At 36.2% G+C, this 72,089-nt stretch overlaps 2 protein-coding genes across 2 annotated transcripts; one reads left to right on the top strand and one right to left on the bottom strand.

The window, feature by feature from the left end:
- Positions 1–25,838: 25,838 nt before the first annotated feature.
- LOC145798392 (peroxidase 22-like) lies at positions 25,839–27,803 on the top strand. Its single transcript, XM_082885933.1, has 5 exons — positions 25,839–25,869; positions 26,169–26,351; positions 26,399–26,598; positions 26,772–26,858; positions 27,750–27,803. The coding sequence occupies exons 1-5, from the start codon at positions 25,839–25,841 to the stop codon at positions 27,801–27,803; spliced, it is 555 nt and encodes a 184-aa protein (XP_082742059.1).
- Positions 27,804–40,742: 12,939 nt separating this feature from the next.
- On the bottom strand, positions 40,743–57,403 carry LOC114270641 (ARM repeat superfamily protein). The gene is made up of 17 exons (XM_082884571.1): positions 57,060–57,403; positions 55,525–55,714; positions 54,085–54,393; positions 53,875–53,964; positions 52,881–53,360; positions 52,645–52,752; positions 50,354–50,484; positions 50,137–50,269; positions 48,087–48,450; positions 47,476–47,996; positions 47,070–47,252; positions 46,840–46,998; positions 46,342–46,416; positions 45,366–45,546; positions 42,129–42,319; positions 41,739–41,954; positions 40,743–41,462 (listed from the first exon to the last, which is right to left on the bottom strand). Exons 1-17 carry the CDS (start codon positions 57,287–57,289, stop codon positions 40,815–40,817), a joined length of 4,209 nt encoding a protein of 1,402 aa, XP_082740697.1. The 5' UTR covers positions 57,290–57,403; the 3' UTR covers positions 40,743–40,814.
- Between the last annotated feature and the right edge of the window lie 14,686 nt (positions 57,404–72,089).

The raw sequence follows: 72,089 nt of genomic DNA, 5'->3' as shown, positions 1-72,089 counted from the left end.
TCCTTCTTAAAATTGAAAATCAATTATGTAAAAAGATTAAAAGATATAGAAGTGATAGAGGCTAGAAGTATGAATTTTTTGAATTCAACTCGTTTGCTCAGTCTTTAGGAATAATCTATAAAACTACTCCACCATATTCACCTGCATCTAATAGCATAACAGAAAGAAAAATAGAACTTTAACTGATTTAACAAATGCTATGCTAATTGAAGTAGGTGCTCCTTCAAATTTGTAGGGAAAAACAATTTTAACTGCATATTAAGTTATGAATAGAATGCCACATAAAAGAACAAAAGTTACACCTTTAGAGTTCTGGAAAAGGCATAAGCCAAATTTGGGATATTTGATGGTTTGGGGTTGTCTAGCTTTTGTTAGACTTGTGGATCCTAAAAACCCTAAATTAGGTGTGAAAATTGTCACTTGTGTTTTTCTTGGATATGAAACAAATAGTACAGCCTATAGATTTTTTGATATTGAAAACAAAATAATTTTTGAATTAGGTGATGCAATTTTTCATAAAGAAAAATTTCTTTTTAAATCTAAAAATGGTGGGGATCAAAATTATCAAACCGGTTCCTCTACTCCTCTTTTAACCTAGAAGGAGTAAAAAAGGCCGTGATTATCATGTTTTTAATGTGGAGGAAACTCCATTAACTTTACAAGTAGCTTTAGCATCTCCTGACTCTATTTTTTGGAATGAGACTGTAAATGATGAGATGGAATCATTATTATCCAATAAAACTTGGGTATTAGTAGATTTACCACCAAGTTGTAAAACTATTGGCTGTAAATGGGTTTTGAGGAAAAAAACTTAAACCGGATGGAACTATTGATAAATACAAAACAAGGTTTGTTGCAAAAAGGTTTTAAACAACAAGCAGATTTTGACTTTTTTGATACATTTTCTCCGGTTGTTAGAGTTACATCCATTATATTATTAATTGCAGTTGTTGCAATTCATGATCTAAAAATTCATCAAGTGGATGTTAAAACAGTCTTTTTAAATGGAGACCTAGATGAAGAAATCTATATGGATCAACCTAAGGGTTTTGTGAAACTCGGTCAATAAAGCAAAGTGTACAAGCTAGTTAAATCCCTATATGGCTTAAAATAGGCCCCTAAACAATGGCATGAGAAATTTGTTTCCTACATAATTAAGAATGGTTATAAAACTAATGAATGTAGTAAATGCATCTACTATAAATCTGAAGAAAATTCACATGTCATTATTAGCCTCTATGTGAATAATTTACTTATATTTGGCTCTAATTTGCATATCATCGTGGAAACTAAAAATATGCTTAGTAGCCATTTTGATATGAAAGATCTTGGTGAGGCTAATTAAATTTTGGGAATAAAAATTACCAAAACTTATGATGGTATTTTTCTTGATCAGTCGCATTATGTTGAGAAAATTTTGAGAAAATATAATTTTTATAAGTGCAAGCATGTTCTAACTCCTTTTGATCCTCATGTGTGTTTATTTCCTATTAAAAATGATGAGGATGTAATTAATCAAAAGGAATATGCTAGTATGATTGGTAGCTTGTGTTATATGACTGATTGTACTAGACCTAACATTGCCTATGCAGTTGGAATACTTAACAGGTTTACTGGCAAGCCTGGCAATGATCACTAGCTGGCCATTAAGCGGATTATAAAATATTTATTTTGTACCATAAAATATGGCTTGTTTTATAATAAGTATCCTACAGTACTTGAAGGTTACAGTGATGTCGATTGGAATACCTTGTCAGGTGATTCATTATCAACCACTGGTTACTTATTTACCTTGGGAGGTGGTGTTATAAGTTGGAAATCGAAAAAACAAACCATTATTGTTAATTCAACAATGGAAGCTGAGCTTGTTGCTTTAGCTACAGGTAGTGAAGAAGGAAATTGGTTGAGAGATTTTTTAAATGAAATCTCTTGTTGGGAAAAATCGATTCCACCTACATTGATTCATTGTGATAGCACCGCAGCAATTGGTCGAGTTAATAACCGTTATTATAACGGTAAATCCAGACCTATCAAAAGAAAACACAGTACTGTGAGATCTTATATGAATAATGGCATCATAAATGATGATTATGTTAAATCTAATGATAATCTTGCAGATCCATTAACTAAGGACTTAGCAACAAATAAAGTCTAGAATATATCGAGGGGGATGGGTTGAAGCCCATTGAATATAGCAGGAGTCATGTATAAGGATACTCAACTTAGAGACCAGAGATCCTGTAACTAGGTTCAATGAGAAAACGATCCTATGATGGCCGTGAGAAATGCACTAAATTAATTTTTACCCATCCCTGTGATGTAAGTTCATTTATCCAGTAACGTTGTAGTGATTGAGTTATTGAAAAAACGCTTAGTGAATTTTTGTAGCTCTTATTGAGTGGAGTGTCATAGTTACAGGAGCACCCTTGACAGAATTTTCCTATGTGAGTGTGTAGTGGGGTCGCTACCTATGAGATTTGGGCCAATTCTCAAACACACTCATGAATCCTGGGATCGCACAAGGTCGTAATGTGCTGGTCTTAAAGTTTATATGAACACCTAGAATATTATGTGTGTGCAATAATATTTATTTCCTGTAAGTAGTCATAGTTTAATACTGAGCGTACTATTGGCTCTGGAATAGATATTATTGTTTCACTAATGGAGGTTCAATACAGAGCACACCTACCATAATGCATAATATCCTTATTTGTCTAATAATCTCAGATTTTGTTACCTGTAATATTAAAATAGGTGAGGGAATGTTAACAGATATTTTAATATTATAATGTATTACATATTATATTGTTTACCGGGGTTCCAAGCTAATTATTCTCTAAGTTTCCTTTCCTCTCCTCTCCTCCAAGAAAATCCTTTTCTTACCCACCAAGTGTTCTTACCCACCAAGTTTTTCTTATCTTTTATTTTCCTCCAAGTTAATCCTTTTTCTTGGTGACCAAGAATCCTCCAAGCAACTTGCCCATCAAGTTTTCTTTACCTCCAAAAATCCTCCAAGAAACTTGTCCACCAAGTTTTCTTCTCCTATAAATTAAGCTAACCTCTTATCTTGAAAAATAGAAGAAGCATTTGTTGTTATATTATGTTTGTGTGCGATTATCAGGCAAATAAAAAAGGGTGTATATGATGAAGTTTTAGATTCAACCCATTATGCAGTATTGGTGAACCATACCACTTAGTCGAGCTGTTGTATCCTGGAGGGACAAGTCAAGTTTTTTTTGCTGCACTGGTGTGAGGCTTTGCTTAACTGCAGAAGGCTTGAATCTCCTTAAAGAGAGCAAATTTCTCGCGCCTTAGCCCTTTCAATAGTTATTGTAATTTTTATTATTTATATTTTCTGATATTTTATTTGTCATTATCACCAACACCTCCCTTAAATAAATTAATAAAAGGCATGGTTATTTACCTTATTTTCCCGATGACCATAATATTTTTCTCAATTTCACTGCCATTCAAATTAATGATATTGTTCTTGATTAAAATAGATATTTTCCTTTTTGATGAAATGGGTAAAGAATATCAAACTTTTTGTTTCATAATATATTCTTAGTGATATCATTATGTGATTGACGCCAAAATAGCTTGTTTGGACATATTAGGTTTTAAATTCAGAAATTATCTTCTTATCTGGAGAAGATTTCTTCGTTGAAAGCAGTTCTTTTAATCAAGCTCATTGGCACTAGTGGCTGAGACCACGTAGTTTAATCTTATTAACTAACCAAAGTAAGCTTGAACCACAAGTGCATTTTCGCCTTTCCTTGGGTTTTTTTTTATTTTATTTTATTTATTTATAACATGGGAAACATTATATTAATAAATAATAACATTACATAAACACGTTCATTTCCGCCTCGCCTTGCCTTGGGTTGGATCTTAGATGTCACACCTTACTTTTTATTACTCGAAATCATTACCAAATTCAATAATTAAATTCAATTTCAGAGATAACATGCGGAAAAACTCTTTAGTTCAATGAGTAGAAACAAATCACTATTCTCTCATCCGAATGCAAATTAAATACAACATGAGCATACTAAATAAACTGCCCGTGGGCTTACATTATTTAAAAATCAAGAAGAATGGTGTAACCCTTTTACATCAATGGCATTCCGCCAACATAAAAGAGGCCCTGTGGCCAACAAATAAGAAGATCCAAAATCTTGTAGCACATCCTGGTTAACACCTGAAAAAGATTCAACAACGTGGGATGAACATATAGTCCAGTAGGGATCTCAACATGATCCTCAACAATAACAACTTACAGATTGTTATGATCACGAATGCTCAAGCTCATACTAGAATAGTTATGTGGCAGTTTATACAAAATATACATATGTATGAACTTTTCTCAAAATCAGCCATTTCATTCAACACTGTAAACGATTCACCTTTCTTTTCTTTTCATTATCCTCTTTTCCAAACTTTCATGACAATAACAATTCTAGAAAACTATTTCATCAAGCCCATTACTTTTCACCCTTATTCCGTACTTACAACAGATTTGCCTTTTTCAAAACATGTTCACAAATACCCAATTTCCTTCATACTTCCCAAAATCTCAAAGTAGTATTTATGTCTGTTCCCAACACATTCATACTTATATATGCATACCTTTAGTAAAAAGGGAAACAACAAATCATCAACAAGTATGTGATCAACAAACGAGGCAACTCGGCCTTTCAAAACTATAACCATCGTAACCCATAACATACTCAGATACACTAAGACAATGATGATAAAAAGCTCTGCTCTACCTGCCACAGGCACGGTAAGTTAAGGATACACCTACGACAAATGACAAGCCAAGTTCTTCAGACACAAGCTGAAAGGTACTGGTACCTCTACCAAGTTCTCCAGACACAAGCTGGAAGGTGCTGGCACCTCTGCCAAGTTCTCCAGGCGCTAGCTGGAAGGTACTGGTACCCCTGATTCTAAGCGCAGTATATAACACCAATTATTTCAACGCGAGAAAGTACAACCAACAAGTGTAACACATATACATAAACTATACAATAATGTTCAACCAACACAAGTGTAATGTATACACAACAATTCAACACAACAATGTCATCCTCTACCAATGACCAAGGACAAAACCTCTAGATGCATGTATTCAACACACTTATTAAAAAGACTCAACTTCATGAGATCTTAAATCCAACAGCGACACTTGTATGATAGTTAAAGGTAAAACCCCCAAATGTGTGCATTCAACACTCATGGTATAATAGTTCAACTCTCACAATTATTTTCCTGGATTCACATAGAGTTATCATTTCATTGTCCATTTTCAAGATCAACTTTCATAATTTTCCAAGTCAACATATTCCACCACTTATTCCAACCCACTTTTCCCATTTCACAAAACCAATTCCATTCTTTTCGTTTCACAAACACCAATCCCACGGATAATAAAGCCGTCACCCAACTCAGTTCAATACAATCATTTCAAAATAACCCCAATGCCATAGTTAATCCTTTAGCCATTAACACTTTTGCATAAGCCATATTAACAGTATTAATTTATAAACATTGTTCAACCATCCTCCCTTTTAATTTACCGAATTGAAATATAATTTAGGGCTTTCTCTTCTTTTAACAATAATAATGCTAGATTACTCCCCAATTAGCCCAAGCAACAATCAATGATAACAAACTCATTCTCAACAACCAACCCTAGATTCCCTTACATGATTTTCAAAGAAATCCAACATGGATATAATTTTCATGCAATATAAATTTACCACATGTCTATCTATGAACGAGGTATTGAAAAAGAGCAAGGAAATCCCTACCTCAAATGGAGAAACCCAAAGGAGAAGAAGAGAAGAACTTGAAAGTGCTCCAAACCCAAACTTTTTCGGATCACAACGTAGCCCCCGCAATGCTCAACCTTTCTTACAAAGAGACTAGGGTAGAAGGTCTCTAGAACAAGATATATTTGTAAAGAGAGAGAGAGAGAGAGAGTGTGTAGAGAGAGGAGCTGCCGATCAAGGGTTTTAAGGAAGAAAGAGGATCAAAAAAATGGAGAAGAAGGCCCCTGCTGCGAACTGATATATGCGAGACTTGCTCGAGGGAAGGAGTGGTCGCTCGAGCGACCAGACACAAAGAAACCTCGCTCAAGCGCAAGAAGTGTCGCACGAGCGAACAATGCGAAGCTTCAGGTCTGCAACCCAGAAACACGCTCGAGCACAAGAGTGCTCGCTCGAGCGAAGAAATCCAAAACATACAACTTGCTCGCTCGAGCAAAGGAAAGCTCGCTCTAGCCAAGAAACACAACCTTCAGGTCAAAAGAAACGCAGACGCACGCTCGAGCGCAAGAGTGCTCGCTCGAGCCAAGAGACACAAGCTCAAAGCTCGCTCGAGCGACAAAAGCCTCGTTCGAGGGAAGACACCAAAAACTGGGCAGCAACACTTAGTTTCTAATCACAACCAACCTGCTACAAACCTGCCCAACACATCCCAAAACTCAAATACAAGAAATTAAAGGATGGAAACAAGATACAGATAACAACACACAACTCGGAACTCGAGTCCGGAATACCACAAAGGACAGGGAAAAACCCAGATCGCTATATTAGATGTGTTGATCTTATTTTTTTTAAAATTTTATTATTGGGAAATTTTTTTAAGGTCCTAATATTAAAAAAATTTTAAGATAAATGATATACAATATTTTCATAATAGTTGGGATCCCTCAACATTTTCACAGAGAAAATTTGACTCAAAAAAAATTGTATCCGACTCAATGAAATTTCGAACCTGACACAGAGAAATTTTGAAATTTCTCTGGAATGATCATAGATAAATTTTATGGAGAGACCTTAACTAATAAAAAAAACATCTTACACCTCTCTTACTACACAAAATTGAAGAGAGATGTTTCACTAATTTTCTCTTTATTTTATGTAATGTAGGCCAAATATAAATGCAAATCATCCAAATTAAAGTTTTAGTGACCTTAGCTCTACTTAAGCACAAGGGGTCAATTGTACATACGAAAATGCTAGATATTCTAAAAATTATACCAAGATTTTTACCAAATATTTTATATAGATGTGAAACAAACATCCATATAGAACCTTTTTTAATAGAACTTTTGAGACTCTAGCATTACTCCTTTACATATCAAGCATGCCATTGATTGTCATTGGATTTCGGTAAAACTGAACAACATAATTAACGGTACCAAAGTTCAAAGTGTTGCTTGCACCATATATGTACTGGATTCAAATGATAAAAAAAATACAAAAATGAAAGTATCAATTTTTATGGTAATATTTTATTTTTATTTTTGACAATTGGTTAAAATAGTCAAAAAATAATAATAATAATAATAATAATACAAAAAGTCAATTCATTCCCCTTATATTTTCTCGTTTTTTAATAAAATAAAAAAAATCATTAGATAAAACCAATTCTCAAACAAACCTTTTGTAGAAAAAAATTGTGAAGATAAATTGCCTTCCTCACTTTTGTATATAATAGTAGATAAATAGATAATTAGTTTAATTCAGTGTTAGGGTGGGAATAGAACACTCGTTTGCTTTGCTTCCAAGTAACCTATAACCGATAGTAGTTGTGGAGGCTTATGTAATTACATAACTCAAGTATCTCCTCTTTTCTTCTCCACAACAATAATATCATGTTAGTAACTATATTGGTGATTTGAAGGTAAGATTTTTCTTTAAGAAATATTCTTAAACCTTTCAATCCCCAATATGATTACTAGTATGATAATTAATATTCAGTACCAAATTTTGGGATATTAATGTTTATTAATGATGGATGGTCATAGCTTTGGAGATCAAAGTGTGTTCTGAGATTGATAGCAGCACCATGAATTACTAAGAAACTGTCATGACCCCATTCCGCCCCTAGTATAGAATGGTGCCATGACGGCCAGTAATCCGAGATTACCGAAGGCCAACTTCCAAAATTTCACACACGATTAGAGTATTACGTAGGTGCTAACATGAGCGGAAGCATTATATACAAATTTAATTAGTCCATAAGAGCTGTGCATAAGTTAAAAAGGATGGCATACATCTTTACATAGCTTTAATACAACAATGAAGTATAAAAGTACATCTTGACCAAAAGGCTTCTCAGCCATCAAATACAAAATACAATGAAGTACAACTAAGAAGCATAATTTTCAAGATGCTGCAAAAGTGTAAAATCCAAAACAAGTAGCAAGTACATCTAGGCGTCACCGCCGTCCTGCTCGTCACCTACATATATATAGAGAGGGGTGAGCTTGGATACTCAGTGAATGGTACAAATAATAAAGGGGTTTACATGAATGATGTCCGAAATCTTTATCAAATCAAAGCATAACACATCTTGTACAAAATCTAAGGGCGAAACAAGTTTATCTAACAAATCTTTCAAGTCTCAACAATTAAAGTCTTTCAAGGCTTTCAAGTTCCAAGGGATGACATTAACAAAGGTTGTGCTACAAATGCTTATAGTCCCCTAGCACGTACGGACTTTCAAAGGTTGTGCTACAAATGCTTATAGTCCCCTAGCATGTACAGACTTTCAAAGGTTGTCATTCGAAACAAGGCTAATACTTGGTATACAAAATAGGGATCATCATTCATGCTTCACAAAATACTTTCCAAAACAAGCAAGGCAAAACTTTATCAAAACTTAATGACATAACTTTATTAAAAAATACCACTCACATGGCCCTTCAGACGTCGGGGTCAAGGCAAGTCCAAGTCCTACAAACACATGGCAAAGTCTGTTGGATGCACTTTCAAACAAATTCACATGCATACAGATGATCTCGGCATCTTCCAAAACCAAGATAAATCAAAACAAGACACTGTTTCCCATCTCGGGAAGACATGCTGGGCGACTACCAGGTCTAGGCCGAGGTCCCACGCCTTCTTGCCGAGGTGTTGCCTCGATGGCCACATTCAAGGAAATGAAGTTGGGAAAATCTGGGTTTCCCTCTCTAGAAGAACATGAGCATGAAGAATCATGATCGTGAGGAAGACGAATGCAAGACCATCATTTGCTATTACAAAATCTAAGATTTCATGCTATGAATTCAAATACATGAACCTGGGTACCCATATTCAAGGATCTTGCGAAAACAGACACAAAACATGAATTTTTAAGGTAAGCTTTCGGATCAAACAAGACTTTTTCTTCAAGAACACATGAACACTATTTTCTCTTTCTAAAACCAAACTTTAAATCAATGCATGGCTTAGAAATCGTGCAATGCAGCTAGATGGACAATAAGAACAACAAGAGTAGATCAAGATTCTAACCTCAAGACACGAATCTAACGGCTCAAGGTGTGAAGATCAAGCTTGGAAATCTATTCCCTCTCTAAGAACTCCTTCTTCTTCCTAGAGCCTCTCTCTCTAAAAGACAAGGATATGATACAAAATGATGTGTTTCTCAACAACTCACTGACTTAATCCTTTGCTGGGACACGTGGCATCGGCTGGCTGGCCCTTCACAAAGGTGACTAAGTGAAAAGACAAGACTATGACAAAGTGTGTTCAACAAGCAAGATGGCATGGGCACTCTGGCGGGTAATGATCTCGGCTAAGAACAAGACATCGGTAAGTAAGGGAACAATGATCTCGGCTAGGAAGGACAACACTTGACTAAGCTGTGCCACACCTTGGTCTAGGTCACACCACTCCGGGACAAGATCACTTAGGTGCAAAGGTGACATCTCGGCCTTAGTGATGAACACCTCGGCCTAGATAATGACATCTCGGCCAAAATGTCAGGGCGAAAGTGGAGGTCAGCCAAAGTGGTTTCAAGGTGGTTTTGGCTTTAAGGTGACCTCGGCTAGACTCACCAGAAAGAACAAGGCTCAACAAGTAAATTTCACATACGTACAAACCAAGACAAAAATCTCATTCTAGTTAAGACAAGTCAAGAAAATTCACTACTGCAACTAAGCAAAACAAGATTATACAAATGCTCATGCCCAAGGCTAAGGTGGGGAATGAGGGTCACTACAGAAACCCCCAACAATATGCACATAATCAAGAAGAGAAACTCAATACCCAGATTAAAATCAGAGAACCCAATTCGAAGGAACATAATCAACAACAGAATTTAAAGAAAGATAATCATAAAGGCTAAGAACAAGAAAAGCTCCACAGCCAGATTGTAGTTTAGATGAAAGAAACAGAGAAGGCATGATTGAAACCCATTTGAACAATGAAGTTATCAGATCAGAAATACGAAGAAACCCAACAATATGCACACAATCAAGTAAAGAAACTCAATCCCAAATTAAAATCGGAGAACCCAATTGCAGAAGACGAATCCAAGGGAACAGTCGAAGAATCGGAAGAAGAAGAAGAAGGATTGCGATTGATAGCCCTAGCAAGAACAGAGACCATCACCACCACCATGAATACCCATCCACGAGAAACCGTGCTTGACATGATTGAAACTGTTGTTCTTCGATCAGACTCAACGGAATTTGATAAATTAAACTTGGGTTGGGAGGAACAAAAATAAATAAATAAATAAATGCGGGAAACAGGTGTTTGGAGAGGTGAGTTGGTGATTAAACACAGGCTCAAGTATTATTGATAGAATTCATACACGAAGATTCATGCTTCATGCATTAAATTTTGATTTGAATTTATGAACCTAAACTTAAACTGAGTATTAAATCATGACAGAAGTCAGATTGGAGACTGGAGACGGTTATGCAATCATCTCAAAGAAATTCTCATGAGATTTTTTTTTCACACACACCATCTCAAGTCTCCAATATAACTGCTGACACAATATATTAATATAAAAAGAAGAGAAGTAGACACTTGTATATATAGGTTTCATTGCTTGACAACAAAGACATTAAGACTTCTAGTCGTTCTCTATCTCAAAACCTCATCTCTTTTTCAACAAGTTTCATTGCTTGGTAACATCTTCCCCTTTTCAACAAGTTTCCAGCCTCCAATAGATGCCAATTATTTTATGGAATGGGTTAAGTTTGTTTTATGGTTGCCTTAAGTTTTTAATTTTTCATTTTATTTTTTGGGTAGACAATAAATTAAAGTTGGAAGACAATAAATAATAAAAAATAGGGTAAATTACTAATAACTAATAAATCGGTTAAGGGAGTGGGACTTTTTTATTGGGTGCCGTAAACCGTTGGGTTTACGGAGGCCCCGTGTATAATTTTTCAAATTTGCAACTCCATTTATAGTTAAATCCCACATCGAGATCGAGTATGGAAGTAATAAGTGTCCAAGCAAAAATAAATACAACACACAGTCCCACATCGCTTACTGAAAAAAACATCATGAGACAAACAAAGAAAAACTAACACAATTCAGATACAACAAGATATACTGTCATTGTGAACGCAGCACAAGGAGGTGACTGCTTCTTCCATCCAAACCGTGTAAAGCCATTCGAAACATGAGTGAAGTTCCATTAGTGATAGCACCCAAGATTAGTTTTTATGCAGTCAATAACGGTGCCAACGTTGGAAAAATCTTCAACCTGTACCCGTGAATTCACAATCTCCCTCAAAGTGAGCATGGGAAATGCCTAATTAGCTTTCAAAAATCGTTGCCCACAATGTCCCCATAATAGCCTCAACACATCGGAAAAGCTAGGTAACTGTTCGGTGCATGATGCAATTACTCTGCCCAAATAGTCCCTCACAATGATCCCCACCCTTCCCTCCATCCTATGTTTCTGTGTCTGCATTTTCTTCCCTCCTTCCAAGTTCTACCTCTTTGAAGGCTTTACTTCCAAGGTTTTATACCATCACTGACATCTGCATCTGCATCTGCATCCGCATCATTCAAGAAGCTTTTTCATTGATAATATATTGAAGCAATTGATGCATCTCTATTACCTATAACACATATCTGATATCTGATAAAATTGGAGTAAATAATACTACATCTACTGTGTAGAAATAAATGTTGTCTCTTGATTTTGGTAGACAACCATTGAATTCCATGTAATGAGTGAATCATATGGGTTCTCCAATAAAACACACAGCAATCTCTGTCTCTTGTTCTTGATCTTATGAATATAATCATCAAAATATGGTGATTAAATACAGGCTCAAGTATTATTAATAGAATTCATACACGAAGATTCATGCCTCATGCATCAAATTTGATTTGAATTTATGAACCTAAACTTAAAGTGAGTATTAATCATGACAGAAGTCAGATTGAAGATTGGAGAAGGTATGCAATTATCTCAAAGAAATTCTCTTGAGATTTTTTTTTCACACACCTCGAATCTCCAATATAACTGCTTACACAGTATGCACCTCTACCTTTGGGGTTTAGAAATTTCAAATCTGTGTTGAATTTCCATCTTTTTCTCCAGTTCAAAAAATATATATTTACCAGATTTTGCTCATTTACTTCTCTCTGTTTCTATTGTTCTTTCTATCGACCCTTTCCTGAATTGTGGCCTTTAATCTGATGTGTCATATTTTCGTGGCTTTTCTCAGTATTCACTCATTCTTTACTTCCCTTAGATCATACTAACTTTACTAAATTGAATTCCCACTTACAGCTTTAAACTGAAATATTTCTATTTTGCAAGGTGGGCATAACATTGGTAAGATCAGTTGTGGCTTCATCCGACCAAGACTTGACAGTTTTATGGGAACCAGACAGCCCAACCCATCTATACCCTTTGATTTTCTTTCGGAGATGAGCATGATTTGCGGTGATGGGAATAGCACTTCGTTGGATGGAGTGGCTCCTTCTCCCATGAGATCGATAAGTATGATGGGGATAGCACTCTCTTCTTCAAAATCTCATGGGGATCAGTCTTTGATGCACATTACTACCAAAGTTTGCTGAGAGGGAGAGGACTTCTCTTTGCTGATCAGCAGTTGATGACCAGTCAAGAGACTACTGATCTAGTGACAGCTTATGCATCTGATGACGGCACAACCTTTCAGGTCAATTTTGCGAGAGCCATGGTGAGGATGTCTAACCTTGGCGTTCTCAGTGGATCTCAAGGACAGGTCCAGCTCACTTGCTCGAGGGTTGTCAGCTCCAATTAACAGAACTTGCCATCGTAGACTTACCTTGTTATCGTGCTGCGCATTTGATTGAATGTATCTACTCTTTTCAAATTCTTTTATCAGATTAAATAAACAGATTTGGGATTATTTGTTTTTCCAAATTCTTGTTGCAGGTTTATTTGTGGACTCGTGTTAGTTTCATACTGAAGAATCTCAAGGTCGAATTATATAGAACTATGTGGGGTTTTTTGGTTGTTGTTGTACTTGAAAATTTGTTTAGCCACTCTGATTTTGAAATCCTTTGTTTCTAGTACAATACATGTTTCTTTTAAGATGTTGAATTCCTTATTCTGACCACTTTCCCAGTTTGGAGAAAACCTCTCTTTTTCTTTTTTCTGCTGCTACTGCTGCTTTAGATTCATATGTTAGCAACTATCCTAAGAATGATAAATTTAGGGTGTTTAGATCTCTTAGAGACACATACATACATGTTTTTGTCTGAAGATGCAGGTTGCTTACTCTTGACTTTTTCAGTTTGCCAAAAACCAGTGAATGATGGAAGTTATGTGTTCAAGAAAGAGAAACAACACCCCCCCCCCCCCCCTTTTTTTTTTTTTCTTCAGAAAATTAAATTACTTGAGACATTTTAGTGATTGGCAACCATCATCTTTTCGGGAGAGATGATGGATGAATCATTACAGATATAAAATAAGAGAAAAGTTAGGGATCATGAAAAAAATTTCATGAAAATAATCATGAAAAATTTATGATCTTTGGATTACCTTGATTAGTGTGTGGTGCTTTATTCTAAGTGTAATCCAAGGGTCACAAAATTTTCATTATTATTTTCATGACAGATTTTTCATGATACCTAGCATTGCTGATAAAATAATTCTTTTTAGCCTATAAGCGCCCAACAATCAGAGTAACACAACACAACTCAAAAGCCATACATACAATTGTCTAGTTGAATCTTTTGGAACTGGAATTGTGTTTCTTTCCTTAGAGCATCTCCAACGGTTACTCAGATTTTTCACCAAATTTGAGTCAAAAATGACTCATTTTACCAATTTGATACCACTCGCTCCAACGGTGCACTTTCATCAAATTTGTGCCAGGGACAACCGGTTGGTCGACCGGTTAAGCGAAAAAAAATTTTTTTTTTTTTTTTTTGATTTTTTTTTTTTTTTTTTTTGAACCTTTTAGTGGTCGACCGGCTGGTCGACCAGTTAGGCAAAAAAAAATTTTTTTTTTTTTTTTTTACTGTTTGGACCTTTTGCTTCGAACCATTTGAACCTTTAGGCGGTCAACCGGTTGGTCAACCGGCCGGGCAACCGGTTGGTCTCTCCCAACGGTTAGGAACAGTGATTTGGTAAAATGCTTCGCCTGTTCTCATTTTGGTACAAGATTTGCTGAATTCTGGATTTGATATCGATTTGGTGAAATCGTTGGAGCTCAAAAAAGTGACTTTTTCATCAAATTTTGAATTTGATATTAGGTTTGCTGAACCGTTGGAGATGGTCTTATTTGAAACTTTTCTGTAGTTGGGCCATAAATATCGAGCTTATTTTAGTTGAAATGCTTTTGGATATCGAGAATAAAGTCGAGGTTGAAGATAATGGTCTTGTCTCTTTACTTTTATTTTCTTTGGAGGGCAAGCTGTTATCACTACCACTTTTAATTTTGAATTCATGGAGCAGAGTAGGGTCTAACCAAATTAGAGAGAACTCATTTGTAAATGATTAACTCTTGTATATTTCCCTTTTTTCTTTTAAATGTACACCAAATACATACATACGTAGTCTAACTGTACACTTGTGAAATAAAAACCTGGGAATTCAATTTCCTGAAAACCGTCTCCACAGAAGAAAAATCAATTTCAAAACCATAACTCTGCCCTCCGTACTGCACGTAAAGATAATCCTTAGGAGACGAGGGTGGGGGCAAAATCTGAGACACTTCTGGTAAATCCGAGGTAGGTGGTGAAGGCATGTCTTTCTTCTTTGAGTAATAAACATCGGCCAATAGAAGCCAAATAAGATCGGGATCCATGGATGCGAGTCCTACAAGGACATTCACACATGCCTCACGAAGACCTACAACACCACCACAAGCTATCCCCGCAACATGGCCACTGACCTTTTTGAAGACTGCTTCCAATGTTGAAGACCTACAACACCACTACAACCATATTTTTATGGTTCAATTTGTGGAAGGGTGGTCGGCAAACTCTGGTGCCAATAGGCATGCCTGCTATGATAAAGATTGGTTCAAAAATTTTACTCCTTTTAATGAGGAGAGTTGGTGACTCCAGTTTAACCAAATTGCTCGGGTGTAGGGATGCTGAGCTGAAATTTACCTCTGGACGTGTGCATGTTTTCAAAGATGTGTTGTATACTCCATCCATGAAGAAAAATTCGATGCCGAGTTATTTGCTTAACAAAGCTGGTTTCAAGCAGACCATTGAATGTAATCAATATATAATCACTAAAAAAAGCATATTTATAGGAAAAGAATCTGCATGTGATGGAATGTTTAAATTAAATGTTGAGAATAAGAAAGCACATGTTTCTGTTTATATGCTGTCTTCTCTGAATTTTTGGCATGCTTGTCTGTGTCATATTAATAGCCGATATGTGGGAGTCATGAGTAGTTTAGAATTAATTCGCAGACTAACAAATAATTTTGAGAAATGTGAAGTTCACAATCAAGCTAAAATAACTAAAATGCCTCATAAAAGTGTAGTGAGAAATATTGAATTCCTAGAATTAATTCACACTGATTTATGTGAATTTGAAAGAATTTTAACACGTGGTGGAAATAGATATTTTATCACTTTTATTGATGATTTTTCAAAATACACTTATATATACTTATTGAAAAATAAAAGTGATACTTTTGAAAAATTTAAAGAATTCCTTCTTAAAATTGAAAATCAATTCTGTAAAAAGATTAAAAGATATAGAAGTGATAGAGGCCGGAAGTATGAATTTTTTGGATTCAACTCGTTTGCTCAGTCTTTGGGAATAATCTATAAAACTACTCCACCATATTCACCTGCATCTAATAGCATAGCAGAAAAGAAAAATAGAACTTTAACTGATTTAACAAATGCTATGCTAATTGAAGTAGGTGCTCCTTCAAATTTGTAGGGAAAAACAAGTTTAACTACATATTATGTTATGAATAGAATGCCACATAAAAGAACAAAAGTTACACCTTTTGAGTTCTGAAAAGGGCATAAGCTAAATTTGGGATATTTGAGGGTTTGGGGTTGTCTAGCTTTTGTTAGACTTGTGGACCCTAAAAAACCTAAATTAGGTGTGAAAATTGTCACTTGTGTTTTTCTTGGATATGAAACAAATAGTACAGCCTATAGATTTTTTGATATTGAAAACAAAATAATTTTTGAATTAGGTGATGCAATTTTTCATGAAGAAAAATTTCTTTTTAAATCTAAAAATGGTGGGGATCAAAATTATCAAACCGGTTCCTCTACTCCTCTTTTAACCTAGAAGGAGTAAAAAAGGCCGTGATTATCATGTTTTTAATGTGGAGGAAACTCCATTAACTTTACAAGTAGCTTTAGCATCTCCTGACTCTATTTTTTGGAATGAGACTGTAAATGATGAGATGGAATCATTATTATCCAATAAAACTTGGGTATTAGTAGATTTACCACCAAGTTGTAAAACTATTGGCTGTAAATGGGTTTTGAGGAAAAAAACTTAAACCGGATGGAACTATTGATAAATGCAAAACAAGGTTTGTTGCAAAAAGGTTTTAAACAACAAGCAGATTTTGACTTTTTTGATACATTTTCTCCGGTTGTTAGAGTTACATCCATTAGATTATTAATTGCAGTTGTTGCAATTCATGATCTAAAAATTCATCAAATGGATGTTAAAACAGTCTTTTTAAATGGAAACCTAGATGAAGAAATCTATATGGATCAACCTAAAGGTTTTGTGAAACTCGGTCAAGAAAGCAAAGTGTACAAGCTTGTTAAATCCCTATATGGCTTAAAATAGGCCCCTAAACAATGGCATGAGAAATTTGATTCCTGCATAATTGAGAATGGTTATAAAACTAATGAATGTGGTAAATGCATCTACTATAAATCTGAAGAAAATTCACATGTCATTATTAGCCTCTATGTGGATAATTTACTTATATTTGGCTCTAATTTGCATATCATCGTGGAAACTAAAAATATGCTTAGTAGCCATTTTGATATGAAAGATCTTGGTGAGGCTAATTATATTTTGGAAATAAAAATTACCAAAACCTATGATGGTATTTTTCTTGATCAGTCGCATTATGTTGAGAAAATATAATTTTTATACGTGCAAGCATGTTCTTACTCTTTTTGATCCTCATGTGCGTTTATTTCCTATTAAAAATGATGAGGATGTAATTAATCAAAAGGAATATGCTAGTATGATTGGTAGCTTGCGTTATATGACTGACTGTACTAGACCTAACATTGCCTATGCAGTTGGAATACTTAACAGGTTTACTGGCAAGCCTGGCAGTGATCACTAGCTAGCCATTAAGCGGATTATAAAATATTTATTTGGTACCATAAAATATGGCTTGTTTTATAATAAGTATCCTACAATACTTGAAGGTTACAGTGATGTCGATTGGAATACCTTGTCAGGTGATTCATTATCAACCACTGGTTACTTATTTACCTTGGGAGGTGATGTTATAAGTTGGAAATCGAAAAAACAAACTATTATTATTAATTCAACAATGGAAGCTGAGCTTATTGCTTTAGCTATACCTAGTGAAGAAGGAAATTGGTTGAGAGATTTGTTAAATGAAATCTCTTGTTGGGAAAAATCGATTCCACCTACATTGATTCATTGTGATAGCACCGCAGCAATTGGTCGAGTTAATAACCGTTATTATAACGGTAAATCCAGACCTATCAAAAAGAAAACACAGTACTGTGAGATCTTATATGAATAATGGCATCATAAATGATGATTATGTTAAATCTAGTGATAATCTTGCAGATCCATTAACTAAGGACTTAGCAAGAAATAAAGTTTGGAATATATCGAGGGGGATAGGTTAAAGCCCATCGAATATAGCAGGAGTCATGTATGAGGATACTCAACCTAGAGACCAGAGATCCTGTAACTAGGTTCAATGAGAAAACGATCCTATGATGGCCGTGAGAAATGCACTAAATTAATTTTTACCCATCCCTGTGATGTAAGTTCATTTATCCAGTAACGTTGTAGTGATTGAGTTATTGAAAAAACGCTTAGTGAATTTTTGTAGCTCTTATTGAGTGGAGTGTCATAGTTACAGGAGCACCCTTGACAGAATTTGCCTATGTGAGTGTGTAGTGAGGCCGCTACCTATGAGATTTGGGCCAATTCTCAAACACACTCATGAATCCTGGGATCGCACAAGGTCGTAATGTGCTGGCTCTTAAAGTTTATATGAACACCTAGAATATTATGTGTGTGCAATAATATTTATTTCCTGTAAGTAGTCATAGTTCAATACTGAGCGTACTATTGGCTTTGGAATAGATATTATTGTTTCACTAATGGAGGTTCAATACAGAGCACACCTACCATAATGCATAATATCCTTATTTGCCTAATAATCTCAAATTTTGTTACCTGTAATATTAAAATAGGTGAGGGAATGTTAACAGATATTTTAATATTATAATGTATTACATATTATATTGTTTACCGGGGTTCCAAGCTAATTATTCTCCAAGTTTCCTTTCCTCTCCTCTCTTCCAAGAAAATCTTTTTCTTACCCACCAAGTGTTCTTGCCCACCAAGTTTTTCTTATCTTTTATTTTCCTCCAAGTTAATCCTTTTTCTTGGTGACCAAGAATCCTCCAAGCAACTTGCCCACCAAGTTTTCTTTCCCTCCAAGAATCCTCCAAGAAACTTGTCCACCAAGTTTTCTTCTCCTATAAATTAAGCTAACCTCTTATCTTGAAAAATAGAAGAAACATTTGTTGTTTTATTATGTTTGTGTGAGATTATCAGGAAAATAAAAAAGGGTGTATATGATGAAGTTTTAGATTCAACCCATTGTGCAGTATTGGTGAACCATACCACTTAGTCGAGCTGTTGTATCCTGGAGGGACAAGTCAAGTTTTTTTTGCTACACTGGTGTGAGGCTTTGCTTAACTGCAAAAGGCTTGAATCTCCTTAAAGAGAGCAAATTTCTCGCGCCTTAGCCCTTTCAATAGTTATTATAATTTTTATTATTTATATTTTCTGATATTTTATTTGTCATTATCACCAACACCTCCCTTAAATAAATTAATAAAAGGCATGGTTATTTACCTTATTTTCCCGATGACCATAATATTTTTCTCAATTTCACTGCCATTCAAATTAATGATATTGTTCTTGATTAAAATAGATATTTTCCTTTTTAATGAAATGGGTAAAGAATATCAAACTTTATGTTTCATAATATATTCTTAGTGATATCATTATGTGATCGACGCCTAAATAGCTTGTTTGGATATATTAGGTTTTAAATTCAGAAATTATCTTCTTATCTGGAGAAGATTTCTTCGTTGAAAGCAGTTCTTTTAATCAAGCTCATTGGCACTAGTGGCTGAGACCATGTAGTTAAATCTTATTAACTAACCAAAGTAGGCTTGAACCACAAGTGTATTTTCGCCTTTCCTTGGTTTTTTTTTTTATTTTATTTATTTTTAACATGGGAAACATTATATTAATAAATAATAACATTACATAAACATGTTCATTTTCGCCTCGCCTTGCCTTGGGTTGGTTCTTAGATGTCACGCCCTACTTTTTATTACTCGAAATCATTACCAAATTCAATAATTAAATTCAATTTCAGAGATAACATGCGGAAAAACTCTTTAGTTCAATGAGTAGAAACAAATAACTATTCTCTCATCCGAATGCAAATTAAATACAACATGAGCATACTAAATAAACTGTCTGTGGGCTTACATTATTTAAAAATCAAGAAGAATGGTGTAACCCTTTTACATCAATGGCATTCCGCCAACATAAAAGAGGCCCTGTGGCCAACAAATAAGAAGATCCAAAATCTTGTAGTACATCCTGGTTAACACCTGAAAAAGATTCAACAACGTGGGATGAACATATAGTCCAGTAGGGATCTCAACATGATCCTCAACAATAACAGCTTACAGATTGCTATGATCACGAATGCTCAATCTCATACTAGAATAGTAATGTGGCAGTTTATACAAAATATACATATGTATGAACTTTTCTCAAAATCAGCCATTTCATTCAACACTGTAAACGGTTCACCTTTCTTTTCTTTTCATTACCCTATTTTCCAAACTTTCATGACAATAACAATTCTAGAAAACTATTTCATCAAGCCCATTACTTTTCACCCTTATTCCGTACTTACAACAGATTTGCCTTTTTCAAAACATGTTCACAAATACCCAATATCCTTCATACTTCCCAAAATCTCAAAGTAGTATTTATGTCTGTTCCTAACACATTCATACTTATATATGCATACCTTTAGTAAAAAGGGAAACAACAAATCATCAACAAGTATGTGATCAACAAATAAGGCAACTCGGTCTTTCAAAACTGTAACCATCATAACCCATAACATACTCAGAGACACTGAGACAATGATGATAAAAAGCTCTGCTCTACCTGCCATACGCACGGTAAGTTAAGGATACACCTACGACAAATGACAAGCCAAGTTCTTCAGACACAAGCTAAAAGGTACTGGTACCTCTACCAAGTTCTCCAAACACAAGATGGAAAGTGCTGGCACCTCTGCCAAGTTCTCCAAGTGCTAGCTAGAAGGTACTGGTACCCCTGATTCTAAGCTTGATATATAACACCAATTATTTCAACGCGAGAAAGTACAACCAACAAGTGTAACACATATACATAAACTATACAATAATGTTCAACCAACACAAGTGTAATGTATACACAACAATGTCATCCTCTACCGATGACCAAGGACAAAACCTCTAGATGCATGCATTCAATGCACTTATTAAAAAGACTTAACTTCATGAGATCTTAAACCCAACAGCGACACTAGTACGATAGTTAAAGGTAAAACCCCCAAATGTGTGCATTCAACACTCATGGTATAATAGTTCAACTCTCACAATTATTTTCCTGGACTCACATAGAGTTATCATTTCATTGTCCATTTTCAAGATCAACTTTCATAATTTTCCAAGTCAACATATTCCACCACTTATTCCAACCCACTTTTCCCATTTCACAAAACCAATTCCATTCTTTTCGTTTCACAAAAACCAATCCCACGGATAATAAAGTCGTAACCCAACTCAGTTCAATACAATCATTTCAAAATAACCCCAATGCCATAATTAATCCCTTAGCCATTAACACTTTTACATAAGCCATATTAACAATATTAATTTACAAACATTGTTCAACCATCCTCCCTTTTAATTTACCGAATTAAAATATAATTTAGGCTTTCTTTTCTTTTAACAATAATCATGCTAGATTACTCCCCAATTAGCCCAAGCAACAATCAATGATAACAAACTCATTCTCAATAACCAACCCTAGATTCCCTTACATGATTTTCAAAGAAATCCAACATGGATATAATTTTCATGCAATATAAATTTACCACATGTCTATCTTTGAACGAGGTATTGAAAAAGAGCAAGGAAATCCCTACCTCAAATGGAGAAACCCAAAGGAGAAGAAGAGAAAAACTTGAAAGTGCTCCAAACCCAAACTTTTTCGGATCACAACGTAGCCCCCGCGATGCTCAACCTTTCTTACAAAGAGACTAGGGTAGAAGGTCTCTAGAACAAGATGTATTTGTAGAGAGAGCGAGAGAGTGCGTGTAGAGAGAGGAGCTGCCGATCTAGGGTTTTGAGGAAGAAAGAGGATCAAAAAAATGAAGAAGAAGCCCCTGCTGCGAAGTGATATATGCGAGGCTCGCTCGAGGGAATGAGTGGTCGCTCGAGCGATCAGACACAAAGAAACCTCGCTCAAACGCAAGAAGCGTCGCTCGAGCGAACAATGCGAAGCTTCAGGTCTGCAATCCAGATGCACGCTCGAGCGCAAGAGTGCTCGCTCGAGCGAAGAAATCCAAAACATACAACTTGCTCGCTCGAGCGAAGGAAAGCTCGCTCGAGCCAAGAAACATAACCTTCAGGTCAAAAGAAACGCAGACGCACGCTCGAGCGCAAGAATGCTCGCTCGAGCCAAGAGACACAAGCTCAAAGCTCGCTCGAGCGACAAAAGCCTCGTTCGAGGGAAGACACCAAAAACTGGGCAGCAACACTTAGTTTCTAATCACAACCAACCTGCTACAAACCTGCCCAACACATCCCAAAACTCAAATACAAGAAATTAAAGGATGGAAACAAGATACAGATAACAACACACAACTCAGAACTCGAGTCCGGAATACCACAAAGGACAGGGAAAAACCCAGATCGCTATATTAGATGTGTTGATCTTATTTTTTTAAAAATTTTATTATTGGGAAATTTTTTTTAAGGTCCTAATATTAAAAAAAATTTAAGATAAATGGTATACAATATTTTCATAATAGTTGGGATCCTTCAACATTTTCACAGAGAAAATTTGACTCAAAAAAATTGTATCCGACTCAAAAAAATTTCGGACCTGACATAGAGAAATTTTGAAATTTCTCTAGAATGATCATAGATAAATTTTATGGAGAGACCTTAACTAATAAAAAAAACATCTTACACCTCTCTTACTACACAAAATTGAAGAGAGATGTTTCACTAATTTTCTCTTTATTTTATGTAATGTAGGCCAAATATAAATGCAAATCATCCAAATTAAAGTTTTAGTGACCTTAGCTCAACTTAAGCACAAGGGGTCAATTGTACATACGAAAATGCTAGAGATTCTAAAAATTATACCAAAATTTTTATCAAATATTTTATATAGATGTGAAACAAACATCCATATAGAACCTTTTTTAATAGAACTTTTGAGACTCTAGCATTACACCTTTCCATATCAAGCATGCCATTGATTGTCATTGGATTTCGGTAAAAATGAACAACATAATTAACGGTACCAAAGTTCAAAGTGTTGCTTGCACCATATATGTACTGGATTCAAATGATAAAAAAATACAAAAATGAAAGTATCAATTTTTATGGTAATATTTTATTTTTATTTTTGACAATTGGTTAAAATAGTCAAAAAAAATAATAATAATAATAATACAAAAAGTCAATTCATTCCCCTTATTTTTTCTCGTTTTTTAATAAAATAAAAAAAAAATCATTAGATAAAACCAATTCTCAAACAAACCTTTTGTAGAAAAAAATTGTGAAGATAAATTGCCTTCCTCACTTTTGTATATAATAGTAGATAAATAGATAATTAGTTTAATTCAGTGTTAGGGTGGGAATAGAACACTCGTTTGCTTTGCTTCCAAGTAACCTATAACCGATAGTAGTTGTGGAGGCTTATGTAATTACATAACTCAAGTATCTCCTCTTTTCTTCTCCACAACAATAATATCATGTTAGTAACTATATTGGTGATTTGAAGGAAAGATTTTTCTTTAAGAAATATTCTTAAACCTTTCAATCCCCAATATGATTACTAGTATGATAATTAATATTCAGTACCAAATTTTGGGATATTAATGTTTATTAATGATGGATGGTCATAGCTTTGGAGATCAAAGTGTGTTCTGAGATTGATAGCAGCAGCATGAATTACAAAGAAACCCCCAACAATATGCACATAATCAAGAAGAGAAACTCAATACCCAGATTAAAATCAGAGAACCCAATTCGAAGGAACATAATCAACAACAGAATTTAAAGAAAGATAATCATAAAGGCTAAGAACAAGAAAAGCTCCACAGCCAGATTGTAGTTTAGATGAAAGAAACAGAGGAGGCATGATTGAAACCCATTTGAACAATGAAGTTATCAGATCAGAAATACGAAGAAACCCAACAATATGCACACAATCAAGTAAAGAAACTCAATCCCAGATTAAAATCGGAGAACCCAATTGCAGAAGACGAATCCAAGGGAACAGTCGGAGAATCGTAAGAAGAAGAAGAAGGATTGAGATTGATAGCCCCAGCAAGAACAGAGACCATCACCACCACCATGAATACCCATCCCCGAGAAACGGTGCTTGACATGATTGAAACTGTTGTTCTTCGATCAGACTCAACGGAATTTGATAAATCAAACTTGGGTTGGGAGAAACAAAAATAAATAAATAAATAAAGGCGGGAAACAGGTGTTTGGAGAGGTGAGTTGGTGATTAAACACAGGCTCAAGTATTATTGATAGAATTCATACACGAAGATTCATGCTTCATGCATTAAATTTTGATTTGAATTTATGAACCTAAACTTAAACTGAGTATTAAATCATGACAGAAGTCAGATTGGAGACTGGAGATGGTAATGCAATCATCTCAAAGAAATTCTCATGAGATTTTTTTTTTACACACACCATCTCAAGTCTCCAATATAACTGCTGACACAATATATTAATATAAAAAGAAGAGAAGTAGACACTTGTATATATAGGTTTCATTGCTTGACAACAAAGACATTAAGACTTCTAGTCGTTCTCTATCTCTAAACCTCATCTCTTTTTCAACAAGTTTCATTGCTTGGTAACCTCTTCCCCTTTTCAACAAGTTTCCAGCCTCCAATAGATGCCAATTATTTTATGGAATGGGTTAAGTTTGTTTTATGGTTGCCTTAAGTTTTTATTTTTTCATTTTATTTTTTGGGTAGACAATAAATTAAAGTTGGAAGACAATAAATAATAAAAAATAGGGTAAATTACAAATAACTAATAAATCGGTTAAGGGAGTGGGACTTTTTTATTGGGTGCCGTAAACCGTTGGGTTTACGGAGGCCCCGTGTATAATTTTTCCAATTTGCCACTCCATTTATAGTTAAATCCCACATCGAGATCGAGTATGGAAGTAATGAGTGTCCCAGCAAAAATAAATACAACACACAGTCCCACATCGCTTACTGAAAAAAACATCATGAGACAAACAAAGAAAAACTAACACAATTCAGATACAACAAGATATACTGTCATTGTGAACGCAGCACAAGGAGGTGCTGCTTCTTCCATCCAAACCGTAAAGCCATTCGAAACATGAGTGAAGTTCCATTAGTGATAGCACCCGAGATTAGTTTTTATGCAGGCAATAACGGTGCCAACGTTGGAAAAATCTTCAACCTGTACCCGTGAATTCACAATCTCCCTCAAAGTGAGCATGGGAAATGCCTAATTAGCTTTCAAAAATCGTTGCCCACAATGTCCCCATAATAGCCTCAACACATCGGAAAAGCTAGGTAACTGTTCGGTGCATGATGCAATTACTCTGCCCAAATAGTCCCTCACAATGATCCCCACCCTTCCCTCCATCCTATGTTTCTGTGTCTGCATTTTCTTCCCTCCTTCCAAGTTCTACCTCTTTGAAGGCTTTACTTCCAAGGTTTATCTGATATCTGATAAAATTGGAGTAAATAATACTACATCTACTGTGTAGAAATAAATGTTGTCTCTTGATTTTGGTAGACAACCATTGAATTCCATGTAATGAGTGAATCATATGGGTTCTCCAATAAAACACACAGCAATCTCTGTCTCTTGTTCTTGATCTTATGAATATAATCATCAAAATATGGTGATTAAATACAGGCTCAAGTATTATTAATAGAATTCATACACGAAGATTCATGCCTCTTGCATCAAATTTGATTTGAATTTATGAACCTAAACTTAAAGTGAGTATTAATCATGACAGAAGTCAGATTGAAGATTGGAGAAGGTATGCCATTATCTCAAAGAAATTCTCTTGAGATTTTTTTTTCACACACCTCAAATCTCCAATATAACTGCTTACACAGTATGCACCTCTACCTTTGGGGTTTAGAAATTTCAAATCTGTGTTGAATTTCCATCTTTTTCTATCGACCCTTTCCTGAATTGTGGCCTTTAATCTGATGTGTCATATTTTCGTGGCTTTTCTCAGTATTCACTCATTCTTTACTTCCCTTAGATCATACTAACTTTACTAAATTGAATTCCCACTTACAGCTTTAAACTGAAATATTTCTATTTTGCAAGGTGGGCATAACATTGGTAAGATCAGTTGCGGCTTCATCCGACCAAGACTTGACAGTTTTATGGGAACCAGACAGCCAAACCCATCTATACCCTTTGATTTTCTTTCGGAGATGAGCATGATTTGCGGTGATGGGAATAGCACTTCGTCGGATGGAGTGGCTCCTTCTCCCATGAGATCGAGAAGTATGATGGGGATAGCACTCTCTTCTTCAAAATCTCATGGGGATCAGTCTTTGATGCACATTACTACCAAAGTTTGCTGAGAGGGAGAGGACTTCTCTTTGCTGATCAGCAGTTGATGACCAGTCAAGAGACTACTGATCTCGTGACAGCTTATGCATCTGATGACGGCGCAACCTTTCGGGTCAATTTTGCGAGAGCCATGGTGAGGATGTCTAACCTTGGCGTTCTCAGTGGATCTCAAGGACAGGTCCAGCTCACTTGCTCGAGGGTTGTCAGCTCCAATTAACAGAACCTGCCATCGTAGACTTACGTTGTTATCGTGCTGCGCATTTGATTGAATGTATATACTCTTCTCAAATTCTTTTATCAGATTAATTAAACAGATTTGGGATTATTTGTTTTTTCAAATTCTTGTTGCAGTTTTATTTGTGGACTCGTGTTAGTTTCATACTGAAGAATCTCAAGATCGAATTATATAGAACTATGTGGGGTTTTTTGGTTGTTGTTGTACTTGAAAATTTGTTTAGCCACTCTGATTTTGAAATCCTATCTTTGTTTCTAGTACAATACATGTTTCTTTTAAGATGTTGAATTCCTTATTCTGACCACTTTCCCAGTTTGGAGAAAACCTCTCTTTTTCTTTTTTCTGCTGCTACTGCTGCTTTAGATTCATATGTTAGCAACTATCCTAAGAATGATAAATTTAGGGTGTTTAGATCTCTTAGAGACACATAGATACATGTTTTTGTCTGAAGATGCAGGTTGCTTACTCTTGACTTTTTCAGTTTGCCAAAAACCAGTGAATGATGGAAGTTATGTGTTCAAGAAAGAGAAACACCTCCCCCCCCCCCCCCTTCTCTTTTTTTTTTTTTTTTTCCCTTCAGAAAATTAAATTACTTGAGACATTTTAGTGATTGGCAACCATCATCTTTTCTGGAGAGATGATGGATGAATCATTACAGATATAAAATAAGAGAAAAGTTAGGGATCATGAAAAAATTTTCATGAAAATAATCATGAAAGATTTATGATCTTTGGATTACCTTGATTAGTGTGTGGTACCTTATTCTAAGTATAATCCAAGGGTCACAAAGCCTTCATGATTATTTTCATGAAATGTTTTTCATGATATCTAGCGTTGCTGATAAAATAATTCCCTTTAGCCTATAAGCGCCCAACAATCAGAGTAACACAACACAACTCAAAAGCCATACATACAATTGTCTAGTTGAATCTTTTGGAGCTGGAATTGTGTTTCTTTCCTTATTTGAAACTTTTCTGTAGTTGGGCCATAAATATCGAGCTTATTTTAGTTGAAATGCTTTTGGATATTGAGAATAAAGTCGAGGTTGAAGATAATGGTCTTGTCTCTTTACTTTTATTTTCTTTGGAGGGCAGGCTGTTATCACTGTCACTTTTAATTTTGAATTCGTGGAGCAGAGTAGGGTCTAACCAAATTAGAGAGAACTAATTTGTAAATGATTAACTCTTGTATATTTCCCTTTTTTCTTTTAAATGTACACCAAATACATACATACGTAGTCTAACTGTACACCTGTGAAATAAAAACCTGGGAATTCAATTTCCTGAAAACCGTCTCCACAAAAGAAAAATCAATTTCAAAACCATAACTCTGCCCTCCATACTGCACGTAAAGATAATCCTTAGGAGACGAGTGTGGGGGCAAAATTTGAGACACTTCTGGTAAATTGGAGGTAGGTGGTGAAGGCATGTCTTTCTTCTTTGAGTAATAAACATCCGCCAATAGAAGCCAAATAAGATCGGGATCCATAGATGCGAGTCCTACAAGGGCATTCACACATGCCTCACGAAGACCTGCAACACCACCACAAGCTATCCCCACAACAAGGCCACTGACCTTTTCGAGGACTGCTTCCAATGCTGAAGACCTACAACACCACTACAACCATATTTTTATGGTTCAATTTGTGGGAGGGTGGTGGGCAGACTCTGGTGCCAATAGGCTTGCCTGCTATGATAAAGATTGGTGGGAGTCATGAGTAGTTTAGGATTAATTCGCTGATTAAAAAAAATGGGAAAAAATTTGATGCCGAGTTATTTGCTTAACAAAACTGGTTTCAAGCAGACCATTGAATGTAATCAATATATAATCACTAAAAAAAGCATATTTATAGGAAAAGAATCTGCATGTGATGGAATGTTTAAATTAAATGTTGAGAATAAGAAAGCACATGTTTCTATTTACATGCTGTCTTCTATAAATTTTTGGCATGCTTGTCTGTGTCATATTAATAGCCGATATGTGGGAGTCATGAGTAGTTTAGAATTAATTCGCAGACTAACAAATAATTTTGAGAAATGTGAAGTTCACAGTCAAGCTAAAATAACTAAAAGGCCTCATAAAAGTGTAGTGAGAAATATTGAATTCCTAGAATTAATTCACACTGATTTATGTGAATTTGAAAGAATTTTAACGTGTGGTGGAAATAAATATTTTATCACTTTTATTGATGATTTTTCAAAATACACTTATATATACTTATTGAAAAATAAAAGTGATACTTTTGAAAAATTTAAAGAATTCTTTCTTAAAATTGAAAATCAATTCTGTAAAAAGATTAAAAGATGTAGAAGTGATAGAGGCCGGAAGTATGAATTTTTTGGATTCAACTCGTTTGCTCAATCTTTGGGAATAATCTATAAAACTACTCCACCATATTCACCTGCATCTAATAGCATAGCAGAAAAGAAAAATAGAACTTTAACTGATTTAACAAATGCTATGCTAATTGAAGTAGGTGCTCCTTCAAATTTGTAGGGAAAAACAATTTTAACTGCATATTATGTTATGAATAGAATGCTACATAAAAGAACAAAAGTTACACCTTTTGAGTTCTGGAAAGGGCATAAGCCAAATTTGGGATATTTGAGGGTTTGGGGTTGTCTAGCTTTTGTTAGACTTGTGGACCCTAAAAAACCTAAATTAGGTGTGAAAATTGTCACTTGTGTTTTTCTTGGATATGAAACAAATAGTACAGCTTATAGATTTTTTGATATTGAAAACAAAATAATTTTTGAATTAGGTGATGCAATTTTTTATGAAGAAAAATTTCTTTTTAAATCTAAAAATGGTGTTGATCAAAATTATCAAACCGGTTCCTCTACTCCTCTTTTAACCTAGAAGGAGTAAAAAAGGTCGTGATTATCATGTTTTTAATGTGGAGGAAACTCCATTAACTTTACAAGTAGCTTTAGCATCTCCTGACTCTGTTTTTTGGAATGAGACTGTAAATGATGAGATGGAATCATTATTATCCAATAAAACTTGGGTATTAGTAGATTTATCACCAAGTTGTAAAACTATTGGCTGTAAATGGGTTTTGAGGAAAAAAACTTAAACCGGATGGAACTATTGATAAATACAAAACAAGGTTTGTTGCAAAAAGGTTTTAAACAACAAGCAGATTTTGACTTTTTTGATACATTTTCTCCGGTTGTTAGAGTTACATCCATTAGATTATTAATTGCAGTTGTTGCAATTCATGATCTAAAAATTCATCAAATGGATGTTAAAACAGTCTTTTTAAATGGAGACCTAGATGAAGAAATCTATATGGATCAACCTAAGGGTTTTGTGAAACTCGGTCAAGAAAGCAAAGTGTACAAGCTTGTTAAACCCCTATATGGCTTAAAATAGGCCCCTAAACAATGGCATGAGAAATTTGATTCCTGCATAATTGAGAATGGCTATAAAACTAATGAATGTGGTAAATGCATCTACTATAAATCTGAAGAAAATTCACATGTCATTATTAGCCTCTATGTGGATGATTTACTTATATTTGACTCTAATTTGCATATCATCGTGGAAACTAAAAATATGCTTAGTAGCCATTTTGATTTGAAAGATCTTAGTGAGGCTAATTATATTTTGGGAATAAAAATTACCAAAACCTATGATGGTATTTTTCTTGATCAGTCACATTATGTTGAGAAAATTTTGAGAAAATATAATTTTTATAAGTGCAAGCATGTTCTTACTCCTTTTGATCCTCATGTGCGTTTATTTCCTATTAAAAATGATGAGGATGTAATTAATCAAAAGGAATATGCTAGTATGATTGGTAGCTTGCGTTATATGACTGACTGTACTAGACCTAACATTGCCTATGCAATTGGAATACTTAACAAGTTTACTGGCAAGCCTGGCAGTGATCACTTGCTAGCCATTAAACGGATTATAAAATATTTATTTGGTACCATAAAATATGGCTTGTTTTATAATAAGTATCCTACAGTACTTGAAGGTTACAGTGATGTCGATTGGAATACCTTGTCAGGTGATTCATTATCAACCACTGGTTACTTATTTACCTTGGGCGGTGGTGTTATAAGTTGGAAATCAAAAAAACAAACTATTACTGTTAATTCAACAATGAAAGCTGAGCTTATTGCTTTAGCTACAGCTAGTGAAGAAGGAAATTGGTTGAGAGATTTGTTAAATGAAATCTCTTGTTGGGAAAAATCGATTCCACCTACATTGATTCATTGTGATAGCACCGCAGCAATTGGTCGAGTTAATAACCGTTATTATAACGGTAAATCCAGACCTATCAAAAGAAAACACAGTACTGTGAGATCTTATATGAATAATGGCATCATAAATGATGATTATGTTAAATCTAGTGATAATCTTGCAGATCCATTAACTAAAGACTTAGCAAGAAATAAAGTCTGGAATATATCGAGGGGGATAGGTTAAAGCCCATCGAATATAACAGGGGCCATGTATAAGGATACTCAACCTAGAGACCAGAGATCTTGTAACTAGGTTCAATGAGAAAACGATCCTATGATGGCCGTGAGAAATGCACTAAATTAATTTTTACCCATCCCTGTGATGTAAGTTCATTTATCCAGTAACGTTGTAGTGATTGAGTTATTGAAAAAACGCTTAATGAATTTTTGTAGCTCTTATTGAGTGGAGTGTCATAGTTACAGGAGCACCCTTGACAGAATTTGCCTATGTGAGTGTGTAGTGGGGCTGCTACCTATGAGATTTGGACCAATTCTCAAACACACTCATGAATCCTGGATCACACAAGATCGTAATGTGCTGGCTCTTAAAGCTTATATGAATACCTAGAATATTATGTGTGTGCAATAATATTTATTTCCTGTACGTAGTCATAGTTCAATGTCGAGCATACTATTGGCTCTGGAGTAGATATTATTGTTTCACTAATGGAGGTTCAATACAGAGCACACCTACCATAATGCATAATATCTTTATTTGCCTAATAATCTCAGATTTTGTTACCTGTAATATTAAAATAGGTGAGGGAATGTTAACAGATATTTTAATATTATAAAGTATTATAGATTATATTGTTTACCTGGGTTCCAAGCTAATTATTCTCCAAGTTTCCTTTCCTTTCCTCTCCTCTCCTCCAAGAAAATCCTTTTCTTACCCACCAAGTGTTCTTGCCCACCAAGTTTTTCTTATCTTTTATTTTCCTCCAAGTTAATCCTTTTTCTTGGTGACCAAGAATCCTCCAAGCAACTTGCCCACCAAGTTTTCTTTGCCTCCAAAAATCCTCCAAGAAACTTGTCCACCAAGTTTTCTTCTCCTATAAATTAAGCTAACCTCTTATCTTGAAAAATAGAAGAAGCATTTGTTGTTTTATTATGTTTGTGTGAGATTATCAGAAAAATGAAAAAGGGTGCATATGATGAAGTTTTACATTCAACCCATTGTGCAGTATTGGTGAACTATACCACTTAGTCGGGCTGTTGTATCCTAGAGGGACAAGTCAAGTTTTTTTTGCTGCACTGGTGTGAGGCTTTGCTTAACTGCAGAAGGCTTGAATTTCCTTAAAGAGAGCAAATTTCTCGTGCCTTAGCCCTTTCAATAGTTATTGTAATTTTTATTATTTATATTTTCTGATATTTTATTTGTCATTATCACCAACACCTCCCTTAAATAAATTAATACAAAGCATGGTTATTTACCTTATTTTCCCAATGACCATAATATTATTCTCAATTTCACTGCCATTCAAATTAATGATATTGTTCTTGATTAAAATAGATATTTTCCTTTTTGATGAAATGGGTAAAGAATATCAAACTTTATGTTTCATAATATATTCTTAGTGATATCATTATGTGATTGACACCTAAATAGCTTGTTTGGACATATAAGGTTTTAAATTCAGAAATTATCTTCTTATCTGGAGAAGATTTCTTCGTTGAAAGCAGTTCTTTTAATCAAGCTCATTGGCACTAGTGGCTGAGACCATGTAGTTAAATCTTATTAACTAACCAAAGTAGGCTTGAACCACAAGTGCATTTTCGCCTTTCCTTGGGTGTTTTTTTTATTTTATTTTATTTATTTTTAACATGGGAAACATTATATTAATAAATAATAACATTACATAAACACGTTCATTTTCACCTCGCCTTGCCTTGGGTTGGTTCTTAGATGTCACGCCCCACTTTTTATTACTCGAAATCATTACCAAATTCAATAATTAAATTCAATTTCAGAGATAACATGCGGAAAAACTCTTTAGTTCAATGAGTAGAAACAAATCACTATTCTCTCATCCGAATGCAAATTAAATACAACATGAGCATACTAAATAAACTGCCCGTGGGCTTACATTATTTTAAAATCAAGAAGAAGGACGTAACCCTTTTACATCAATGGCATTTCGCCAACATAAAAGAGGCCCCGTGGCCAACAAATAAGAAGATCCAAAATCTTGTGGCACATCCTGGTTAACACCTGAAAAGGATTCAACAACGTGGGATGAACATATAGTCCAGTAGGGATCTCAACATGATCCTCAACAATAACAACTTATAGATAGCTATGATCATGAATGCTCAATCTCATACTAGAATAGTAATGTGGCAGTTTATACAAAATATACATATGTATGAACTTTTCTCAAAGTCAGCCATTTCATTCAACACTGTAAACGGTTCACCTTTCTTTTCTTTTCATTACCCTCTTTTCCAAACTTTCATGACAATAACAATTCTAGAAAACTATTTCATCAAGCCCATTACTTTTCACCCTTATTCCGTACTTACAACAGATTTGCCTTTTTCAAAACATGTTCACAAATACCCAATTTCCTTCATACTTCCCAAAATCTCAAAGTAGTATTTATGTCTGTTCCCAACACATTCATACTTATATATGCATACCTTTAGTAAAAAGGGAAACAACAAATCATCAACAAGTATGTGATCAACAAACGAGGCAACTCGGCCTTTCAAAACTATAACCATCGTAACCCATAACATACTCAGATACACTGAGACAATGATGATAAAAAGCTCTGCTCTACCTGCCACAGGCACGGTAAGTTAAGGATACACCTACGACAAATGACAAGCCAAGTTCTTCAGACACAAGCTGAAAGGTACTGGTACCTCTACCAAGTTCTCCAGACACAAGCTGGAAGGTGCTGGCACCTCTGCCAAGTTCTCCAGGCGCTAGCTGGAAGGTACTGGTACCCCTGATTCTAAGCGCAGTATATAACACCAATTATTTCAACGCGAGAAAGTACAACCAACAAGTGTAACACATATACATAAACTATACAATAATGTTCAACCAACACAAGTGTAATGTATACACAACAATTCAACACAACAATGTCATCCTCTACCGATGACCAAGGACAAAGCCTCTAGATGCATGTATTCAACACACTTATTAAAAAGACTCAACTTCATAAGATCTTAAATCTAACAGCGACACTAGTACGATAGTTAAAGGTAAAACCCCCAAATGTGTGCATTCAACACTCATGGTATAATAGTTCAACTCTCACAATTATTTTCCTGGACTCACATAGAGTTATCATTTCATTGTCCATTTTCAAGATCAACTTTCATAATTTTCCAAGTCAACATATTCCACCACTTATTCCAACCCACTTTTCCCATTTCACAAAACCAATTCCATTCTTTTCGTTTCACAGAAACCAATCCCACGGATAATAAAGCCGTAACCCAACTCAGTTCAATACAATCATTTCAAAATAACCCCAATGCCATAGTTAATCTCTTAGCCATTAACACTTTTACATAAGCCATATTAACAATATTAATTTACAAACATTGTTCAACCATCCTCCCTTTTAATTTACCGAATTAAAATATAATTTAGGGCTTTCTCTTCTTTTAACAATAATCATGCTAGATTACTCCCCAATTAGCCCAAGCAACAATCAATGATAACAAACTCATTCTCAACAACCAACCCTAGATTCCCTTACATGATTTTCAAAGAAATCCAACATGGATATAATTTTCATGAAATATAAATTTACCACATGTCTATCTATGAACGAGGGATTGAAAAAGAGCAAGGAAATCCCTACCTCAAATGGAGAAACCCAAAGGAGAAGAAGAGAAAAACTTGAAAGTGCTCCAAACCCAAACTTTTTCGGATCACAACGTAGCCCCCGCGATGCTCAACCTTTCTTACAAAGAGACTAGGGTAGAAGGTCTCTAGAACAAGATGTATTTGTAGAGAGAGAGAGAGAGAGTGCGTGTAGAGAGAGGATCTGCCGATCTAGGGTTTTGAGGAAGAAAGAGGATCAAAAAAATGGAGAAGAAGACCCCTGCTGCGAAGTGATATATGCAAGGCTCGCTCGAGGGAATGAGTGGTCGCTCGAGCGACCAGATACAAAGAAACCTCGCTCAAACGCAAGAAGCGTCCCTCGAGCGAGCAATGCGAAGCTTCAGGTCTACAACCCAGATGCACGCTCGAGCGCAAGAGTGCTCGCTCGAGCAAAGAAATCCAAAACATACAACTTGCTCGCTCGAGCGAAGGAAAGCTCGCTCGAGCCAAGAAACACAACCTTCAGGTCAAAAGAAACGCAGACGCACGCTCGAGCGCAAGAATGCTCGCTCGAGCCAAGAGACACAAGCTCAAAGCTCGCTCGAGCGACAAAAGCCTCGCTCGAGCAAAGACACCAAAAACTGGGAAGCAACACTTAGTTTCTAATCGCAACCAACCTGCTACAAACCTGCCCAACACATCCCAAAACTCAAATATAAGAAATTAAAGGATGGAAACAAGATACAGATAACAACACACAACTCGGAACTCGAGTCCGGAATACCACAAAGGACGGGGAAAAACCCAGATCGCTATATTAGATGTGTTGATCTTTTTTTTTTTTTAATTTTATTATTGGGAAATTTTTTTTAAGGTCCTAATATTAAGATTTTTTTTAAGATAAATGACATACAATATTTTCATAATAGTTGGGATCCCTCAACATTTTCACAGAGAAAATTTGACTCAAAAAAATTTGTATCCGACTCAAAGAAATTTCGGACCTGACACAGAGAAATTTTGAAATTTCTCTGGAATGATCATAGATAAATTTTATGGAGAGACCTTAACTAATAAAAAAAACATCTTACACCTCTCTTACTACACAAAATTGAAGAGAAATGTTTCACTAATTTTCTCTTTATTTTATGTAATGTAGGCCAAATATAAATGCAAATCATCCAAATTAAAGTTTTAGTGACCTTAGCTCAACTTAAGCACAAGGGGTCAATTGTACATACGAAAATGCTAGAGATTCTAAAAATTATACCAAATATTTTATATAGATGTGAAACACACATCCATATAGAACCTTTTTTAATAGAACTTTTGAGACTCTATCATTACTCCTTTACATATCAAGCATGCCATTGATTGTCATTGGATTTCAGTAAAAATGAACAACATAATTAACGGTACCAAAGTTCAAAGTGTTGCTTGCACCATATATGTACTGGATTCAAATGATAAAAAAAATACAAAAATGAAAGTATCAATTTTTATGGTAATATTTTATTTTTATTTTTGACAATTGGTTAAAATAGTCAAAAAATAATAATAATAATAATAATAATAATACAAAAATTCAATTCATTCCCCTTATTTTTTCTCATTTTTTAATAAAATAAAAAATAAAAAAATCATTTGAAAAAACCAATTCTCAAACCAACCTTTTGTAGAAAAAAATTGTGAAGATAAATTGCCTTCCTCACTTTTGTATATAATAGTAGATAAATAGATAATTAGTTTAATTCAGTGTTAGGGTGGGAATAGAACGCTCGTTTGCTTTGCTTCCAAGTAACCTATACCCGATAGTAGTTGTGGAGGTAAGATTTTTCTTTAAGAAATATTCTTAAACCTTTCAATATCCAATATGATTACTAGTATGATAATTAATATTCAGTACCAAATTTTGGGATATTAATGTTTATTAATGATGGATGGTCATAGCTTTGGAGATCAAAGTGTGTTCTGAGATTGATAGCAGCACCATGAATTACAAAGAAACCCCCAACAATATGCACATAATCAAGAAGAGAAACTCAATACCCAGATTAAAATCAGAGAACCCAATTCGAAGGAACATAATCAACAACAGAATTTAAAGAAAGATAATCATAAAGGCTAAGAACAAGAAAAGCTCCACAGCCAGATTGTAGTTTAGATGAAAGAAACAGAGGAGGCATGATTGAAACCCATTTGAACAATGAAGTTATCAGATCAGAAATACGAAGAAACCCAACAATATGCACACAATCATGTAAAGAAACTCAATCCCAGATTAAAATCGGAGAACCCAATTGCAGAAGACGAATCCAAGGGAACAATCGGAGAATCGGAAGAGGAAGAAGAAGAAGAAGAAGGATTGAAATTGATAGCCGCAGCAAGAACAGAGACCATCACCACCACCATGAATACCCATCCACGAGAAACGGTGCTTGACATGATTGAAACTGTTTTTCTTCGATCAGACTCAAAGGAATTTGATAAATCAAACTTGGGTTGGAGAAACAAAAATAAATTAATAAAGGCGGGAAACAGGTGTTTGGGGAGGTGAGTTGGTGATTAAACACAGGCTCAAGTATTATTGATAGAATTCATACACGAAGATTCATGCTTCATGCATTAAATTTTGATTTGAATTTATGAACCTAAACTTAAACTGAGTATTAAATCATGACAGAAGTCAGATTGGAGACTGGAGATGGTAATGCAATCATCTCAAAGAAATTCTCATGAGATTTTTTTTTTACACACACCATCTCAAGTCTCCAATATAACTGCTGACACAATATATTAATATAAAAAGAAGAGAAGTAGACACTTGTATATATAGGTTTCATTGCTTGACAGCAAAGACATTAAGACTTCTAGTCGTTCTCTATCTCTAAACCTCTTCTCTTTTTCAACAAGTTTCATTGCTTGGTAACCTCTTCCCCTTTTCAACAAGTTTCCAGCCTCCAATAGATACCAACTATTTTATGGAATGGGTTAAGTTTGTTTTATGTTTGCCTTAAGTTTTTATTTTTTCATTTTATTTTTTGGGTAGACAATAAATTAAAGTTGGAAGACAATAAATAATAAAAAATAGGGTAAATTACTAATAACTAATAAATCGGTTAAGGGAGTGGGACTTTTTTATTGGGTGCCGTAAACCGTTGGGTTTACGGAGGCCCCGTGTATAATTTTTCAAATTTGCAAGTCCATTTATAGTTAAATCCCACATCCAAATCGAGTATGGAAGTAATGAGTGTCCCAGCAAAAATAAATACAACACAGTCCCACATCGCTTACTAAAAAAAACATCATGAGACAAACAAAGAAAAACTAACTCAATTCAGATACAACAAGATATGCTGTCACTGTGAATGCAGCAGAAGGAGGTGCTGCTTCTTCCATCCAAACCGTAAAGCCATTCGAAACATGAGTGAAGTTCCATTAGTGATAGCACCCAAGATTAGTTTTTATGCAGTCAATAACGGTGCCAACGCTGGAAAAATCTTCAACCTGTACCCGTGAATTCACAATCTCCCTCAAAGTGAGCATGGGAAATGCCTAATTAGCTTTCAAAAATCGTTGCCCACAATGTCCCCATAATAGCCTCAACACATCGGAAAAGCTAGGTAACTGTTCGGTGCATGATGCAATTACTCTGCCCAAATAGTCCCTCACAATGATCCCCACCCTTCCCTCCATCCTATGTTTCTGTGTCTGCATTTTCTTCCCTCCTTCCAAGTTATACCTCTTTGAAGGCTTTACTTCCAAGGTTTTATACCATCACTGACATCTGCATCCGCATCATTCAAGAAGCTTTTTCATTGATAATATATTGAAGCAATTGATGCATCTCTATTACCTACAACACATATCTGATATCTGATAAAATTGGAGTAAATAATACTACATCTACTGTGTAGAAATAAATGTTGTCTCTTGATTTTGGTAGACAACCATTGAATTCCATGTAATGAGTGAATCATATGGGTTCTCCAATAAAACACACAGCAATCTGTGTCTCTTGTTCTTGATCTTATGAATATAATCATCAAAATATGGTGATTAAATACAGGCTCAAGTATTATTAATAGAATTCATACATGAAGATTCATGCCTCATGCATCAAATTTTGATTTGAATTTATGAACCTAAACTTAAAGTGAGTATTAATCATGACAGAAGTCAGATTGAAGATTGGAGAAGGTATGCAATTATCTCAAAGAAATTCTCTTGAGGTTTTTTTTTCACACACCTCAAATCTCCAATATAACTGCTGACACAGTATGCACCTCTACCTTTGGGGTTTAGAAATTTCAAATCTGTGTTGAATTTTCATCTTTTTCTCCAGTTCAAAAAATATATATTTACCAGACTTTGCTCATTTACTTCTCTCTGTTTCTATTGTTCTTTCTATCAACCCTTTCCTGAATTGTGGCCTTTAAACTGGTGTGTCCTATTTTCGTGGCTCTTCTCAGTATTCACTCATTCTTTACTTCCCTTAGATCATACTAACTTTACTAAATTGAATTCCCACTTACAGCTTTAAACTGAAATATTTCTATTTTGCAAGGTGGCATAACATTGGTAAGATCAGTTGCGACTTCATCCGACCAAGACTTGACAGTTTTATGGGAACCAGACAGCCCAACCCATCTATACCCTTTGATTTTCTTTCGGAGATGAGCATGATTTGCGGTGATGGGAATAGCACTTCGTCGGATGGAGTGGCTCCTTCTCCCATGAGATCGAGAAGTATGATGGGGATAGCACTCTCTTCTTCAAAATCTCATGGGGATCAGTCTTTGATGCACATTACTACCAAAGTGTGCTGAGAGGGAGAGGACTTCTCTTTGCTGATCAGCAGTTGATGACCAGTCAAGAGACTACTGATCTAGTGACAGCTTATGAATCTGATGGCGGCACAACCTTTCAGGTCAATTTTGCGAGAGCCATGGTGAGGATGTCTAACCTTGGCGTTCTCAGTGGATCTCAAGGACAGGTCCAGCTTACTTGCTCGAGGGTTGTCAGCTCCAATTAACAGAACCTGCCATCGTAGACTTACCTTGTGATCGTGCTGCGCATTTGATTGAATGCATATACTCTTTTTCAAATTCTTTTGTCAGATTAAATAAACAGAATTGGGATTATTTGTTTTTTCAAATTCTTGTTGCAGTTTTATTTGTGGACTCGTGTTAGTTTCATACTGAAGAATCTCAAGGTAGAATTGTATAGAACTGATGTGGGGTTTTTTGGTTGTTGTACTTGAAAATTTGTTTAGCCATTCTGATTTTGAAATCCTATCTTTGTTTCTAGATATCATACATGTTTGTTTTAAGATGTTGAATTCCTTATTCTGACCACTTTCCCAGTTTGGAGAAAACCTCTCTTTTTCTTTTTTCTGCTGCTACTGCTGCTTTAGATTCCTATGTTAGCAACTATCCTAAGAATGATAAATTTAGGGTGTTTAGATCTCTTAGAGAGACATACATGTTTTTGTCTGAAGATGCAGGTTGCTTACTCTTGACTTTTTCAGTTTGCCAAAAACCAGTGAATGATGGAAGTTATGTGTTCAAGAAACAGACCACCCCCCCGCCCGCCCCCCCCCCCCCCCCCCCCCCCCCCTTTTTTTTTTCCCTTCAGAAAATTAAATTACTTGAGACATTTTAGTGATTGGCAACCGTCATCTTTTCTGGAGAGATGATGGATGAATCATTACAGATATAAAATAATTCCTTCTAGCCTATAAGCGCCCAACAATCAGAGTAACACAACACAACTCAAAAGCCATACATACAATTGTCTAGTTGAATCTTTTGGAACTGGTATTGTGTTTCTTTCCTTATTTGAAACTTTTCTGTAGTTGGGCCATAAATATCGAGCTTATTTTAGTTGAAATGCTTTCGGATATTGAGAATAAAGTCGAGGTTGAAGATAATGGTCTTGTCTCTTTACTTTTATTTTCTTTGGAGGGCAGGCTGTTATCACTGTCACTTTTAATTTTGAATTCATGGAGCAGAGTAGGGTCTAACCAAATTAGAGAGAACTAATTTGTAAATGATTAACTCTTGTATATTTCCCTTTTTCCTTTTAAATGTACACCAAATACATACATACATAGTCTAACTGTACACCTGTGAAATAAAAACCTGGGAATTCAATTTCCTGAAAACCGTCTCCACAGAAGAAAAATCAATTTCAAAACCATAACTCTGCCCTCCGTACTGCACGTAAAGATAATCCTTAGGAGACGAGGGTGGGGGCAAAATCTGAGACACTTCTGGTAAATCCGAGGTAGGTGGTGAAGGCATGTCTTTCTTCTTTGAGTAATAAACATCCGCCAATAGAAGCCAAATAAGATCGGGATCCATGGATGCGAGTCCTACAAGGGCATTCACAGATGCCTCACGAAGACCTACAACACCACTACAAGCTATCCCCACAACAAGGCCACTGACCTTTTTGAGGACTGCTTCCAATGCTGAAGCACTCTTTTTCTCTCGGGATAAATCAGCAATCGTATTGAGCAATGCTGCCTGGACCTTCAGGTTGGAAACCTCAGCCATCGAGACCTCTGAAGATATGGGGTGGCTTCTGTAAGGAAGTTGCAAGGGGGTTCTTTCTTCTTTTGAGATAGGTTTGGTCTGAAAAGGTGATGTGGTAAGAAGCTTCCAGAAGTGGGGTCCATCAGTATAAAAGCGACGAGAAAAGAAATCTCCTCCACAGATTCGCACAACATTGCTTATCACAAGCGCGCATCTCCTAACAGCCTGTGAAACTGACTTGAGTTAAAATTTAAAAATAGGCAAAGATAATTTGATAGAATTACCAGCAAATTTCAAATGCAAATTAAAGGGGCACTGTACCAAAGAAAAGGCCCAACACGTGAATATGTTGCGAAAAAGAGTTTACAGCAAACAAAAAAAAAAAAAAAAAAAAAAAGAAGGATATCATAACATTTTGTTTGTTTATTAGAAGGGAAGGAGATGCTCCAAGAAAATTATAAGCAAAGGATTCAGAGCCAAAGGAAGTCAGAGAGCACGCACCAGTGGGTTCTTATTTTGTATACAAGCAACCAAGAATGGCCATATTTTATTCATTGCTGGAAGCAACCTATTTTCATCAGTTCCATCCTCGGCAGCATCCAAAGTATCTTTAAGTGTGTGAAATGAACACAACTCAAGCACTCGCTCAACTGCTTCTTTAGTCTCCCTCTCATGCTTGTATGCTTCTTCCACTTTTGCAAGTGCCATAATGCCATCCTACAAAAGAAGAATCATCATGAATGAAAAAAATAAAAAAACAAGGCCATAATGGCATCCTAGAAAACAAGAACCACGATTGATGTGAGAGCATAAGAGCATAGCTTGAACGTCACATGATCAAAAAAACAACTGTAGGAAAGGGAAGATATGCAAACTCAAGCAGAAATATACCTCAATTATATCCAGAGCTACCAAGCACACTGCTTGATTCAATGAAGTGAGCAGTGGGGTTGCAGCCGTTACACATGAACCAGCAATAGATCCAACTGTTCTTCTATATCTTTTAGAATCATTCAATTTGAACAAAACACTCTCCCACTGCTCTATAGTTGTGCCAACATCATGAAAGCACACACCCACCTCTTCTCCTCAGCACAATATCAAAATAATTCTCAGAATCCAATCATTTTGGGTGAGGAAAGAAATCAGGAAAAATCACACACAAAACTTGCATTTAAGTTCTTATTTATAAATTATAATCAGTTAAACAAAGGCAACCCGAAAGTATTGAAGGAAACAAAGAGTATAACAATTAAGGCCGTATACATTAGCTAAAAACAGATGCAAGCAGAAAATATTCAGTATCCAAGAAGCACTTGGAAGGCTAAAAGCACAACAAAAAATAAAAGAAAATAAACATCTTTCCCTAATTTTACAACCAACAGAAATATATAAAAATAAATCAATAGAACAATTAAACAGCATTCTCATACAGCGTCTTATAGAAATCATAAATTTGCAATCTGTATAAATTATAACCTTTCAATCATGGCCTCTTATGAAATTTTTCTTTTTCTAGAGAGGAGGGAAGGGGCAAGCTGTTTGGTACAAAGAGCAGTTTTTTTCAAGCTAGAATGCAAAATCCAAAATTGCAACCCTACGACCATTTCTAGGAATTAATGTGTCCTAGTAAAGATGGTATGACATAAATCTTCTCTAATGGTTTTGGTAAAAGCAGGACTAATCACAAGCCTCTAACTATAAAACTGATGCCACGACATGTTATTTTATGAAACTTTCTAGGTTTACCTAACTGCCTTGCAATCCAAAACTTTGATTTGCAAAGCAGCAAAAAATTTCATTTGACCATGCAGGACTGAATTAAGTTTGGAAGCATTTCCATGAAGCTACAAGGTTTGCCAACTCACCATTATAATGCCTCTTGCTGTAGAATACATATGAGTAATCAAACTTAAAGAAAGTGAAAATTTGATAGTGGCAAGGGCATGAAAATGACTAATAGAAATGTACCTTCAAGGTGTTTCAGGGGCAAAGGTATGAAAATGACTAATAGATGATAAGTATGCCTTCAATTTACCCACGAGTTTTTTTTTTTAGTCTGAAGCAAACAACCCTTTCAACATTCTGAATTCTAATCTAACTGATGACAAACAAAACTAGCAGTAAAAATTAACATTAATGACCATGGAGAATGAACATTGCAAACAATTTGCCAATGAACTAAATAGATTAAGCACCTCTGGAACATTCCTCTAGTTTCTTCAATATTTCAACTATTTTAACAGGACCACGTCATGTTCAAATAAATGATTCCAGAAGTGGAACATATAAGCACCTGAATAATGTCGGAAATATATTTACAACAAAAAAGTAGGAAGGGAGGTTTAATAAAAGTAGTTCAATTTTTTTGGTTTTTTTTTTTTAATATTTTTTTAATCACTAATCATAATATCCACTCATATATACAACCAAAGGACAAAATTGTCTGGGTGAATAGAATAAAATTGGGAAACCAATTATCATCTCCAGTGGCGGAGGGAGCATGAGACCAAGGGGTTTTTTTTTTTTTTCTCTTTTTGCAAGCATAGAGAAAATATTTTTAATAAAAAATTACAAAAACATTATTAGAGTGAAATGTCAATAACATTTTAAAAATTATAAGAACAATAATGGTTATTTTGATTGAAAATGAAGAGACTACTATAAATAAACCATATTAGCTATGAAATTTTTTTTAAGGTAACGACAATGCCATTATTAATGATATGCAAGTATATATAATCTCACTATAAAGATATAAAATTTATTGGATTGTTAATTATATTTGACATGTGAAGTTCACTCTTTATGTGTTTATTTACTATTAGTGGGTGATATCACATATCAATGATGACGTGGTATTACCATTATATTGAATTCTTAATCAAATTTTGTATCAAAAAATAATTTATCATTATATAATTTATTTTAAGACTTATATCCATTTTTTTTTTTGTATTGTCCACGATACACTAGTTACAAATAACATTCAGCTTGTTTGTTTCCAGTTTTCAAAAAATTTTACTTTTTTATTTTTCGTATTTTAATGTTTTGAATGAATTTTTTTAATATTTTAAGCAAATTTTTTTAATTTTTAGACACACCTAACATAAATACACTTAAAAAGTATAATATTTGTGAAAAAAATATTTAAAAAATACATTAAATACCAAAAAATACAAAAAAAAAAAAAAATCAGTATTTTTTTTGTATTTTTGTGTATTTATTAATTTTTTCACAAATATTTTACTATTTAGATATATCTTAAGTAAGGTGCATATAAAAAAAGTAAAAAAATTAATTAAAATTCAAAAAATATTCACTAAAAACAAAAAAATACAAAAAATAAAAAACTTAGTTTTCAAAAAATTGAATTCAAAAAACTGAAACCAAACACACTGATTATTTTTTTTTGATGTTTCTTGAAATGAATCGTAAAAACTTGCATGAAATATTTTTGTAAAAACTATTCAGCTTGTTTGGTTCCAGTTTTTAGAAAACTGTTTACAGAAAATTCTACTTTTTCATTTTTCATATTTTAATGTTTTCAATGAATTTTTTTAATATTTTAAACATTTTTTTTTTTTAATTTTTAGCCATACCTAACATAAATATACCTAAAAAGTAAAAAAATTGTGAAAAAAACTTTTTAAAAATTCACTAAATACTAAAAATACAAAAAAATACGAGAATTCAGTACATTTTTTATATTTTTATGTATTTATTAATTTTTTAAAATACTTTTTCACAATTTTTGTACTTTTTAGATACATCTAAGTAAGGTGCATCTAAAAAAATATAAAAAAATATTTAAAATTTTAAAAATATTCACTAAAAACAAAAAAATACGAAAACCAAAAAACTCAGTTTTCAAAAAACTGAATTCAGAAAATCAAAACCAAACACACTGATTGTAATTAATAAGTGCCCCTCTAATTTAATTTTCTGACTCCGCCACTAATCATCTCCATAGTTGACTACTTGAATTTAATCCACACTTGCATTGTTTTGATAAAAATCAAACATCTCAAGCCATAGTGTTAGAAGAGTTTCAGCTTCTGCTCACTGCAAAAACTTGGTCACAAATCCCACATCCACACTCGATTAGAAAATCACAAATATACTAACCTGATTCCATGGGAGACATATCAATGTCATCATCATAGCTTGATTCTGAAAAAACTGATTCCTTCATTGTCTTCTTTTCAAAATCAGACATTTTTGACTTCACATGTTCCAAATATTCTGCTGCCTGAAGGGGCAGTGAACAAGCTTCACGCTTTGAAGCCTTGTTAATTTCAGCAACAGCCTAGTGAAAGAAAATAATTTACAAGATGATATTTTCCAAATACTAATCACATTGATCAAAATATGCATCAATACATAATGCCATATCAAGATATTAGCCCACAAATATGAGTGTGGAAATGAGAAGTGCAAGGTTACAACTAAGAAGGTGGTGTGTCCGTGTTGACCCCAACACCCGTCGGACACTGCTTGACACTATCAAACTCATCTTTTTTATTTTTTATTTTTGATAAATAAAACTCTTGACACTATCAAACTCAAGTCCAAACAAGCCCTGTTGTTTTTAAATTTATTTAGACCGAGACACACTTTAGACACTTGAATGATACACATATCCATCATTTAGACACACATAACAAGTTTGAACAAAATAACTTGGTATCCAACAATAAGAGAAAAACAACGTAAATTTATATCCATTAATCACTTCTCCTTTGAACTTTATAAGTTAGTGATATGTTATATTTTTTTAATTATCTATTAATGAAATATTTATTTATATTACACATAACAAATATATAAAATTATTTATTCTGTAGATGTTTTCTAAGCGTTGTGCCCCGCATGTTTTAAAAATTGTTGAGTTGACATGTTTGTGTTGTGTCACATCATGTGTCCGTGTCCATATCCGTACTTCTTGTGTCAGCTTAATGTCAGGTGAGACACAGTATATATTAAAAATAAGCAATTATGTTGTTCTATCCCCATCAAACACTTGTCAAACTGGAACAGCAATCAATAAGAGCAAACAAAAAAATGGTAGAGGAAAACATTAAATACTTCTATCAAATATCACCTTCAAAAAGGGAATAGTCAAGTCTGGGTGCTGATGGCGGCCAAGAATCTCAAGTTCCAGCGAAACAGAGCGCATCTGTACAATTTTATTAGGCCACAAGGATTACAATTCGATACTTATAAAGAATTGAAACAAATTATTTATTTATTTATTTATTATTATTATTATTATTTTATTTTTTTGGATAAATTGAAACAAATTATTGATTACAAGAAGAAACAAAAGGGTTGAAAAAAGAAAAGGAAAACAATACAAAAATCATGGGCATGTCAGTCAGTTCACATTATAATTTTTGCAAGGCTCAAAAGCTTGGGAGAACTAAATTTCTTAAAATCAAATCTTGTTAGTGAGACTTGTTAAAGAAGAAGAAGAAGAAGAAGAAAACGGGCATTTATAATATTCCAAAAATATTAAAAATGTAGTCTTCATGACGTACTAGAACAAGAGCAAGTTACTTCTCCAAAATTATGCAGAGGATGCGCAGTCCAATAAACATACCGGTTCCTCCAACAATGGCAATATTTGATGGGCCACTCCAATATAAGAAAGCATGGCAGCAAGCACATTAGGTACATGAGGATTAAGATCCAAATGACGTAACTGTCGGCATATGGAATCAATGACATAGTCTGAGTTTGCCAAAACTAAGTGCCCTACCTGCAAAAAGGAGGTCATTAACAATGGAATCCAAATACTATTGAGGCATTTTTTTTACCATGTATACTCACTGTTGGATAACCACATGATGTAGAAATGACATGTAAGACAGAATCAGCTGCACTTCTTATTTGGAAGTTTGAGCAAATTAGATTCTCAAGCAACACATAAAGAGATGAATGAAGAAATCCACAAGAAGAAAAAAGGTTCCCAAGGCACATACTAAAAATGCCTATCCCATCAATGATAACCTGTTTCAAGAAACAACACCAATATCAATACCATGTACATCAAAGATCTGAAATCCAACCATATAAATTGATGAAAGATTAAACATAATGGCCATCCAATCAATGATAACCTATTCAGTAAAATGAATTTGATGCACTTCAAAATCTGCAATCCAACCATAACAAGATAATGGTAACATTCAATAAATTGTGTGCAGTATTGGTGAAGGAAAATGTATATTTCCTGGTATAGCAAAGCAGCATCATGGAAGAAATGCAGAGTAATGTCTTCAACTTCACTGTCAGGCTGCTGGAGAGACGATTTATGCTCTAAAGGAAGACTCCACACTTCAGGAGATAGGTATTCATGTAATATTCTGCCAATGCTATCAATCAAGTGGCTCCTTGCAGCCTTCTCCTGAGAACTCTTCCAAATGGATGCAGAAAGCACAGGATGTTCAAACTTGCAAACCTGAACATCATCATATTCTGCCCCACATCTCTCCATCTCCTCCCATCTTAACCTAGACCCCTGAAACATCCTTGCAAAAGCATCAACTGCTTTATCTGATACACCAAAAATTATCTCATTTAAAATACAAACAGCAGTACTAGCCTGCCGCACCAACTGTCCTGAGCCAGTTCTATTGCACCAAGATTGCCAGCTTTCTTTGCGGTGTTCTTTCACCCGAACCTCTGATACCAATTTCCGCAAGTAGTCCAGTGGTACATCAGTGACAATTGACAAGGACCCTTCACTTCTAGAATCTAGACACAAGGAAAAACAGAAGACCCAAACTAAGTTTAAAGCAGAAAAGAAATACATCCAAGCAAAGAAATTGAATTGTAAAAGCCAACCTGCCATTAAAGATAAACCTACAAGTCTAAGTATTCCAGCAAGTGCCTGGTATAGTTTCTGACTCCCAACATAAACAAACCAAGGTGGCATGCGTGGAAGCTCGTATTCCTTCTGTACATTTTCCAGTGGGCATAGTATTTTTTTGTTCTGGATATTAGGGAACTTTGAGTCTTCAGAGGGAGCAGCATCTGTAATGGCCCTATTATCATTGGCAAAGAAAATGCTAGCTCTCATCTCAGTTATGGAGTGAAGGTATCCTGTTGAGGCTGGCCTTGCCAAGGTAAGTTTTTTGAGAGAACCAGCAAATACTGAATTCTGACCCAAGCAGAGGGCAAAAACATCCAAGAATCTAGCAGTTGACACCTATGCATTCCACACAAGCAAATGATTCAGATTACAGAAGACTGAATGCAAATTCTCTCTGACCTGATTTAATTAAGATAAAAATGTACAGCAGAAGTAATATCTGAGAGATGACAGGTTAGACCAAACTCCACAGTGCACTTGTTTCTTGTTTCTAGTATTTTTTTTTTTCATTTTCTGAAAGAAGATATCTATAATCCAGTTAATATCCACCCTTTAAAATGTGACGGATCATCCCAACATCCAATGGTCAAAGTTTCAAAGTTCATAATCACACTTGATAAACTCCAAAGCCATGAAGCACACCAATTGTCAAAGTTTCTTGGTGCTTTTGATTAATGTTGGTTGTTGATTGATGTTTCCTGTTTCTTAGAATATAATGATATATGAGATGATATCTACTACAACTTGTAATTTATGATTTTTTATGGATGATCTATTTATTATTGAACATACCTTTCTAGGCCTTTTCATTAAGATCAACTGTAGTATCTCTCCTTATCAACCTATTTATTATTTAACTTAAATGATTTTGAAATTGTGATCTAACGGTCTGTGATTAATGAGATAGTAATTGCTATGTTGAATAATGACTAAATTATACATTAAGTGATTTTTTCACTTTAAATAAAAAAAAGTAAGGAATAAAAATAAAGGGTAAATTACACTTTTCACCCTCCAACTTCTATTTGAATTCCACTTTGGTCCCTTATTTTCGAATTGCAATTTGCAACAATGTTTCAATGTGGTTCTCCCGTCACTCACGGTTAAAAATTTGGACAGAATTTTTATGTGAGGGCCATGTGAGCACATTTTACCAGTATTAAACGAAAGAATTATGGTGAAAATTACACTTTTCACTCAAAATCCACTTTGGTCCCTCATGTTTCAGCTTTAACTCAAATATTAAATGATGGGATAATGGAATGACCACATTAAAACAGAAGTTGAAGTTTGAGGATTTAATTGTTGGAATTAGAAGGTGAGCAACCAAAGTGAAATTCATGTGAAAGTTGGAAGATGAAAAGTGTAATTTACCAAATCATCAACCTTGTGTCCATAACCGTGTCCGTGCATGTGTCTGTGCTTCTTAGGTCCAAAGTCGAATCACACATAATAAGTAATACTACTGGTACAGAGATAAGCTCAGTAAATGAAAGCTAATATAGTCTCAATAATTTTCGATCAATTATTGATAAGCCAACCAGAAAAGGGCCAACAAACTGGTTTCTCAACATTCATGAGAGGTCTATGGGAGAGCAGCAGGGAGAAACAATGCAAAAGTGGACCCATCGTCAGTAGATTAAAAACAAAACGTCATTAGAATTGCTAGTCTCTAAACCTCAGATCACTCAACATGTTGTCAAATTCTACTAAAGCAGTGGCACACACTTTATGCATGCACCTTATTTCACGAAGTCTTCCATGTTCCCTTCAGTTACCTCCATCTATTATAAAGAATTAGACGGTAGAGAAGGACAGTATGACAGCTTAGATTGTTTGAAATTGAAGTTCACCTCCACTTTATTCAGACAAAGCAGCATGGCTATTCTAGAAAGCTACAGGTTGCATCAGAAGTTGGAAAAATGTAATGGAAGTCCTTTATTTGAGTAAATGGATAAAAAAAATAATAAAGCATAAATAGAATCCTTATCACTGGGACATTACAAAGGAAGCAGCACATACAGGAGACTGAAGAAGGTGATCCGCCACAAGTTGAGGACCAGAGAAATAAATTACTACCAGTAATTTCTGAACCTCTGATAATGCAAGTGATTCCTCACTTCCCAGCACCACTTTGGGGAGCTTTTCAATTAGCCTGTTTGAAAGCAAATTTTAAAGCCATTTTTCCAGATAAGGTGCCCAAGTTTCACTTTGTCACATTACAGGGAGAAAAAGAAACCTGCTAAAGATCTCAGCAAAGTCATATTGTACATGATGTTTCCTGCTTGACGAGAACAGGCATCCAAGAAAACCCTGTGCAGCTGTAGACACGTCTTCAGATTCGTCGCAAACCAAAACACATAAGCACTCCTGCATAGTAACAGGGAAACATATAGGGAATCAAATGTACAAACAAAATAAGCCATTATACTATTCAGGTGTACCATGTCAACAAAGCTAAGTATTTCAGCTTAACTATAAAAACTTAAAATATGATTACTTATTCTGACAAATGACAGTTAAACGATATCACGCCTTATAAGCAACTAAATCTAAATCTAAACCTTATAAGCAACAGTTCTAACACCAACCATTTATTTGGAAGCATCGTATGGGCTATCAATGTAAGACTAAGAAAATGCCGAAGCAGTGAAGAAAAGAATTCTGGTGGATACACATATACAATGACACAGATAACAACCAAGCTGCACCAACTATTGTGATTTCAACCGTGTCATGTTATGATAGGTAGAGAGAAGATGATTAAGCAAAAATTAGAAGATAAAATTTATGGAGTCTGAAAAACAACTTTGTTTATCCCAGAAAAATCAACCATGCCAACTAGCATCTTATTTTGGCAATTGACGGAGATGGTTTAGAAAGAAAAGGAAAACATCCGTCTTCCTATTCATTTTGGCTGAGCCAGCTACAAGCCTCCCAATGCAGTTATAGGGGCGGGGCTATGTATAGTTTAGTGGTGTCAATTGACACCACTGAACTTTCAAATTTTGTTCAAATATATATGGAATTTTGTCTAATAGTTTTGGATTTTAACAAAATGACCCCAGTGTTTGGAGCTATTCATTGTTTAGTAGTGTCAATTTTAACAAAATAACCCCAGTGAATCTAGATAAATATCACATATATCATATATATTTAGAACTATTTATTGTTTAGTGGTGTCAATTTTAGCTCAGAGTTCGTTCATTCATTCGCTCTATTAACAGTTCATTCTTTAACAACCATTGTTGTATTGCCATTGATGCATTCCTTCATTTGTTCTCTCTCTCTCTCTCCCTCTGAGTGACCCCACTGAGTGAAATTCCTGGCTACGCCACTGTGCATTTATAAACTCACAATAACCTCATGATAACTTCCTAATTATGGCAAAACTTATGCTCTGGAAATATAGACAGGACAATGACAATCTAATATGATGAAGGACGTGTGTGTGAGAGTAGTAACTTGGAGATGAAAAGACATTGAACACTTGAGCATATACAAAGAAGAGGTCCTATGAGTCATTTTTCATAACAGTACCTTCAAAAGGATCATTGCTTGGTGCAATGATAAAAAGTCCGGCTAACAAGCATGAGAACTTAGATTTGAGTCTTATGCTAGCCACTTTGCAAACATAATAACCTATGTTCAACCTACTTGGCATTGGCTAATGTTATAGTTTCGATCTGTGAAACTAGATCTTAGCCTTCATTAATCATCCTAACCAATAACATCCACTAAGTTCTCCACAAATTTATAGCATTCTTTAACAACTTCAACATAACCAACCAAAATTGTAGAAAAAGTAGAAAATGTCATAATGGCTTATTATAGAACACTGATCATTCCAACAAGGTATGAGAACAAAAACCAAACCTTAAATCCCATCAAATAAAGTCGGCTACACACATCCTTCTTCTCCACTTGACTCTATTAACGGTCATTTGGTTAGTCAAATTAAGGAGATTCATATCTTTATTTACTACACTAACCCATGTCAAGCTAGGTCTGCCTCTTCCCCTAACACTTCCATCTACAGTCACTATATCGCCTTTCTTCACTACTGCCTTTATTGGTCTCCATTGTATATGACTCAATCTTCTCAATTTATTCTCTCTCAACTTATCTTCTATCAGTACTACTCCTACCCATTCACGAATATACTCATTCCTAACTCTATCTTTTCTAGTCGCGCCATACACCCACCTTAACATTCTCATCTCAGCAACATTCATCTTATCTACATATTGTTTCATAGTTGCCCAACTAAATAAATTAAAAGTCATGGCTTCATTATATCACAAAAGTTTTTTTCAAAGATAAAAATTTTCTTCAGTTTTTTGCACCTCAGTTCAATGCAAAAGTTTCATGATTAATTAAATGAAAACCAAGATAAAGAGTAAAACTCAACAATAACTTATTCAAAGTTCAAATATGCCAGTATCAATTTTTTTTGACTTCAAAGATTCTTAAGACAATAATTGGAAATTCAAAATGTCTTAAGAAGATGACCTCTAATTCCCAACTTACCAATAGCATCAGTCTGCTGTCCTTCAGCGTATAAATGCATTTTGATAACAGTCCCCGAATGGCAGCCAAAAGTCCTTGTCTCACCTTTTTTGCCGAATGAACACAAAGCTAACAACCGTGTGGAGGATTAGCAATTGAAGAATAGATTATATGTCATCATGTGAAAAGAAGTAAGTGAAACACATGTAAAATAACTATGGCAAATAACTGACACAAAAACAGTTGTAAGAACCCACATGAGGAAAAGTTGCAGACAATAGTTTATTCACGTGAGCTGAAGTTTTAATAAGCCAATCTTTTGTGCGGCTCACAAGCAAAGATCCCATCATTTTGCCCGAATCTACACTCTCTTTTTCTTTGAAGCCAAATTTTGGAGAATCCATGTGTACTGCTTCACTTGGATTTTCTACAACCATTTCACTCTGACCTTGAGTTCTAACAGGCAAGTGGCGGAGTTCCTCCAGAAATGATACCGCAGATTCATCCTTATTTGAATGAAAGCTAGTACTAACATTCACAGACATATCAAGGCCAGATAAATTAGCATCATCTTCGAGAACTATCATAAGGAATTCAGCCAAACCTCTAATTGCTTGGTCAATCGCTTCCACACTTCCAGCAGCACCACTAATCATTGTTTTTGAGACATGCAACACTTTGGCAAATTGACTAACAACACCTGGTAAAAAGAATGCTAGGGCATCAGCACTACCAACCTACAAGAGAAAACACAACAAAACAGCCATTCATAAAATTTATGTCAACTACAAAATTTTGCACCAGCAAAGCAAGCAAGAGGAATCACTGAGCTAAAATTAAATAATCTAATATAAACAGAAAGCACATAATCTTTTGATAAGGAAAACTGGTAATGAAGCCAAAGATCAAGCTATCAGAGAGATACAAGCTGATTGAGGCTCAAGAAACAACATCATCTCACCAGGAAAAAAGAGAATCAATTTTTACAATTATAACTTCATTCCACCACCCAAGAATTATGTCATTGAAATTTCTCACATGTTTTTCTAGCATGGAATCGAACTTCAGGTTCAAGCCTTTAGGCTCTTTAGTAAAGTTTAGTTCTTATTTAACATTTCAGTTTAACTCCTATGATTTCAAATATGAGATTTTAAGGCCTTTCATAGTGAGAATCTCATCTCATTTTGAAGACACAACTCAGGGATCACCTCTAAATCAAACATTAAGACTGACAAAATGTCACAAAATTACCTTAGCAACAAGTATGCGAAGAGTCATAAAGGCTTCTACACGTAGCTTTGCGCTGCCTCGATGTCCTCGTGCAACCTCAAAGTCTGCAGCCTTCTCATAGAACCCAAGATTGTGCCAGAGAAAATTATGTGCACAAGTACAAAGGAACAATAAGGAAACATCAAACAGAAATAAATACTCAATAAAGCTCCAAGAAACGAAATAAATTACTTTGAGGAGAAGCGATAGCCAGTGACCAATAGCAGCAGAAGCAGTTTGAGAATGGAGAAATGCAAGTAGGCATTCTTCTGTTTCTGAAACATGCCTTGGAAGTATACTAATTTGAGATTGCACATCTCTTCTTGCTAAAAGTGCGGGAAAGCCGTTAATTTGTTTACATGAACAAAACTTGTTGGAGCACAAATGTAAACTAAGGAGAAGTGCCCTGAAGCACCTGAACACTCCCTCACGGAACTCTTCCGAAACCTCAGTCGGAGAAAGCATAGCCCCATATGTCAATTTCTTCAACAATACCACCACCTGTAAAACCATAGAGCATCCTTTACGTTGAAAAATGTCTACAAGAGATCATTACATACAATTTTCCTGCAAAAAGACTCTATGAAGATTCTAACACCAACAAGCAAACAAAAGTTAAAAACTTCACCGCTGTAGGACAAAATTTGCCTAATAAACTGCATGCATACCTTTATGATAGTATCATCCAAAAAGGGCTTCACTAATAAAAACAAAAAGAGATTTTTAGTCTCTCATGGAAATCTGCAGCATCATTTGTTACAAAACCATCGGTAATCAGTTTCCATATGAAACCTTTCTGGGCCTTGTATTTATGACCTCAATGTGTCACTTAACAACAAGAGATTTAAAAGACAAAAAGTCACTATTTTAGCCAAAAAGCCAAAAAGTCACTATAAGTTATCACATCACTCTCTCTACTTTCTGCACATCTTTTCGTAAAAAGCCAAAAAGTTACTAAAATAGCTTATTTCCAAACGAGGCCAAAGTACTAACTTAAGTCATGAGTATCATGAAGCTATAACAGCCACATGCTGCAACTTTCATTGACTACAGAACATACCCAGCGCACAATAGTATGACAAACTTAACATTGTGAAGTGGCCAAAAACAAACTAACAATCATAACCCATTACCGTCCACAGATGCAAAGAAAGCTTTTCATGGACAAAACCGACGACGCTCAATAGTTAATAGCAGATTAAAACAACTTAAAATCAATCAGAAGCATAAACCACCAAAAAAATGAAGTGCCGTCGCAGTTAACATAGATTTCCAATCAGGAGGAAAAAAGCATTGGTTGAGCAACAATACCAAGCTGTTAGTACTTATCATCATTTGATCGCAAAGACAACCAAGACTAAGGAAACAATAATGAACTTCAATTCTTCCTAGATATCTCCATCTGCAACATTCTTAGTTCAGATGGATTCTTTTTTTAAATCTTTTTTTTTCCCCCCCAAATGACTTGAACATGTATTCACCTATTAGACAATAGACAGGTTCACAACAGTGAGGGATTAGAAACAATTACAGCACATAAAGTAGAATATTAATTTAACCATTGAATACTGAAGCATGTCAAAGTGGCACATTTCTAAGTATTGCAACCCAAATAGCATTCAATGACAATACCTGATCGACGGATCCTAAATGGCACTTCTTCAGAAGTTCCTCCAAACATTGAAGCACACCTTCAGCTGCAATATCACTGACCTTATGTAACACTTTTGGAAAATTAACCATCACAGATTCCTCAGCCTTTGGTGGAGATCTGCAATTGACTGCAGCATCCAACAGAAGCAGCAACGGAAACAATGTATAGCTGAAAAAAATAGATAAACAAGCCACATGTCAAATAATCATAAGAAAGCAAATCCAACCTTTCTAGTTCCACTAGCAGAAGTTACTGTGTTGGAACATGTACCGATTCTACTGCCATACAAGCAGAAAACTACAGCTATAATTAGAAATAGATACAATATTAATTATTGTAGTATTAATTGTTGCTTACTTGATTTCAAGAATTCAGTACAGAGGATCACAATGTGTAGTAATCTGTTCATTTTCAACTCTTCTGCTTGCCTTATAATCTGCTCTCGGATTTTACTTTGCCAACATTGTATTAGATCAAATGATTATAGTCTGTAGAAGAATCATATGGTTTCATATCTTATGCACATATCAATCATCCAGTTTTTTTTTTTTTTTTTATAATTTTTCTATTCATATTCTGATGACTTAAACCTTTTTATAAATCTTAATCAATACAATTGTGTCCATTTCCCTTGGTGATATATATAAATTGTTATGCTTACCAAAACTAAATAAATTTATATGAATAAATTGCCGACAGTCACCACAAAAGCCAAAGGTGGAAGAGATTCAAATTAACCGCATTCCCTAATGTGTATAAAGCAGCTTGATACATCAACCAAAGACTAAAAGCTCAGGCACTCCACCACCATCCATAGGAGATTTGCGCCAATTTGGTAGCAATAATATGATCAAACAACAGCATGGCAATGCTACAATTTCAATGAAAAATCTTGTCCACGGCAGCAGCACCAAAAGTAAGCTCTTACACAATCTCCATTGGTTCCAATTTCAGTTCCGTCCATGACAAACGAGTTGTTCATTCTCTTTATTCTCCATCTAAAGTGAAAGGGTGACCAGGTCCATGGCCACCAATCACACATTTGACATTGCTAACTCTAATTATGTCACTAACTTGATCCCAAGTCTAGTAATTTCTTATTAACCCTAAATGTATCGGGGCCGTTCAAAGTTCAGCTTCTTCAGTGATTGCCCTGTTTTGACTCTCCTGCCAAATAATCTTCACAGAACTACAGAAAAAGTATCATACTTTGTCCGAAGTTCTCTTTGCGACTGTTAATTTCTGGTGATAGTTTTCAAATTGTATAGAAACAACGGAAACATTGTTCTAATGTTCTCTTTCTAATCCTAATTGTTCTTGTCGACTAAAGAGAGGATATCAAAAACCTAGCAAAAAGCCATTCGCTTTGGAACATTCTAAGAAAAAAAAAAAAAAAAAAAAAAAAGCAGAATCAATGAAAAAGAAACTAAAGCATAACACAGTCATATACATACATATACACACAGCACAAGTACATTTATATGAAAGAAGTAGATGATGAAGAAGAACATACTCGAAGAAAGGCTGGAGAGTATGGGGCGCAGATCGGGAAAGGAAGTCATGGAGTTGAGAGAGAGAGGAGGGGTTTTTGTTAGGGTTTTGGAGGAGGTCTAGTAGGTCTAAACAATAGTTTTTCAGCTCTGAAAACGTTCTTGTCCGAGCTTCTTCCTCGAAAACTTCTTCTTCTCCTTCTTCAGATTTGATTGGTTTGAAATTGCCTTCTTCTTCTCCAATTACTTCCATTGCACAGAGAGAGAGAGAGAGAGAGAGAGAGCAGCGAAACTGAATCCACTGGAAGTGTCGTCGAGGACATGGAACTTCTTCGGAAGAAGAAAAAAGGGAAAATCTCTAAGCAGGACTATGTAGGATCTATTTCCCTTCTAATTTTAATATATCTTTAATAGGTTCACAGTTTTTAAGTTTTATACTCGGAGAGATTCTGTTTTTATTTTCGTATTTTATAAATAATTGTATTATCTTTTGTTTTGAGATCTATATATACGTAAAAAATTAAATTTTTGTTCTGTTCAAAAAAGAAAATCAAATCTTTTTGTCTTTGCGATCTCGATTTCTCTTTGTTATGGCGATCTCATTGTGCTGTGTGGTCGATCTCATTGTGCTGTGAGGTGGATCTGGTTGTGCGATCTGAATCTCTGTGTACAGGCGATCTCTGCGTACGTTCTCTCTCTCTCTTTGTGTATCTGGTTTGTATCTGTCGATACATATATGTATATGTATGTATGTATCTGTCGATACATACATATACATATATATATCTCTGTGCGTGTATACATATATGTATGTATATATAGACAAGTAAATTTGCGTGATGTCTGGTTTGTGTTTGGCAATGTTGTTTTAGTTCTTTGTTTTGTGATAAATTTTGTTTGTTTTATATTTATTTTATTTGATTTTTATCTGTGATATAGTGTAATGATTTTGATTTTGTTGATTTTGTTTGTTGTATAGTGTAATGTGTTTTGAAGTTGTAGTTTGGAATTGTGAATTCTGGTGTTTTGATACTGATATGTTGTAAGTGTATAATTTTGCAGTTTTGAATTATGAATTGTGCAGTGTTGGTACTAATATGTTGTAACTATATAATTTTACAGTTTGGAATCTGTGAACAATTGTTCATTGGTTTGTGATTTTGTAGTATGGAGGGGTGTTTCATGTTAATGTGCAAATACAGTAATTGTTGTGCTGCTATTAAGATTAGTGAGGGATGTAGTTATGATGAAATTGTTGAGAAAATATGTATGAAGTTCAAGGAGTTGAGTATTGGTAACTTTTATTTGTTTTTCTCTATTGTTGGATATTCTAATTGTATTGTTGAATGTGACGATGATTTGTGGAATATGCTGTCAACGGTAGGTGGTAGTGGTTGTCATGTTGTTGATGTTGTTATGGGTGATAAGAGAATTGTGGAGGTTGATGATGGTAATTCTTGTAAGATTGATTATGTAATTGGTAAGAGTTCTTTGGTTAACGATTGTGATGATTTTGGTGGTTTGTTGCCTAGTTTTTATCTAGAACCAGAGAGAGTTTTGTTGTCCGCTAGTTGGAAGGGGATTATACATAGTGTTGGTCAAGAATTTGAAGATGGAGTGTCGGTGTTCCGCATTGCATTAGCTAAGTATGCAGTTGAGTATGGTTTTGCAGTGAATTATTTGAAGAATGATGCAACAAGAGTAACTGCTGAATATGTGATGAAATCGTCTACGGGTTGTAAATGGTTTGTGCATAGAAGGGTGTTGATGAATTCTAGTATTTTTTTTATAATGAAGTTGGATAATGTGCATACTTGTGGGGTTGTGGCTCGTAGATCTTGTAGTAAAATGGTTGGTTCTAGACTTGTGTTTGATATTGTGCAAAATGATATTAGTGATAATCCATTGACTCGTCCTATTGAAGTTAAAAAAAAAGTTAAAGAAGCAATATGGTATAGATGTTTCTTATTGAGTTGCATGGTTAGGAGTTGATAAGGCAAGATGTGGGTTGTTTGGTGATTTTGCAACTTCTTTTGACCAACTTCGATGGTACCTTGAGACAGCTATGAGAACGAATCCGGGAAGTGTGTTTGAATTAGATGTGGATGAAAGCAGTGGGTGTTTTCGGAGGTTGTTTGTGGCATTTCATGGATGTTTGTATGGCTTTCAATTTTGTCGTCCGTTGTTATTTGTTGATGGTACATTCTTGAAGGGGCGTTACAAGGGACATTTGCTTGCAGCAACATCACAGGATGGTAATCAAGGTATGTATTTATTTGCAGTTAGTATAGATTTGGTTTGTCAGTGTGTTATTGTATTGTGAGTTTGCTAATTTTTGCAGTTTGATGTTATGTTGTTTGCAGGTCTGTTTCCGTTGGCTTTTGCGATTGTTGACGCTGAAAATCAAGATAATTGGATGTGGTTCTTAAGTCAGTTGTTAAAGGGTGTTGGTTCAGGCCGGAGATTGACCTTTGTGTCGAACCATCAACATGGATTGCTAGATGTTCTTTCAGTAGTTTTTCCTAATGCACATCATGCCTTGCTTGAATCATTTGAAGAGAAATTTGATTGACAAATTGGTGGGACTTTGTATTAACTATAAGCTGAGTTTGATGAAAATATTAGTTAAATGTGTTTATGCGCCAACGGTTGCTTCTTTCCAATATTATATGGAGAAATTGAGGCGTATTGTTGGGAATAGTAGAGTTGATAGTATGTTGGATGGTTTGCAAAATGATAAGTGGGTGAATGCATTTTTTAGAGGGAAACGATATGGTGAGATGTCATCTAATGCTGCCGAGTCTTACAATAATTGGATTGTTGGGGCCCGTGAGTTGCCTATTACTTGTATGGTTGATATGATTAGGGTTCAAATCATGACTCAATTGTCGAATAGAAGAGCTGAATCTAAAAGATGGACTACAAAATTGTGTCCTGTTATGGAAAAGAAATTGGTGGACTCTTTGGAGCTAGCTAAGTCTTGGGATGTGATTGTTGCTAGTGATACTGTGCTTGAGGTTCATTCTTCTATTTCTTTTTATGTTGATATTAGTATACAGACTTGCTCTTGCCATGAATGGCAATTGAATTGTTTTCCTTGTTGTCATGGTATGCATGCTTTGCGTAGTAGTTGTAGAGATGTGTATGATTTTATTGATCTATTTTTTCATGTAGATTGTTTTAGAGAGTCATACAAGGAATCTGTTTATCCAGTGCCTTCAAGTGAGAGATTTGACTTTGATGGTGCCAGTAGTTCGATTATCAAACCTCCTATAACGAAGAAGCAGCCCGGGCAGAACAAGAAGAAGAGGATACCTTCTAGGGGTGAGAATGTGAAGCAAATCAAGTGTGAGAGGTGCTTGAAATATGGGAATCACAATAAGAAGACGTGCAAGGCTGCTATTTGAGGCCACAGTTTATTCATTTGGATTTGTATTTGAATTTGAGGAATTATGATAATAAAAAATGTGATACTTAGTATTATGGAAGTAATGAATAAAGTTTGTTGAATTATTTTTTATTTTTTGATGTGTTTTTTAGTTATTGAAATTGTTTTGTAACAGTTTTGTTTTGTTTTTTATTGTTTTTTTTTTTTTTTGTGGGTTTGGTTGATTTTATTGTTATGAAATGCACAGAAGGTTGTTGAAAATTTCTTATTGAAACTGTATAATATTGAAATGCAGTTTTACTACATGATTCATTTATTTCATATTTTATAGCGAGAAAACTGTAAAATTTTGCAGTTTTATTTTCAATTTTGAAATGTAGTTCATCTATTTGTTGAGTCGTGAAATTGAATGTATAATTGTGTAGCATAAATTTTGTTTGAGTAATGAAACTGTATAATTTTGCAGTTTTAATAATTATAAAAAACAACCTGATGAAACTGCATAATTTTACAGTTTTAAGAATTATTAGAAACAACCTGATGAAACTACATAATTTTGCAGTTTGAAGAATTATTAGAAACAACCTTTACTGTATGAAAATATATGCAACCATAAACAAGTACACAAACAATCAGAAGTACAAGCATAACAGTAATAACAAGAAGAAGTGCAACAACAACATCAATGACAACAATCATTTTCACCATAATAACCAGAAGAAGATCATTCCCAAAAGTATATAAAGTATTTGTCACATGTTTAAAAAAAAAATAAAAAAAAATAAAAAAGAAAAGAAAAGTACAAAGATATGTTCACTTGAATATTTGTATTGTCAAGAAGTTTGTTGATTGTTTCTATGGTTTGGAATGTTTTGTCAACATTTGGTAGTGCTCGAGTTTCCAAGATCGGTTCTCATTGAGGAATTGGATGATGATTTCTGCTCGAAATTTGACCCACTCAGTTGGTCGAAGTGATTTCTGCACAGGTTGCCAATTGAAATATTGGTTGATAATATTGCAGACGGCGATTGCACAATCATTCCTGGAAAGTTTTAGATGAAGTTAATTAGTTAGGTAAAACTGCAAAATTTAGCATATTGGAAGATTAGTTTATTGATTTTGTATCTTACAAATGTGGGGTTTGTTGTGGGCATTCCTCAATTGATACAATTACTGTCTCGCACTCTTGAGATGATAACATGTTTCCTTGATTGCTGAGTAAAGCTTTATTCCATCTGAATTGATGTTGTTGCTACAAAATAGTTAGTGGGTGTTTTCGTTAGTTATAGTGATGAGTTGAGATGTTTTTAAAGGAATGGAACTAAGTAGGAAATTTTATTTAACTTACAATTTCCTTTGCAATTTCAAAGTGCTTGTTGTGGCAATATTTTGCTGGTCTCAAAGAGTCATAGTATAGCGGTTTCGGTATTCCCTTTACTGTTTAGTTGCATTCCGGACTCGGTTCCGTGGAGTTGGTAGTTGTGTCTACCTTGTTGTCGTCCTTTAATTCCATTTGATTGAGTTTTAGGATGTGTTAGGCATGTTTCGAGCAGGTAGGTCGAGCCTTGGTCTAAATCCTTGTTGCCAGGTTTTTGGTCTTTCCGCTCGAGCAGGTCGTCTGGCGTTCGAGCGGAGATTGCACACTCCCAGTACTTTCGTTGTCTGCAAAACTCCTGCAGGTGTGATTTCTACGCTCGAGCGGATTTCCTGCGCTCGAGCGGGTAGTACTTTTTTGGTATAAGTTCTGGGAGGGGGAAATCTACGCTCGAGCGGACTGGTTTTCGCACTCGAGCGGATGTACTTTATTCTTGTGTCTTGGCGCTCGAGCTGGCCTTCTTGAGCTCGAGCGGACCTAGTTTTTTGTTCTTAACGCTCGAGCGTTGTGTTCTCCGCTCGAGCGGGAATGTCGTATAACAGAGGGCAGCTAGGCATTTTTGAATCATTTTCTACACTTCCTCTCTCTCTCTTACGTTTCCAAAAACGATTTTGAGAGCCTCTCTCTCTAGAAACTCCCTTCTCTCTAGGGTTTGATCTAGTTTGAGTGCTTCCCTTTCCTTCGCCCTTTGTAAAAGTTGTGTTGATCGTCGAGGGCTATCTTTTGATCCAAGAATTTCGAGATTTGGAGCATCTTCATTCTCGTCATTTCCTTCGTTGGGTTTCATCTCTTAAGGTAGGGATTCCTACTCACTCGTATGGGTTTTAACCTAGATTATTGGGCATTTTGTTAGATGGAATGATTTTGGGACTTAGGGTTTCAAAAAGTATAAATGGGGATTTTGTCATTTTGATTCTTAAATATGTATTTTGGGTTTCAAAATGGTGTTATTGGTGTTGGTTGTTGATATTTGAACCATTGGGTTAATATTGAGAAATGGGGAAGAAAGCCCTAATTTGTATGTAAATTAATTAGTATAATTAATTTGGGAAAGTTATGGATTTATGGAATTGAGTTGAATATAATGAAATTAGCTCATTATGGGATGGATTAGTGATGTTGGATTTATTAATCGCTCACCTTTGGAAACATTGATATTTTATTTGTTGGAGCTTTTATTATCTGTTTAGAAATAATTGCTTTGGGCTACCGATGGAGGGTAGTTGTGATTGTTGTAGACAATGCATGATGATTAGGCAAACTAAAACTAATCAATTGGATGTGTCATAAAGTATGACGGTTGATAAAATACATTAACGTTATGTATTGATTGATTGTGTATATAACTTATGAGTATATACGTTGTGTGTGTGGGAGGAGATAGGAGATGTACTCCACGGTTTAGGGGAAGATAGGGGATGGACCTCTAAACTGAATGTTGTTTGGAAGGAGATAAGGGATGGACTCCATTGATACAGCTCATATGCTTGTCAGTTAATGTGTTGATATAGCTCATATGCTTATCTATGGAAGTGTTGATATAGCTGTAGACACCCCATTTTTGACAGACCTTGAGACTCAGACGTCACCAGTTGAGCGCTTGGTGATACTGCATATCGTGCTCATCTAGAAGTTTCAGAGTCTTGGCTGCGAGCCTTGCCTCCGGACTTCCGGACTCTTTTGTGCTTTACCTCGGTTTGCGAACTAGGCTCGGTTTTCTCTGTTTCTTTTCTTGAGGGGAGGGAGAGGTCCCGTGGACCATCCCTCAGTGGCCGTGGGCTACATTTTGTGGCTGTAGGCCATTTTGCGCATTTCGGAGCCCGGTTCCCGGTTTTCGGAGCCGTCAGGCCGTGTGCCTCGGTTCGGGACCGCTTAACCATCTCCTATTGCTCCGATTTTTGGCATGCATCTTATTTACTCCCTTTTGAGGGGCACTGAGGTCTGAGAGACCCACTTCGTGGTCGAATACCACTTTCGGTGCTTAACAGGCAGTTTTCAGGGCCGCGAACTACGCGTTCTGGCTCCTGAACATTCGTTTTGCATCGATTTTCGTTCATTTTTGGTAGGTACCTCTGTTTCATCATCAGAAAGGCCGTAGAAGGGTGAGAGGCCAGCAATTGTTTCAGCAACCAGTTATATTCCTCCGGCGCCCTCCGACACCCGCTTTTTCTCACTTCCGAGCCAATGTTGACCACCCTAGGGTCACTTTCTTCAATCCTAACCCCCATATTTGTGATGTACACACATGGGAGGACACCAAAAGTTGGTGGCCGGCCAGTAATTCCACCTGACCCTTTTGAACCCTTCCTAAAAATGGCCTATTCTCTCTCCTGTTTTACAGTTGACAATTTTGAACCACAGGATTGTGTTGAGGGAACCTGGGAGGACACCAATTTGTGGTGGCCGGCCATTAATTCACCTTGGCCCTTTTGACCCTTGGCCGGCCGGCCATGGGGGGTGGCCGGCCGGCCACCTGCAGCTCCAAAAGTTGGCCGGCCATGATCCTCAGGGTGTGTACATTCCAGCTGTATACTTTTTCCCCCCCAAAAATCTGTATCCGGGGGGGACAACTTTTGGGGGGAAACTTGGCTTGTTTTCCCCCCACTTTTTCCCTCCTTTTCTCCCCCTCTTTGGTATATATAACTAGCCTCCAGCATTGGTCCAAGGGTTGGAAAAAATTTGCCTTGAGCTTGCATAGACACATCTCCTTCCATCTCTCTCTTTCAAGCTCAAACAACCAAGTTCTACCCCTTTTTCTTCATCACCACCTAGCACTACACTACCACTTCCATTTCCAGCAGCTTGGGGAGCTTTCCAGCAGCTAGGAGGTATCACTTCTCAAGCCAAGAAGCAACCAAGGGTTGGTCTTTAAGGGTAAACATCAATTTCCTTTTTTTTGAGCTTAATTTTGCAACATTTTTCTAGCTATTTTTCTTGCTATTTTGAGCTCCGACCAAAACTGAAAGTACCCCTTATTTGAGCTCTATTTCATGTTTCATTAAGGGAATTTTGTCATTTGAGGTCCCCATCTTTCACTTCCTTCTTTGTCTCTCCTTTAGGCCCTAATCTTGCATGTTATTTTTGGCCTATGTGTAATCTGTTTTGGGGCATGTCATAAACTGTAAGTGAGCTTATTTTGAGCCCTTATTCAACATTGAAGAAGGGCTCATCACTGTTTGGGACCTCCATGTACCACTTGTCATTATACCTCTTTTTGGTCCCCATTTTTGCATGATTTATTAGCCTATTGTGTCTCTGTTTTTGGACCTTGGTCCGAACTGAAAGTGGCCATATTTTGACCCCCTTGTCATGTTTCATTAAGGGTCTTTGACTGTTTGATGAATTTTTTGTATACTTTGTGTTTTGACCTCTTTTGGGCCCTACCTTGCATGGCATTTTGAGCATACTTTTATATTGTTTTGGGGGTTTCCATAAACTGTAAGTAGTCATATTTTTGGTCCCTCTTCAGTGTTGTAGAAGAGTCTTTTTCTTTTTGGGCTTTGAATCTACCACTTGCTTCATTATCTCACATTTAGGGCCATTTTTGCATGCTAGTTTTGCCCTATTTGTGTTTGCTTTTTGGCCATTCTTTGAACTGTAAAAATGCTTATTTTGGGGCTGCCTTGCTTCTTTATTTTCATTCCATGTACCAATTATGCATGCTTTGTATAGCTGTAAGCCATTTCATGTACCTAGTTTTGCATTTCGGGAGAAATTCCATGCATCGGGTGTCATTTCGCCTTTTTTCGGGGCTGTTTTGCCCCTCATTTTGCTACTGATTTTTGCATGTTTGCATATCATATTCCATGTCTTTACCATGTCTTGTTAGAGTGGCACTTGGTGCCTTAGGGTCGGTCCTCGGTTTGCGTGCATGTGTGCACGCATTCCGAGTTGTCTCATTTTCATCTGATGGCCTCCTATGTGAGTGTGGCTGAGGCTCTCTCATGTTGGTGTAAGCCCATTATTGCATTGCGTATGCCATTTCATCCATAGCATTGTGTATGCTCGGTTGTGTATTACCTCGTGCAGCGTGTATGCCATTCCATAACATTGTATATGTTAGGATTGTATCTTAGTTGCATTTCATGCATGTCATGCATATCGCATCGTGTTCGGGATAGGAGTTAGCCTGGGCACGGGAAACGAGGTGCATTTCGTACTCCGAGTGACGGAACGTGTCTCAATTCCCCAGTCACCGACACTCCAGATTATCCATGATGGAGTTAGGTTTTAGTTGTGTTTTCATGTGCATTCATCCTATATTGAATTGCGCAATTCGACTCCTCGGCCATCATGCATCGAGATGCGTGATTGGTGGCACGAGGATCGAGACATGCATACATTTGTGAAAATACATTGCCATGCCCTTTTCCTACTCTCTGTTGCAGCAAATCAAGAATCAGCAGTCTTCCGGGGCTTGGCGCGCTTTCCAAGAAATCGTTGCAAAACAGAGGCTAATTGGGGCATCGCAGTAGATTTCCGCACAAGGCAGCCCAAACATACATCATTCATCAGAGTCAAGGCAGTCCCTGGCTTGCATGCCAATTTATTTATTTTCTTAGTTAATTTGTTAATTAATTAAGAATTTGTACATTATTTGGACTGTATTATTTGGACTGTAATATTATTTTATTCGGGACTGTATATTTATTCGGACCCTCTGCGCGAGGGCAATGTTGTAATAAGTGTGCGTGAGTGTGATGTATGTCTTCCAGACCCCACGTCTTTCTTCCCTTTTATTTACCTGCTTATGATGGTTAGATTAGGGCATGTTTCAATTAGCATACAGTATGACAGCATGTTTGCATCATTCATCTGTTTTGCATGCACCGGGCTCGGCGCATCATACTAACTGCATTGTATTTTCAATTCCAAATTGAATACATGTTAGTTGTAGCATTCTATATGCCATGTTTAGAATAGTCGAGCCTGCTATAGTTTGCATTTCTGCATGTGTTGCATTAGGCATTTCTGTATACTTAGGATCATGCATGACTTCTAATGTAGTTTCTGTTTTGGCTTGGAGTACTCGGTGAGTTTTATGCTTTAGCATCCTTGCATACGTGTGAGTGACTGCCATGAATAGCATGCTTACCATGAGGCTAATTGCTTATGTGATATATCTGCCTGAATGCCTGTGGGTGAAGGTTGGGTTGTTTGGATTGGAACAAATCATTGACTGCGAGTTTTAAGCCCACTAGATAGTGGCAAAACCATCTTTTCTTAAGCCTACCTGAGGGTGGCAAAATCTGCATTTTAAGCCTACTTGCGAGTAGCAAACCATCTTTCAAAAACAAATATGAAATGTTTTGTTCCAATTCAGGCGACCCAGTCTATACTTGTATGCTATGCGCATCACATAGTAATCTAGGCTAATAACAGGAATAAGAACACACAATGTTTTCAAAACTAGATATCATGGTTAGTAGAGGCCGATCTTTGATCGGGCGAGCGGGGGTGCTCACGAAGTGACCTTCCCCAATCGTACCCAAGTTCCCGAGCCGAGGCAACTTTGGTGATGACGGACACGTGGCCTTAGGCAACGAGTCAGGGTTTCCTAAATTCCCCAAAATAAAATATTTAGGTGGCGACTCTGTATCTGGCAAAGCAGCCCATGTTTGGCACTTCTTTCAAAAATCTGTTTTCTCAAAACGATTTTCCGGATTTGGACTCTTTGGTTCAGATTAAGAACCGTGACAAATTGAGAGTCCGAACAGTAGTGAGCCCAAATGAACAGAACGAGAGCTTGTTCCTCCCGGGGCGTTCGGGGACGTCTACAATAGCTCATATGCTTATCTGTTGGAGTGTGGATACAACTTGTATGCTTATCTGTTGAGATGTTGATATAGCTTATATGCTCATCTGTCGAAGTGTTGATATAGCTAATATGCTTATCTATTGTGAAATGGGAAATGTTTAATATGAGTCACTATCTCATGTAAATTGTTGGCCAGGTTCTGAGCCGTTGTTGTGAATTATGAACTTGATAAGAAATGGAAAATGAAATGAAACATAGAGATAGTGGTCATGCAATGGAAATGGTTTTATGAATTGATTTATGGGAGTTAAACATTTATCAATTGCTAATGTCTTAGTTACTGCTCATATTGTGTTTAGCATATCTCTACTGGGCGTTGGCTCACCCTATATAGGACATTATTTTTAGGTACAGGTAGCATGCCGCCTCCAAGGACATAGCTTGGATGGTTGTGGGAGTTGAAGGCTCTTTGTGATTATTTTGTTTGTATTACATGTATATCAAGCCAAGGGCTTGTTTTGTATAGAGTTAGTACTCTTCTTTTGTGCAACCAAGTGTTGACTTGGAAAGCTGTAAGCCCTTAGGGCATTTGCTTTTGTTGTTAACATGTAATACTGTTGTAAGAACTACTCTGATGAATGGAAAGGCGTTGATTTTCTTATATTACTGCATGTCTGAATGATGGGTATTATGTATTATTTTGATGGCGTTACAACTTGGTATCAGAGCTTATCGGGTTCGAATACTTTGGGTACGTGGGAAGTGATTAGTATCACAATGGGTTTGTCTCGCTTGATAGAGACTTAGATGTAGTGTCATATGCTATGTGTTTAATTGATAACATGCTTATGTGACTATATGGGTATGGAATGTAGTTTCTAGGATGTTGATTGGATCCTTGGGTTTCTGGGAGTCTTGTTGAAAAGGCACTTGATCAATGCTGTTTCTAACTGGAACTCTAGTAACGCCTCGGGACTGTCATTATCCGGAAATGAAATTCGTAATTGCTTACGTGATTAGGTGCTTACGTAGAGTGAATTACAGTTGTCCATGCATTAGGACATGAGTGTTATGACTTCGACACACTTGTGAATGTGCTAATAGTCTTGGTTACCTTTATTAGGATGTCAGGACGAGGACATGGTAGGCGTGGCAGGCGTGGTAGGGAGGAGATGTCTTTACCGGATGATATTCTAGCATAGCAGGAGGGAGTTGGTCAGGCCCATGTGGCCGAGCTAGCGGGTCAGCAGGCTATGAGTGCCTTGGCCCGAGAAATAGCAGGAGCTTTGGGTATTCTCAGAGTTGGGAATCAGGAACAGGCCCACGTAGCTGAGGCAGGGCCTTCCTTCTTGAAGAGGGAATTCTTCCGGTCCAATCCGGACGAGTTTGTGGGGGATTCGAAGGAGCCACTTAAGGCTGACGAGTGGTTAGAACAGATGGAGAAGATGTTCGAGATGCTTGGCATCGAGGACGGGGCTTTAAAGGTGACCTTGGCATCCTTCCAACTGAAGGGAGATGCGGGTCAATAGTGGAAGTACGAGAAGGGCAGTGTTGGTGGTGCATGGAAGGCGTTTGTGAATGCTTTCCAGGAGAAGTTTTATCTTCAGCTGCTAGGGAGAAGCTGAGGGAACAGTTTTTCCAGCTTAAACAGCAGGGTTTGTCAGTGGCCGAGTTTGAGGCTACTTTTACTAGCTTGTCCAGGTTCGCACCTGAACTTGTGGCGTCCGAGGAACGCCGTTGCTTAGAGTTTGAGCGAAAATTGAGGTGTGGACTCAAGTTGAGGGTTGGAGGGTCCTTTATTCGAGAGTATAGACGTTTAGTGGATGCTGCAGCTCATATGGAGATTATGATGCACGAGGAGGAGGAAGGACAGAGAGGCTCCAAGAGAAGCCAAGATGGTCAGGGTGATGGCAGGAGACAGAGGGGTTTTAACCCTTAGCAGTCTCAGGGTGGTTTGGCTAGGTCGACTTTTCCAGTGCCAAGTGCAGGCTCCGGGAGAGGTAATCAGGGAGGCTTGACTTGTTTTACTTGTGGCCAGTTGGGTCACAAGTCTTCAGTTTGCCCTCAGAAGGGAGGGGGTCAGCGAGCTGCTTCTTCTTCAGCTAAACCTCAGGGCCAGAGTTAGGGCAGTGGCCAGTCCTTGTCTTGCTATCAGTGTGGTCAGCCCGGGTACCTGAAGAGGTTTTGCCCACAGTTGAGTGCCACTTCGGGGACGTCTGGTTCTAGGCAGACGCAAGGTTATCAGCCAGCTCAGTCTGTGCAGGCCTCGAGGCCCAATCCGGGAGCTTCGTCATCCCAATCTGTGCAACAGTCTTTTGCTCCTAGAGGTGAACAGGTGGATCAGGGGCCTACAGGGCGCGTGTATGCTGTTACCGCGTAGGACTTAGTACTGGCTCCATCAGTAGTGAGAGGTACTTTTCTGTTTTGCAACTCGGTTGCTAGTGTGTTGATTGATACGGGTGTATCTCATTCTTTTGTATCTGCTGCATTCGCATCTATGTTAGAGTTGGAGTTGGCACTATTAGCATCTCCTATATGTGTTATATCACCTGTTGGGGGTGAATTGATTTTGAAACACGGATGTAGAGGTTGTGATGTAGAGGTCGCCGACCATAGGCTTCCTTTTCCTTTTGTTGTCATGCCCATGAAGGGTTTTGATATTATTTTGGGAATGGACTGGCTATCGTCATACCGGACTGTTATTGATTGCTACCGCCAGAGGGTCACAGTTTGGACCTTGAGCGGGGAGTGTTTCCATTTCTTGGGGGATCGGGTTGGTAGTGTGTTACCACCGGTGCATAATCCGCGAGGGCGGAGTGAGCTTAGTGGTCTTCTTGCTAGCCTTTTGAGTAGTGAGTGTGATGAGACCCAAATTGTGTTGCTGAGGGTGGTCTGTGAGTATTCGGATGTCTTTCCCGAGGATCTCGTTAGTTTGCCACCTCACCGAGAGATAGAGTTCTCTATTGATTTAGTGCCCGACACGGCGCCGATTTCTATGGCACCTTACCGTTTTGCCCCAGCCGAGTTGAGTGAGTTGAAGATTCAGCTCCAGGAATTGTTAGATAAGGGCTTCATTTGCCCTAGTGTTTCACCGTGGGGAGCACCGGCCCTCTTTGCTAAGAAGAAAGATGGTGCCTTGAGATTGTGTATCGATTACCGAAAGTTGAATCAGGCTACGGTTAAGAATAAGTACCCCATGCCCCGTATAGATGATTTGTTTGACCAGTTGAAGGGTTCCCGTTGTTTCTCTAAGATAGACTTGAGATCGGGTTACCACCAGTTGAGGGTCAGGGAGGAGGATATTCCTAAGATGGCATTCCGTACGCGGTATAGCCATTATGAGTTTCTGGTGATGCCATTTGGGCTTACCAATGCACCGGCAATTTTCATGGACTTGATGAACCAGATTTTTCGAGAATTCTTAGATCGATTTGTAGTCGTTTTCGTGGACGACATTCTGATTTATTCACCTTCTGAGGAGGAGCACGAGGAACACTTGAGAGGGGTGCTTGAATTGCTTAGAGCCCATAGGCTGTATGCCAAGTTTGGGAAATGTGAGTTTTGGCTAGGAGAAGTCAAGTTCTTAGGCCACGTGGTATCCGGGGAAGGAGTATTTGTTGATACGTCCAAAGTTGAGGCAGCGCAAGCTTGGGCACAGCCTAAGAGTGTCTTTGAGATCTGTAGTTTTCTGGGATTAACTGCGTATTACCGCCAGTTTGTGAGAGATTTCTCCAGGCTAGCTTCACCATTGACTAGATTGACGTGGAAAGGGGTCAAGTTTGTGTGGAGTGAGACTTGCGAAAAGTCGTTCCAAGAATTGAAAGTTAGATTGACCACTACTCCAGTTTTGATTATTCCGGAGAGAGGGTTGGGTTATGCGGTTTATTGCGATGCCTCACGAGAGGGTTTAGGTTGTGTGTTGATGTAAGAGGGGAAAGTGGTAGCTTATGGCTCACGTTAGTTGAAAATACACGAGAAGAATTACCCTACGCATGATCTTGAGCTAGCAGCCGTGATTTTTGCCTTGAAGATTTGGAGGCATTACCTTTATGGTGAGAGGTTCGAGGTGTTCTCGGATCATAAGAGTTTGAAGTATCTTTTTACACAGAGAGACTTAAATTTGAGGCAGAGAAGGTGGATGAAATTCATCGAGGATTATGATTTTGAGTTGCACTATCACCCGGGAAAGGCCAATGTTGTGGCTGATGCCCTTAGTAGGAAATCCATTAGTGATGTAGCTTGTATAGCCATCCGGGAATAGGAGATGTTGGGTGCACTTGGCGAGTTTGATTTGTTTCTGAGCGAATCTGTTGAGGCTGCGGCCTTGTTTTCTGTTGTTGCACAGCCTACACTTGTGACTCGAGTGTTAGAGGCACAGAGAGGTGACCTTGAGGTAGAATCCCTCCGAGAAAAGATCTCGAGTGGGAAGGTTGAGAAGGGTTTGACGGTGTATCCCGACCTGAGTGTGAAATACCGAGACCGTTTGTTTGTGCCGGAGTCTTGCCTAGAGGAAGTACTCCGAGAGTTTCACC

The sequence above is a fragment of the Camellia sinensis genome, chromosome 8, assembly GCF_055761805.1.
Source record: "Camellia sinensis isolate YWXY chromosome 8, ASM5576180v1, whole genome shotgun sequence".
NCBI classification, from domain to species: domain Eukaryota; kingdom Viridiplantae; phylum Streptophyta; class Magnoliopsida; order Ericales; family Theaceae; genus Camellia; species Camellia sinensis.
The sequence above is the reverse complement of the archived record's forward strand: the minus strand, read 5'-3'. Positions and strand labels throughout refer to the sequence as shown.

What these genes read in the sequence shown, in the direction of transcription:
- LOC114270641 (XM_082884571.1), bottom strand. Translation starts at nt 57,289, where the DNA reads ATGGAAGTAATTGGAGAAGAAGAAGGCAATTTCAAACCAATCAAATCT. An exon ending in ATTTAGGATCCGTCGATCAG is followed by an intron (nt 54,394 to 55,524) that starts GTATTGTCATTG and finishes ATGGTTTTACAG; the next exon opens with GTGGTGGTATTGTTGAAGAA. An exon ending in TGCCATTGTTGGAGGAACCG is followed by an intron (nt 46,417 to 46,839) that starts GTATGTTTATTG and finishes AAAATTGTACAG; the next exon opens with ATGCGCTCTGTTTCGCTGGA.
- LOC145798392 (XM_082885933.1), top strand. Translation starts at nt 25,839, where the DNA reads ATGACAGAAGTCAGATTGAAGATTGGAGAAG. An exon ending in CAGATTGAAGATTGGAGAAG is followed by an intron (nt 25,870 to 26,168) that starts GTATGCCATTAT and finishes CTATTTTGCAAG; the next exon opens with GTGGGCATAACATTGGTAAG. An exon ending in TTCTCCCATGAGATCGAGAA is followed by an intron (nt 26,352 to 26,398) that starts GTATGATGGGGA and finishes CATGGGGATCAG; the next exon opens with TCTTTGATGCACATTACTAC.